Source organism: Eriocheir sinensis, chromosome 28 (assembly GCF_024679095.1).
Source record: "Eriocheir sinensis breed Jianghai 21 chromosome 28, ASM2467909v1, whole genome shotgun sequence".
In the NCBI taxonomy this organism is placed as follows: Eukaryota; Metazoa; Arthropoda; class Malacostraca; order Decapoda; family Varunidae; genus Eriocheir; species Eriocheir sinensis.
In genome coordinates, this window is record NC_066536.1 from 6,171,722 (window position 1) to 6,243,810 (window position 72,089).

The 72,089-nt window shown below is 41.5% G+C and overlaps 3 protein-coding genes across 7 annotated transcripts; 1 reads left to right on the top strand and 2 right to left on the bottom strand.

Annotated features, from left to right (window-relative positions):
• Positions 1-4,602: 4,602 nt before the first annotated feature.
• Positions 4,603-11,213, bottom strand: LOC127004424 (zinc finger C3HC-type protein 1-like). Its single transcript, XM_050872100.1, has 7 exons — positions 10,935-11,213; positions 8,261-8,508; positions 7,918-8,132; positions 7,464-7,582; positions 6,947-7,313; positions 6,193-6,351; positions 4,603-5,457 (listed from the first exon to the last, which is right to left on the bottom strand). The coding sequence occupies exons 1-7, from the start codon at positions 11,012-11,014 to the stop codon at positions 5,392-5,394; spliced, it is 1,254 nt and encodes a 417-aa protein (XP_050728057.1). The 5' UTR covers positions 11,015-11,213; the 3' UTR covers positions 4,603-5,391.
• Positions 11,214-13,299: 2,086 nt separating this feature from the next.
• Positions 13,300-33,742, top strand: LOC127004426 (YY1-associated factor 2-like). Of its 5 annotated transcripts, XR_007757785.1 has the most exons (6): positions 13,370-13,525; positions 18,367-18,399; positions 23,892-24,011; positions 27,977-28,102; positions 31,320-31,671; positions 31,802-33,742. XR_007757785.1 is itself a non-coding variant. In XM_050872103.1 (5 exons), the coding sequence occupies exons 1-5, from the start codon at positions 13,500-13,502 to the stop codon at positions 31,588-31,590; spliced, it is 576 nt and encodes a 191-aa protein (XP_050728060.1). In that variant the 5' UTR covers positions 13,371-13,499; the 3' UTR covers positions 31,591-33,742. The 5 variants fall into 5 exon arrangements, 4 of the variants coding, with proteins under 4 accessions (XP_050728061.1, XP_050728060.1, XP_050728063.1 ...); XM_050872103.1 differs by having other exon boundaries at positions 13,371-13,525; positions 31,320-33,742; XM_050872104.1 differs by lacking the exon at positions 18,367-18,399 and having other exon boundaries at positions 13,300-13,525; positions 31,320-33,742.
• Positions 33,743-37,978: 4,236 nt separating this feature from the next.
• Positions 37,979-53,310, bottom strand: LOC127004425 (endoribonuclease LACTB2-like). The gene is made up of 6 exons (XM_050872102.1): positions 52,970-53,310; positions 47,974-48,134; positions 46,837-46,951; positions 45,278-45,419; positions 42,633-42,818; positions 37,979-41,528 (listed from the first exon to the last, which is right to left on the bottom strand). Exons 1-6 carry the CDS (start codon positions 53,089-53,091, stop codon positions 41,397-41,399), a joined length of 858 nt encoding a protein of 285 aa, XP_050728059.1. The 5' UTR covers positions 53,092-53,310; the 3' UTR covers positions 37,979-41,396.
• Between the last annotated feature and the right edge of the window lie 18,779 nt (positions 53,311-72,089).

Genomic DNA, 72,089 nt, shown 5'->3' on the forward strand with positions numbered 1-72,089 from the left:
TTCAGCTTGACCAACAATCAGAAATCACAAGGGCCCATGTCTGGAGGGTAAGGAGGCTGGCCAACCTGAGGAATTCCATGCATGGCCAAAAAATTCCCAAACAGCTGCAAAGATTGGGCCAGGGCATGGCTGCTAATTGCCTGACATCCATATTTCAGTCTCTTGTGCTGAATTCGCCGCAAAGACAAAATTTTGCTTATAATTTGGCTTTTTAGCATGTATTCATCATGCACAATACCATGGTAGTTTAAAAAGTCACCGTCATTCTCACTTGGTTCCTTTCTCTGTCCATGGGAAGGCTGGAAATTTCCAATGAAACTCCTCAGGGTTCTGGGATGTACATGTTCACTTAACACTCATCACCAGTAGCACAGTCTTCAGAATGTCAAGATCATTGTTGGCATTCATTACATCATTTGGACAAAAGTTGAAAATGCAATGAGTATGGGCTTCACAGCCATATTTACCGGTTTATATGCAGCAACTTTTTTAAAAACCACGAATGCACAGTAGTCCATTAACGCAGGTGACTTCATTCCTGCCTCCTGGCAGAAATCCAAGAAAAAAATAATGTGTGATACATTTTGAACAGACCTTGTATACAATCTCCAACAATTGTATGATACTTTGTGCCTGCCAGAAAAAAAGGACAGCCCTAACAATTTGTGAATTGTATGTTGATTGGTCTCTTGGCCTCCTTTCTGCAGGATAGTAGCAAATGATGATTCCTAGGGAGTTGGACATTGTTGTTTCAGTTGTTAAAGTGTTGAAACTGGAAGTCATTTTGTAGATCCAGCATCCTTTTGCCCAGCCATAAGTTAACACACACACACACACACACACACACACACACACACACACACACACACCACTCCGGTAGCTCAATCGGCTAGAGCGCCGCGTCGCAAGGCTTCACGGCCAAACAGGCGATCCGAGTCCCGCTCAGGCTAGATTCTTTCCGTTGACTAGGAGTGGTTACTGTCCCCCCTTGAGCATGGGGGATGGGATGTGTGGTGTGTGAGGTCCTGGCAGTGCCCAAAGATTGACGATAATGAGCATGCACTTGCTCGTGTCGGGAGGGTACCTGCTGGCGAAAGCGAGTCCAACTTGTGATCAGGCCGTGGTGAATTACACACACACACACACACACACACACACACACACACACACACACACACACACACACACACACACACACACACACCAGGCTACCTCTTCCTTGAACCCATTATACAGTCCTTGCTATAATTCATTCCCCTGCCCATCCCTACTGCCCCAGCTCTCCCATTGCCATAGACTTGCTGGTGATGGTACCGATAATGACATTGGGATCAAATAAGAGGTAGCCTAGGTTTTATACAAGTAACCTGTAGATGGCCCAGAGGATACCACAGAGTGGTAAGTAGGTGAGACTTTTGCAGCCACACCACTCACCAAACTGCAACATCTGTTGGGTCATAAACTAACTGCTTACACACACACACACACACACACACACACAGTTGAGTTGTGAGGTGGATTATGTTTGACTTATAGCTTGGAAACTTGGGTTAAATTCCTAGGTCAGAGATGATTAAAGCTGTTCATTTGAATTAAATGTTATTCAAAGGTTCAATTACTGCCTTTTGTTGTCACTGACAGCCTGCTCTGCTCAAATTGGCATGATACCCTGGCCACTAGTGACACCAGTGATGGCAAACCAAACAGTTGTACTATTTTGTGTTGCTGTCCACAAATTAACTCAGGATTAACCAAACCCAAAACACCTATTGGGGTATAAGTACTTTTTTTTATCCATTGAGTGTGAAATACACCAAAACATAAAATCTTTATACATTTTCCCATTCATTTATACAATTATCAGGAGATAGGTCTGGAATGAGGTGAACAGTAACAATGATAAGTTAAATTGTTTGTTTAAAGGTTCTTACTAACAGTCGTGCCACAATTTGATTTCTTCTCATTCTAAGTACAGTAAATAAATGAAATTAATAATAGCAAAGGATTATTTAATGGGAGCAGCAGTTTGGTTAGAGCTATTATTTGGCTCCTAAATAGGAAATTCCCAATAAAGTCAGCTACTGAATCTTTTTTTAGATATTTTTTAAGTGAAGGCAGTGAGAAATATTAAAAGAAAATACAAATGATAGTTCTTTAGGTGCTTTAGCTTCATGAAGAAAACACCAAAACTGAAGGAAAATTGAAAAATTATGTGAGTGGAGTGCCTTGAAGCATAAATCTTTATCAGTACTGGCACTGAAAAGGAATTCAATAACTTCCCAAAGGAACAAAAACATTCCTCCCACTCAGCACAAGGAAATATTTATACAGTTCAATAGACATACCTCAAATTCCCTGTTTGGGTTGAATTCTATAGTTGCAGAGCAATGTCTGATATACATTAACTGGTAATGAAAGTTTTCACTCCAAATGGCACTTGCATCATTATGCTTCAGAAGGCTTTTGTTATATATATACATATATATATATATATATATATATATATATATATATATATATATATATATATATATATATATATATATATATATATATATTGGTTGGTGAATATATATATATATATATATATCTATATACACACACACACACACACACATACATACATACATACATTTATATATATATATATATATATATATATATATATATATATATATATATATATATATATATATATATATATATATATATATATAGACACATATATATATATATATATATATATATATATATATATATATATATATATATATATATATACGTTTATATATATATATATATATATATATATATATATATATATATAATCCCAGAGCACTATAAGAACTTACATGTGTAGAGTTCTTCATATCCACATGTTTGTCAGTTTATCTGTCCATCTGTATCATCTCCCTGGCTATTTCTTATTTCATTATCACATTACTGTGACATGCCACAGGGAGTCTGGAGATGGATTATGTCAGCCAGCAAGGGACAGAACTCCAGGATAATCCACTTTAATGAAGTCACCCCACATTCCCAACACCCCACATGGTACCACACCACCCAATACCACACATCATAATATTCACACAGTCAGTTGTAAATATTTTTCTGCCTCAAGTTATTTGAGTGGCACCAATAGTTGTGTCTCTTTCTGGAGTGGCTCAAGTCCGTCCACCACTCAGTTTAATGTCCGACCCCCACACATCCCCAAGGCTGTTTGTGGGGTCGCTTTTCAGTTACCATATTAGAATCACCAACTGTACAACTTAGCAGCTGCTGCTACTACTACTTTTACTGCAAAACATTTGCTTAATTCTTTAAAGACTCTTTGGCCTATGTAGGGATTATAACATCTGGCAGCAGCTAATGTCACATGCTCATCCAGTCGCCTCATGTGAGCCTCCCCTTCCATTTTCCCTATAAACCTTGCTTCTTCACTTGTAATCTATGGCTCCCAACTCCCCTCACTACCATTTGTGTATAGAGGCTTAGCAGTCTTGGGCAGCATTTAATTGGGGATCCTGGCAGTCTATTTGTTTCAGTAATACCTTGTAGTCATAGAGTAAAATGTCACTACGTATATTTGATTTGATGTATGTCAGTCACACATGAATATATAGAAATTTTGATTTTACGTATTTTTAATGCAGATTACAACTTGTATCAATACTGCTCTTTTTTAGATAACTTTTACACTATTAATTTCAGTTATTCAAACTGGTGTTTCTTGATTTGTTCATTATGCTAAAATGTATTCTCGATTGAGATGAATACTTGCATTAATTTTCTTAACATGTAGCATATTCAAGATAGTGATTTATAGGTCAAAATCTTAATAGTGGATATGAAACACTATGACTGAACCTTCTCTTTTGGATAGCAAAGACTACTCAGTCTTGCCTGTTTGTTGCTAATCTAGTATGGAAAGCAGTAAGGGTAATATTTTACCCTGCCATTGACCATCCTCATTAAGTACATTTCTAATACCCATGCATTGTTCAAGCAACAAGTGATTAATCTTTCTTTCCATTTTAATCTAAATTAGCAATGTTTGCAGAATGACTGCTGGGAGACTGAAACCTCTTTGTGGATATTTCAAGTCTTTCAATCTATAAATGAAACTTTTGTGAATGTTGTATAGGCATCTTGCTGTACTGTGGGTCCTACCCCATCTAGAGTTGTGCCCGTACTCTAGTGGTGTCTACAATAAAGAAACTGGATATACTTCTTCCCTTGTACATTCCAAGTTATGTTGTTGAGAGCTGCTGGCAGGCCACTGGTAGGTGTTTGTTTTGTAAACCGGGTCAGGAGCCCCCCCCCCTCCCACCACCACCCCTAGATACTACACCGCAGCCACTGGGATCCATCATCAGTTTAGACTAATAATATTAATTATAATATAATAATGCATTGTATGCTAGCTCATCTTAGGCTGTAGTGTTAGGTTCACTAGTGTAAAACCTTTAGTAACATGTACAAAACTTAGTGCCAGTGTGGCCCAGTACAGTCAGTGTTCCATCAGTTGGTCAGATCCCTTGTTTCAGAATTTGGTAGTATCTTTTGTTGTCTTTATTTCTTTGATTCTTCTGGTAAGAATGTGTGTGTGTGTGTGTGTGTGTGTGTTTGTTTGTGTGTGTTTGTGTGTGTGTGTGTGTTAAGGGGGGAGGGGGAGGTTGATGTGCACCACCACAGCAAAAACCCTTGAAAGCATGTGCAGCATGTTGTGGCTGGAGGCATAAAGTGACCTGCTGTCCAGAAAGTGCTGTTTCCTCAGTGCTCAAGCCTCGTACTCCCATAAGTGTTAGGGATGTGCAGTGTTTCCTTCCTTTTGGTGTTGCCCCCACACCTCTCATGCTATGACATATTTGTGCGACTGCCGACTTTATGTGAGTGTGTGCCTGAGAGAGAGAGAGAGAGAGAATCACATGAATGAATATTGTACAGGTATGTGGCATCTTACAGCTGTGAAAGATGCTGATTGGTGTTAAGTTTTATGTCTGCTGACTTTGCTCTCACTGTGGATGCACTAAATTTCTGGCAGACCATTCATTCATTTGTGCCAGTCTCCACCTCCATCCAATAGTGCTGTGTCATCAAAACTAATGGTTCTGTAGGTCCTCTACTCCAAGTAGTTGAGGTAGGGTATCCACAGGGAGGCTGCGGTTCTGTCTGCTACTACACCTGTTTAACTCTCATAACATTTGTGCTTAGTCAGGACAAATCATAACCTTTTGTATATAAAAAGCAACCTTCCCAGTAGTGCAAAGAAAATAAAATTATCAAGTTAACTGTTGGACATTTTATTGCATCTAACAATTAGAGGACAGTAAATGCTCGGCAAAAATCACACTGCTGTTATGTCAGGTGATTTAACAGAAAGATTCCTCACTGTACTGCTACAGAGTCATCCAACAGCATGCGCAGCAATCGTAGACCGCGTACATTACCATCCTAAGAAGAACAATAATAGGAAATTACAGATGAAGTTGCTTTTAACCACCATGAAATTTACCAATGATGTCTGAGACTATTTAACACTGAATTTTCACATCAAGTAAGAAATCGTACAACAGTAGGATCTCTTTATACAATGATTTTTTTTTCTTTTTTTGACTAATGGTAAGTTAAAACACATGTACGAAGTTTCAACAATAACATCTGGATTCTTTGGAGTTCTTTCATTTCAAAGAGAATTTTGCTTCATCTTAGACAGGTGAGTTTTTAGAGCCCTCATGAATAAATACATTCTTTGATTTTTATCAAAAATGAGACTAAAACAAGATGGGAGGCTTAATTTCATTTAGCTGTCCAACGGCTATATGAATTGACACTGCAAAAGAATATTCGGCTGCCTTTCCCAACTGCCTTATTTGAAACAAAATCACAAGAGTGCAGTTAGAACGAAATGCATGGTGTTCTGCCTTACAGCTCCTCACAGAAGTAAAGATAATGTATCTTTTTACTTATAGCAGATAGATATTTACTGTGGTGGTCTATAGGCTCTAGTCCTGGGCTGTCATGTTATCTGACACTACTGACCCCTGATATTCATGTTTTTTGGGGGGAAATAAATACAAAAATATCATGGGAGGATATCATACATTTTATGCAGCATAAACTGTTCTTAGGAGTTCAGTTCAATTTTTATCTAATGTAAAGAAAAGCATAAATAATAAAAATACTTACAGATTTCATGGTGCATAAATTACTATTCTTCTCACTCGTCTTGATGACATCCTTCACACTGTTGAGAATTCTTTGATATCCCTTCATTCCTTCATCCTCTGTGACCCAGGGGCACCATGGCCGATGTTCTTCAAGGGGATGGAAAAACTGCTTCTCAACCTGCAAGGTGACAAGATTGTTGGTTACCAAGCTTTATTATTATTAGCTCATAAAATTCTGACATCCAAATACTTAACTATATTTATGAATAAATGTCTTAGGTGAGCTATATTTTGTTTACATATTGTATTGTAATATAAATAGAGAGCAAACTATTGGAAAAAAGATAAAAAGCAACTAATTACCTTGAAATTTTAAATGTTTTTCAGCACATTTTTATTTATTTTCAACAAGACCACTCTTGTTGCTTCTAATCTTAATTAATTATTTCAATCTTCTTATCTAATGATAAAAGTGTGAATTGCCGATTAGTAGTGAAACCGAAAATAAATAAGGAAGCGACAAATAATGGAGACCCCCTTTATGTATCAATCCATATAATAGATATTTTGTTTACAGACGGGCAAACAACAATAAAACATTATCACCCTTCTGGGAGGCAGGCAATAATACTATACTACTATTAACTCGGCCATGAAGAGCAACAGTAATCTAGAAATATTTATATGTTCATGATAATGCAAATTTATAATACATCATATTTTTTATCATGCCCCAATGCCCATGAAATAAGCATGACAAGTTTTCTTCTCACCTTCTGTATTTCAGTGGAAGGAGATGTGCTTATAACAAGGGGGCTGTGTGACTCCTCCTTTGCATCTGTCAGACTGGTAGTGCTGCTTTTCCTTGATCTCTCGCTTCCTCTCCTCTTGCGCGAGTGCTGCTCCTCAGGGGTGCTTGACTCACTCACTGGCCTCTCCCTCAATCTCATGCGCCAACTTGACTGGGTGTCCTCAGGTTCAGCATGTTTTTCTTGATTAATGAAGGCCCCACTCTCTTCTCCTGTCCCCTCAGACAACTTGGACTTGCGTTTCCTTGGAGAAGTGGGACCTGCTGGCTTGGCAACATCAGCTCGAGTCAAGAAACTCCACAGACCCACTGATCTACAGCACTCTCTGCACCTGGAGGGAATGCGAAGATTGAAATCTGTGTATTTGTTCCAAGTCTGCCACTGTAAAAAATGTTTTTTGCTGCCCACAGGTAAAGTAAGATCAAAGTCTGTGAACATGAAACAGGAATGAGGTACTATTATGTTCAATTGCCACACCTACCTGAGATAGGCTCCTGCCCCTCTAGACCATCCACTCAGTACAAGAAGGACTGCTGTCATTTGAGTGTCAGAAATGGTCTCTGTTGAATATAACCTTTCCAGTAGTTCCTTTTCTACACTCTGCAGAGGGAAATATTTTTAGATTGTTGTTACCATCACCTTCCTATTAAGCTCACGCTATTCCTAAACTATAATATTTTTTGCCACTCTAAACTACTGAGGTCCTCTGCAGGAGGCAACACACCAAAACTCAAAATGCCAGAAAATGCGTTCAAACCATAGTTTTACTATCATGTTGTAGCATCAATTTCTTTTCTTATTTTAGACCTCTAAGTGATTGAAGTTTTGTTTTTATAATCTACTATTTAATTACCAACTAATTTATGCCTTTTCCAGTCATGAAAAATACTTACCAGTTTACTGACTCCAACAATCAGAAACTGAAAACTTCTTACCAGTTGTGCCATGTGGGCAGGGATATCTAGATGGGGTAGGGCAGACTCGAGGCTTCCCAGTGTGTGAGCAGAGTTCGATAAATTTTGAAGGTCTTCCATCACTGCTGGTTGGGGTGGCTGGGTCATATGAAGGGAAAAGGGGTTGTGACGCCACCAGCAAGCTTCATGGTGGCCATCAACCACTTGCCTCTTCAATTTTTCCAGGAATTGGCTGTCTAGATAAACATAAAGAAGAAACTTTGACCACTTTATTGGTTACAACACTAGCAATGTGCAATTTTTTTTTACTTGTGTAAACTTCACTGCAAAAACATTCTCATTTTGATTAATTAGTTATACTTACATGCTTCTCTGTCAACAAGGTGAGGAAGAGTTGCACAAACAACCTGTTTGCAAGTGACACACTGTATCACATCTGGCTGTATAAGCTTCCACCCATAGCGTGAACATTCCAAGGGACTTATTTCCCTCGGTCCCCAATGGCCTGGTCCATATGAAACCAGCCTGTTATAAAATGCCTCAGAGCTATGAGGCTTGGCTGGTGTAGATGCAAGGGAGTTTGAGGCATTGGCATTTTCCTTGTCATCAGATCTGAGAGGAAATAGACAATCTAGTAAAGAATCCACTGGGCAGGCAAGAATTTGGTATATATATATATATATATATATATATATATATATATATATATATATATATATATATATATATATATATATATATATATATATATATATATATATATATATATATATATATATATATATATATATATATATATATATATATAAATATATATATATATATATATATATATATATATATATATATATATATATATATAGATAGATAGATAGATAGATAGATAGATAGATAGATAGATAGATAGATAGATATCGGGGTTGGGTCCAAGTACATGTACTTGTTGTACTTGGACTTGGACTTAAGTACTAATTTTCATGTACTTGGAGTTTAAAATATCAATTGTACTTGTACTTGGACCCAAAGTACTTGAAAAATATCAAGTACATTCAAGTACAAACAAGTACATTGTATTTTATCAAAAGTTATATACTGTATATAGATTCTAGTGAACTTTGTGATGATACTATTGGGTAAATGCATACATCGAGTGTTATGATATTGTAGTGAAATATTATTGTCTCATTAATGTGTATATACGAAAACTACTAACTTTCGTGCTTTACGAATCTGTGACAGGAACTTTTTTTATCACATTAAGTACTTGTACTTAAGTATAATGACATGTACTTGGAATTGGACTTAAGTACATAGCAAAGTGACTCTACTTGTACTTGAAAAATATCCAGGTAATTGGACTTGGACTTAAGTACAGGTGCCTAAACTTGGACCCAGCCCTGATTTACATATATATATATATATATATATATATATATATATATATATATATATATATATATATATATATATATATATATATATATATATATATATATATATATATATATATATATATATATATATATATATATATATATATATATATATATATATTTACCAAAATTAAGGCGCCGGAGTTATACTGGACCTTTACCCAGAAAATTCAGGAAACTATAGTGATTTCTACAGGGAATAGTTGGCAGATTAACCAAACACATCAAAATGTACCAGAAATAAAGTTTCATATGCGTGAACTTGTAGGGTTCACATAGCTGGGATTTGTGCCTCCTAACCCAAGCAATGTAGGGTAGGTATTCCCATAAGTAGTACCAAAGTTTACAGATCAGAAAGGAAAGGGAAAAAAATGGTAGAAAGATGAAGAGAGCGGAGAGATCTGATAGAAGTATTCAAATGGGTCAAGGGTTACAACAAAAGCGATATAAGTAAAGTACTGAGAATTAGCCAGCAGGATAGAACACGCAGTAATGGATTTAAATTAGAAAAGTATAGGGTAAATCTTAGGAATAGCGGCTCCTGGCGGGTGCGCATTTAGGGCACAGTGTGGTGGTAATTACAACATTTCTAGCATGTACGACGGGGTTTTGACAAGCGGACAGGCGTGTTTATGTCACAAGGGGTGTATTTTTCCATGCTGGCCTCACAATTTCTTCCTAGTCGATGGGCGATGAGACTGTGAGCTCCAGGGTGAAGAAAGGGAAGAGTCCGCATGGAAAAATACACCCCTTGTGATATTAACACGCCTGTCCGCTTGTCAAAACCCCGTCGTACGTGCTAGAAATGTTGTAATTACCACCATATCGTGCCCTAAACGCGCACCCACTAGGAGCCGCTATTCCTAAGATTTACCAAGTATAGATTTCGGAGAGATATAGGCAAGCACTGGTTTAGTAATAGGGTGGTGGGGGAATGGAATAGACTCAGCAATCACATAGTTAGTGCAGAGACAATAGCTTGTTTTGAGAGTAGACTGGATAGCTACATGTACAAGGATGACAGGTGGCAGTGAGGTGTGGTTGCAGTAAGGAGTCAGGCTACTGGAGCGTACGCCTGTACTGAAGGTAAACGAGGATCAAGCCTCTACCTGTAACCCCTGAAATTACATCTCACCCATCATGAGTAGTGGGGGGGATTCTGGAGCTGCCCTGTGTAGGCCACTTGGCCTCTTGCAGTTTTCCTATGTTCTTATGTTTCAAAGGGTGCAGGTGTAGTGCAGCGACTATGCCTGATGAACGAGCCTCCCATAACCCACTTAGCCAGTGGGGTACCTCTTCGGCCGACTCGGTAAGGAGTGGCTCTCCCGTCACGCTGGTCGCGGGTTCAATCCCAGGCAGCCAGCGAATAGCCTGATCTTGATTAATTTCTCGTGTGTTTCGATACACGCAGAGGACGTGTTGGAAAATACAGGAAATAGAAAATGATGCTCCCGGGGCATGACACAGGTTGCTCAAGACTGCTACGATAATCCTACCTCCAAATATACCGATTCGATTTCTTTTCCCTAAAGTTTGGAAAATTACCCTCCTCTATCGAAAACGCGAAGGGACCCAAAAAGAAAAAAAGAAGGGTGCATATCTCACCTTATTGGTATGGCTTCCCCCAGCAGTTGTGATATTCTGGTAATCTTATTTTCTACGGAGCCTGGTATTCCTCCCTCCATTCTTCGTTCTCCCAGACACGGGCACGGTGGGGCAGTGTCAGCCAGAGCGAGGAGGGTGCACGGGTCAACAGAGGGACACACGGGCACGTCACACAGAGAGCAAAGGACTGAACGATGCAGTTAGGAAACCCGCTGTTGTAGGAGTTAACTCGCAGCCGCAAAATAGCTCGCAGAGAGAGATTCAACTTGCCTCCCGTTTCTATATTTTCTTCAGTTATTTACTTCAGTTCCGGGTCCAATGTGCGGAACAAACATCAGAGAAACACTTTTAATCCAGAAAAGACTTTATAACAAACGCATATGGCAGATTTTAGAATGAATTACCCACTCAGTTTTCCTTGTTTGGTCTGTTAGTCTGGTGTGTTGTTTTTTTGCGGGCAATATCAACCATCACAAAGATCACAAGTGGACAAACTAGAACAAAACCAGGCAAATTAATGTGTTCTCCTGCTGTGTATTCCCCTGCGCGCATGCGTGGTGGACAGCAGAGCGACTTATTTCTGCGAGGAGGTATTTCTTGCAACACGACAACTGTAAACACAAGTCACGTGACACTGAATACGATAGTCTAATCAGGCTATTTAATGTTGATTTATTCGTTCCACTCGCATAAAACACACAAATAATTAAGAGTCAGATGGCAGGTTTGGTCGATTGCCGTCACTGATAGCTTTTAGGAAAAAAAATAATGTTCCGAGTACGACAATCTGCTGGTAACGCAGGACTCCATCATCTCAAATCACGAAGCGATAATATTTTGCATAGCAGAGAGTAAACCATGACTCCAGAAACTATGTAATGCTTAAAATAGGTAAAATTCTTGTTCAAGGATATAAAGTAAAGTAAAATTAAATGAGTGATATATATGAGTTCCATCCACTGCGGAGAACCACGTACAGACATATTTAAGTCTGTGGCTGGAACTGACAGGAGAGTTGAGCATAAATATTAGGAGAGGAGCACAAAATCATTAATTAGAAGACACAGGGGAGATCTCGAGGAGCACAAATCATACATATATATAGATCGAGAGAGAGAGGCCCACAAATCATAGAGAGGAATATGGGAAAAATTAAGGAAGGAAAGGGAATTAGGGAACTGTGGACTAAAAACTGTGCTGGGACTGACAGGAGAGAATCATTATATATTTGGAAGACATCGAAGGAGGGGCAAAAAAGGTGGGGGAACTAAAAAGTGTGCTGGGACTGACAGGAGAGAATCATTATATATTTGGAAGACGTCGAAGGAGGGGCAAAAAAGGTGGGGGGACTAGAAACTGTGCTGGGACTGTCGACAGGAGAGAATCATTATATATTTGGAAGACGTCGAAGGAGGGGCAAAAAGGTGGGGGGACTAGAAACTGTGCCGGGACTGACAGGAGAGAATCATTATATATTTGGAAGACATCGAAGGAGGGGCAAAAAAGGTGGGGGGACTAAAAACTGTGCTGGGACTGACAGGAGAGAATCATTATATATTTGGAAGACGTCGAAGGAGGGGCAAAAAAGGTGGGGGGACTAGAAACTGTGCTGGGACTGTCGACAGGAGAGAATCATTATATATTTGGAAGACATCGAAGGAGGGGCAAAAAAGGTGGGGGGACTAGAAACTACATGTGCTGGGACTGACAGGAGAGGAACACAAATCATTAGAAAAGAGGAGTGGGAAGGAGGAAAAAAGAGGGGCTATGTAATTATAACTGTGCCGGGACTGACAGGAGATAAAAGACGCAGGCATGCAGTATATAATTAATATGATATAGCGAGCCCAGCCACATGAAAATATATGTCTTGATTAATAGCTGGAAACAGAGTAAGGGAAACATAATTGAGGGATACAAAGGGAAGATCAAGATACGAACTATATGGGCAGACAAATTAAGGCATGATCTAGATATATAAACAAGTACGTAGCACAAGTCATTGGAATTAAGAACATTTTACCCTCAGAGCAAAGAGAAAATTAACTAAATTAAGGGTACGAAGGAAGGAAGATTAAGAAGTAACGATCGACCTATATATAAATAAGCGATACAAAAGCGGGTCAAAAGAGGAATTAAGATGGAAAAGAAGAAGAGTACAGATAAGAAGAAGATGAAGAAGACTGTATTAGTATTACAGTGAGAGAAACGCCATTGAAAAAAAGCGAATGATAAGCGCGCAGAAGAGAGGATGAAGAGGAAGATGACATGCGAAGCGATATAAACCGAAAGAAAGATCGCGCTAATGTATTACAGCGAGGAAAAATAAATCATACAACGCCATTGAAAAGCAAAGTGTGTGAATGCAAGTAGAAGAGAGGTTCAAGAGGAGGAGGAGGACTAGTGTACGAAGTGATACAAAGCGTCAGCAGAGGAGGTCTACAGAAGAAGAGGAGGAGGAAGAAGAGCAAGAAGAGGAAGAGGAGGAAGAAGAAGCTGCTGCTGCCAGAGTATTGGAACAGAGTGGCCGCGGCGGGTCGGTGGCAGCCGTCCTCACAGCGAGATATGGACCACAAAAAGAGCCCGAGCAGGTCAGTTTCAATGCCCTGTTCCAGTATGATGAAGTAACTCTCGCCGTCAGCGTGGGAGGTCTGGAATTCCTGCGTTAGAGCGAAAAAAGGCGGTAAACAGCGACCACTTGACAAAGGAACGAAGTGTCTTTTCTCGCATAACATTTTTTTATCGTTATCCCCGTGTAAATTGGTTCCTCCTGGCCAGGTAGCAAAGTTCAGCATGACGCCTGGTGCCCTGCGTCTTCACACCTTGACCGAGAACGCGAAAATGCAAATGGAATATTGTGGAGAAGAATTCTGAGTGTTTTTGGAGTCGCGGTGTCAAGTTGGTGCTGGGAGGTGTGGACTGCCTGCCTGCCTGCCTGCCTTCCTTCCTTCCCGCTGTTTTCCCGTCCCTGCCGCCGCTGCCTGGCACTGACAGCACCCGCCGCCTCCCGGCCTGCCCTCACACTGCTGATATCAGTGGGCGCTGGCGAATGACGCACCATCAGATTTCACAACGTTCATGAGATAGTAATGCTGCAATGGGGCTTCCTGGAGGAGGCCATGGAGTATTGAAGTGAGCCAGTAGAATGAGTGCCATGATCATTGGTATCACTGTATTCCATGTGCAGGAAAGGTTAATGCCTTTAGTACCTCAGCTCACATTACTTAGGAATGACTCCCAAATCACTCCAGTGGTTGACTTTTTTTTTTTTTAATTTTCAGCTTGGGTCACCTTCTAATTTTGATGACAAAACTTTTTTTCTGATTTTTTTTTATGTGTTTCAAATTGATTTGACATTTGTTTTTCATGCAAAACACTAGTTTTTTTGTTTCCCCCTCCCTCCTACTTCCAAAAACTTGTGATTTCTGCAAAACAAATAATGCAAATCAATATCAAACAAGTCAAAGCTCACCTGAAATAAAAGTTTCATTCGCACAGTACGTTAAAATGAGGGAGAAAAAGCACTTTACTTGAGCCCTCACAAGACTGAGGAACGTGGATTCCACTGGGGTCTTGACTGTGTGACAACATAGTGGCGCAGTGCAAAGCATATCACACATTTGTCAAAAACAAAAGATCAACTAATCTAACCAAACTAAATTTAACATAACCTGACCTGACATAATTATACTAGATCTAACCTAATATAACCTGACCTGTGGCCTGCTGCCAAAATGTGATGAGCAGAAGTATGTCCCCTAACTTCATAATTATCAATTTGCAAAGTATAAATATGATGAACAAAAGCTTTAGAATGACAAGGTCTACACTATGAAATGGGTGAGAATTGTCTAGCTTGAGGATGACCTCTGAAACATCCACAGATCTGAACATCCACAGGATAGCCCATGAATATTATAGCTAGCATGCTAGTGAATGCTTTAAGTATGTAAGTATCTATCAGCATATATCTGCAGATCCTTAACATCTGCTGTTGTGTCTTTTGGTAAAACTACAGAACAACCACTTCTCCCCCTCCACCATGCCAGCCCCCCCCTATCCCCCCAACACAAGCCTAGGGACCTGTGGGGAACTGGAGTTTTGGGGGGGAAGGCAAAATCACTGGAAAATGGGCTTCCAAAATTTTCCTAAAAAAATCCCTAATATAGGGAAAAATTCCCTGGTCTCGAAAGTAAGGAAAGTCCCTAATGTATACTCTTGTAATCTATTACAACATAACCTAGGAGCCGCTGCAGCCGGTCTGTTGACGAGTGTCGGGCGTGTCCCCCCCACCACCACCTCATGTCAAATATATTTAAACTACCCCAACCAAACTTTACATAACGTAACCTCTAACCGCCCCCCTTGACCCCCCTCCTAACCAAGGGGGGCTGCACCCCCTCTGGACTCCTCCCACATAACTTGCTAGGGAAAAAGACCCTAGAAGTAGACCAACTCTAGGGAAATGTCATGTCGAATATATTTAAACTACCCCAACCAAACTTTACATACCGGTAACCCCCTCTAAACCAAGAGGGGCTGGACCCCCCCCTCCTACATTATAACCTCCTACGGAAAAAGACCGTAGAAGTAGAGCAACTCTAGGGAAATGTCAAGTTTCATAATTACATATGGTACAATACTGATGGTTAACCCATCAACTTCTGGTAAGTTGATGGTAGATCATTGTTACCAAGTACTTTGGGGTACAAAATAAAACCGATTTGTGACAGCTGTCATCCAGCACTGACGCTTCTGCTGTCAACTGACCCGGGAGTAACCTACCGACTGCTACCTATCACCCTGACCTCCATTTTAGTCAAATTTTGAGTAGCATGTGCTGAACAATATCCGGTTGGCTTCTGACAAATGCTTGTCACAGCTTGATGCGACTGCGAGTCACCAAGCGCAACCCATTTCACACACCCGTGTCACTGTTCGAATATGGTGGTATTGAAGGGTCACAAGGACTCAGTTTTGGGTTATTTGATGCCGCAGTGTGGTGCAAGGTGCCTCATGGGCGAATTTTAAGTGACACATGTCACAGGACAAACATCTGGTATAGAATTGGATAGTAACCAGTCCTTTTGTTAAACTACATGCATACCAATAAAGAGGTTAAATACCCAGTTAACACTGACCGAGAGGTGATGTAGAATTATATGTTGAGGAGACTAAAGAAGACTAGTGTTGGTCTACCAATCCGTCTATCATGGCTGCGATAGGAGAACTAAGCTTCCAGGTGTCAGCCCTGTGTAGTAACACTTCATGAATGTAGTCCTTGAAAATCATTAAATACAAATACTTGCGCTGTTATTTGCTTTAATACAGAGATGAAAATATCGTAGAACTCTTAAAGACCATTTTATGTCCGAAATTGTAATGATCCATGGACAATGCACATATTTCTAAGAGAGAAACTACTTTCTTCAGCTCATGAATAGCAAGTCGAATCTGTTACAAGGTTCAGTCAGACAAAGATCACGGTGGAGAACAGATAAAAATTGGACTTAGAAAATCTCAAGGCATCCCCACATATTTAAGATGTTGACACTGTAAATTGGTATGAATTGGTAACTAGAACCTTAACAAGTGTGAAGTAAATGAAGTATCCTATGCATTCCACATGCTATTTTTCGGTATATTAGAAGCAGTAGTTAGCTAGATTAAGCTGTCTTTTACTTAGCCCCCACGGATGTTGGAGTTTGACTGTATCTGGAAGAGATGGGTATTTTGACGGAAATCCAGTCTTAATCCATTTACCGTATTGAAAGTTGTCGGTCAATAATTTGTTGAGCTTCTACTTAAATATGATTGATATGTTACTGGAGAGAGTTGTGTGGATTGTGTGTACCCAGGTCTGGAGAAAGCCATGACAGGATACCACACAAGCAAGTAATGTGAAAGCTGGGGCATGTTGGGGGACCACCACTGCCCCATACGCCACAGCTTTTTACCAGTGCGTATGCCCCATATTTCTTCCTTTCCATCGTATCGATAATTTCTATTGACACCATCGTCTTCAGGAGAATTTTCTTCATCAAATGGCATCGTTTGTTTTTACAGCAGCTTCATAATTGTATGCAAATATCGGTATGGAAGAAAAATTATATAAATATTTATAACTATATTATTCAAATTCCATCGTGATAAAATGAGCAACTTTTCCTCAATAGATTTTCTTGTATGTCGCACCAATAAAAAGTTGGAATTTTTTGGGAATCATGGAATTCCAGCCAAACGGTCAGTCCAAATCATAATGTGATTTTACAGTTGAGTTATACGGATGATTTTCTACAACTTTTATTCAATGAGATAAATTCCAGAATGAAAAAAAATACAAAAATTTACCAAAATTATTTTTAGTTTCACTGCAACTTTGGCTCTCTGCAGGCAGTAAATTTCCAGGTCAAAAATTATAAACTATATTTTTCAGATTCCATTGTGATAAAATGAACAACTTTTCTTCAATGAATTTTCCTGTATGTCGCACCAGTAAAAAGTTGGAATTTTGGGGAATCATGGAATTCCAGCCAAATGTGATAACCTAGAAAAAAACGGAGTTGACAGCAGGGTGCGCCAGAAAATTTTCTATAAAACATTTTTTATGACTTTCTCAATTTCAAAGTGTATTATCCGCTGACTTTTGCATTATGGGGGGATTTCTCGAGAAAAACTTTTGCGGTTAAATGGGGTTAAAAGGGTTGAAGGGGGTGAAGTCCCTCCTGTTAGGTAGGTTAAGTTAGGTTTGGTTAGTTAAATTAATTCGCACGTGGTGCTGGATGGCGGAAATAAGCACTGCATGACGGGGCAGGGTGGTTTTTTTAATGCTGACATGATGCGTCACAAATGGAAAATTCCACAAAGTGATGAGAAGGTTCCACCACGTACAGCTGTTGCGTGCTGCTCAGGGTTGCCAGGTCCGCGGTTTACCTGTCCAATTGGGTAAACCTACTGCTGTGTCGACACCATGGGCGTAAAAACACTTTCAGTCCCAGGAATTTCGGATAAGGGATTCTCAACCTGTACTTTCAAATGCAGTTTGTTTTATTACTCTAGGTTAATTAGTTTTTTGGTGAGTGTTTGAAAATGGGCCAAAAAAATCATTGTGTTCCAGGCTGGGGAGAGCGGCGAGCGTAAAACACACCCAGGGGTTAGGGGTTAAGGAATGGATTGCAGGTTTTTACTGAGAAAGCATCTTTACAAAGACTTGCTTGCCTAATTGGCTGGACTCACCTTAAAACATCATTTAAAGGAGCAGCGAGTAGCGGGCTTTTTTATTATTGTTTCCTTTTTTTGTGTCCTTGAGCTGTCTCCTTTGTTACAAAAAAAATCTTATAAGAATAGATAAATATAAAAAAAATGCATAGAGGATTTTTTTGTGTGTTTTGTAATGCTCTACTGCCTTACTAACTCAGGTATTTCTTTGAAGTTTCAGAGCAAGTCTTAACGGTCTAGGCCCCAAGTAAGTGAACTGTGCCTTGAAGGTGTTTGGAGTGCTTGGAAGGTGTAATGCTTTGGGGGAGGGAGGATGCATCACTTTTACTGCTTTTGTAATATTACACTGCTGGGGATTTGTTTCTTAAGTGAGGGAACATGTGGTTGCAGTTGCATGCATTAAGTTTCTATGTTTTCCTGTTTACTAACTTGTGTTAATTTTAGTCAATAATTCACCATCTTACCACTGTGCATGTCTTTGAGTTCTCTTCATTCAGTTGTAGCTTACTTCCACTTTTGTTGGGATTATTCTTCAAGGATTGCTCATCCCTTGGCTTTCTATGGTAGCATTACATTTTTTTATTCCTTTTTATTATCATTTTCATTCATTATCATTCATTTTCATCATTAACATTTTCTTGTTTTTAAAAGTTCTCTTAGCTTATACACATTTTCCCTATGATAACAATTCCAGTAATTTTCTATTTTTTAGTCCATTCTCTTCATTCCTCTACATTATCTCTCTCTCTCTCTCTCTCATATTGCTGGTCAAGCTACATAATTTTATATACCATTTTACCACCTCACTCAGCTACAGCTATAATCATCACACTTCAATAGGCCATCATGTCGCCTCATTACATTGTACAGGCATCTAATTAGTTTTGTGAGACAACACCTTGCTGAACAGCAGCTGTCATCACTTCACCTCAGCAGTCCATATAGCCTCACTACATTCCTCAGGCACTCAAGTATGAGACAACAGCTCAGAGACCAGTAGCTGTTAATATCTCACCTTATTTGGCAATCATAATACCTCATTACATTCTTAAGATATCTCAGGTGTGCGACTAAAACTGGGACCAGCAGCTGCCATCACTTCACTTCACCAGGTTATTAATAACTTCACTACATTCCACCTCTATGGTGCAGTAGTTAACATGTCTAGTTACAAATCTGCAGGCCTGAGTTCGAATCCCTGCTTAGGAAGTCAGCGTGCAGCTCACTCAGCTGTTCATCCTCCCTTTTGGGCTGGTTGATAATGGGTTCCTGGAGAAACCTGGGGAAGATAAACTGTGATGACACAGATGTCACACTAACCTTAGATGTCACACACAAAAATTTTCTTGACATGTTGCTGGGAAAAAAGATCTGAGCAGTGAAAGTGGAGTGAAAAGTGTAAGAGTGGAAAATAGCAAAGCACGTAGGCAAGTAAATCAGGGAAAGAAAAGGACAGAAAACCTAAGTTCAGAATAAAGTGCTGTAATGTAAGAAAGTGATGTAATACTGAAAAGAAAAGTGTGTATAAGTGAAAAAGAAGAAAAGAGGAACGAAAGGAGGAGGACCTAAGAAGCGATACAAAGCGTCACAGGTCAAAAGAAGAAGAAGAAGTGTCCTAGGGTAATGGGTTCTTACCCACTACAGGCTCAAGGGCCAGTGCGACAGAGATGAGCATTGCAGCCATGTGCAGCTATAGTGTACAATCCCAACTTTACTTACTGTTACATTCCTGAGGCATCTTGAGTGCAAGACACACCTAAGCAGGCTATTACATTGCATCATTACATTCCTCTATTCTGATGTGATATGTTTGTTTAACACTTTAGACTTTGCATGTTTTGTATTATATTTTGCCTGTAGTATTTGTTGTCTTGTATTGCATGAGTGACAACACATGTGAGTTCAACAAGAAGGGTCATGCAAATAAGTGTTGCAGGGATCTTTTGTGAGTTGGCCATGAGCTGCTCCTGGTACATTTTTCAAGAGAAATAAAAGCCTTTCCTCATAAGGCTTGAGTGCAAGGAAGAGGTCATCTTTGTTGCCATATGTTGAACACCTAAATTTAAAAAATGTCCTTCACATGGTGGGGAGACCAAAACTGCCATGTATTTTAATTGGGGTCAGACTTAACTATTTTATTGTGGTAGTATTACAACTTTATTCTTAAAAAGAGAAGTTTCTATTAATAAAGCCCAACATTCTGGTCTCTTTATTTGATACTCCATTACAATGCTGGGAGAATTTGAGATTTGATACGATTTTCACTCAAGATCCTCAATGTACAGTAAGATCTTGCATCTAACAATGAATGTATGCCAAAAAACATTCATTATCATTTGTTAGACACAAATACATTACTATGGGAAAAGCTATTATAGGAAGAAAAAAAAAAAAGGTGCCTCCACGGAGCAGTGGTTAGCATGCCTGACTACAACTCCGTGGGCCTTGATTTAACCTGTAAGAGGTAAATCATGTATATATACGTGAGGCCCGTGTTTACTATGCGGTTAATCACATATAAATACGTTCAGCATTTTAGCTCTTCCTACAGATTTGAAATTCCCTCTAGCCACATTAATTTTGTTTCTGGAAGTGTGGACTTTACATTGGTCTGTTTCCTGGGGTAATGGGTTCTTGCCCACCACAGGCTCAAAGGGTCAAGGGTACAGAGATGAACACTGCAGCCATGCACAGCTATAGCGCATGCCCTAACTTTTTTTTATTGGACTGAATCCTTATTTTAACCCCATTTTTACTCATTATATAAGTTAATGGCATTTATTTTAATCTTATAGTGATAAATAGTGATGTCATATAGAATAAAGAAGAAATGTAGATAACTTGACAGTGAGTTATGAATGAGGTGCGTGAGTAAAATGAAAGGTGGTATCTGAGGCAGGAAGGGAGGTTACTGAGCCGCTCCTTCCTTTATCTCGCTGTTGCCATCACCACGTCTCTCCTCCCTCCTCTTGAGGCAAGGTGTAAGTCACTGCCAAATGTACTTTAAATGGCAATGTAGACCACTTAAAGTGTCAGGAGACAGCTGTACAACACAACAATGTATATGTATGGCGAGAACTGAGGTAGGAGACTGGGGAGAGGTGGTGTAAGGGGAGGGTGGATGCTAATGGCATTACACACTCAGCCAAAGTGGCATGATATGAACCACATGCCTAAGATTTTTTGTTACATTTGACACTTTACTGTTAGATATGAATGTGGGTAGAGCAGAGGTTAAGAGTATTGTTAGATGCAAGATCTTATTCCACTGTACACTTTGAGTTTCACCACTTTTTTTTATTATCGAAACCCTTATTATTAGTTTCAGCTTTAATCTGGCACTTATCTATATTAAATGGCATCTCCCATTTATCATACCAGGCTGATTTTGGAGTATTTGCCTGTCTTGGTCTGAAAGTATTGAGTTACCAGACATTGTGTTGTCATCATAATTGGTAATAACAACAATGCTGTCATTGGTGTAGATTATGAACAGTACTGACCCAAGAATTGTCTTGAGGGGACATCACTAGTGACAGTAGTACACTCTGAGGCAGCTTCATAAATAACCGTCCTTTGTTGTATGTTGTTCAGCCAGTTGGCAATCCATCCATTTATGTACTTTATACCCACAAAGTACTTACTTGCTTGATTTGAAAAGTAGTTTTTGGGATGGAACTTTATAAAACACCCTTTGAAAAGTCCAAAGAAAATACATTTAGTGATTTGGTTACATTTTAAACTGAGGAGAGGTCATTATAAAATGTCAGTGTGTTGGACAAACTGGATCTATTGTTTCAGAATTTGTGTTGTGACCCCTAAATTAGTGAATGACTTTCTGGGTAATTCAGTTTTGTATGCTTACACTTTTGAGTAGCCCACATCACATATGTGAGGAGAAAGGATCTGTAAACAACACACCATGTGTATCACGAGAGATGGAATTGCATGGCTATTCAGTGATTGGTTGTTGTGCTTTTAACCATTGTTTTGATTAGCTGGTGAGTATGATGACTTTATTATCTACTTGACCTCTTACCACCCTTTTCTGTCTTACTATCTGCTAAGACCTGGAGGGGGTGCCTATGTGTATCAGTGAAACGGGCAGTTATCGTTACTGATAATGAAGAAATTATGTTTATTCAGAGATGTGCAGCATTTCTGTGTTCAGATTTTCAGTCAAATATACTTCATCTCATTCAGGAGGCTTTCTGCATTCACTTCAAAAGGCAATTTAAAAAAAAAAAAAAAAAAAAACGGGTTTGCTGTATCACTCCATTCACACTATCGCAAGACACCAAATTACTCACACTTTGACACTAAAGCAATTAATTACTGATGCCCACCCAGAGGCAAGCCATGTGTACACACCTTGTCTTAGTTGTGTATCATTTGTTCATGTCTACATTATATCTGTTCTTCCAATAAGTTGTGTAGGGGCAATTTTGTTGGTGAATAATTATTGTGAAGTGCATGAAATGATTGTTGGAGAAGAGATATAAGGGAGAGCCAGTGTTTTCTAGTTTGTGCTAAGAAAGGTAGGCTACACATTGCGGGAAGAACAAGAAACAAGTTGCAAGGAAAGAGTGACCCTGTATTTGATGTACCAAGGCCTGCTTTTCCCTAGCAACTTATACCTTGATCTTCCTGGGATGTGTAGCCTGCATTTCCTGGTGCAAACTATAAAAAATGGACTTTGTCCCTTACACCCCTTCTCCTTTGGATGTCTCATATGTGCTTCTTGGTATTTCTTCAATAATGAAACAGCAGCAATTTTGTAGCAAATCTCCCCTTACAAAAAAACTTTGTTGGATGTTCTGAAGATCTTTTACACGCAGGTGTTTATTATAAATAATTCATAGAGGTTCTTAAAAGGAGGTCACTGTCTTTGTGCAAGTAGATATGATGAGCAAGAGTTTTAGACTTGGTGTGAGTGAGGCAGAGTTGTGTAATGGCTCCAGACTTTACAGGAGTGTATCCAAGAAAGATGATAGCAAGTTTAGGGTAGTGGTGTAAGGTTGATTGTGGATAATAAAGATCAGTCCCCAGTAGCTAGTTTATATCCAGATGACTTCTATTGAGTAAAAGGGAGTAAGTTGGAAGAACTTGTAGATGAGTAAAATTGAGAGAGAAGGCAATGAAGGGACGGCTGTTAAGAATCCTGAGATGCAGAAGTGTGAGTGAAATTATACGAGTGAATAGTTCTTGTGGTGAAAGTTTATTTATTGATTGATGGATTTGATTTTTTTTTTGTATGCTGCCCATGGTGCTGGGAGGCTTTCTTGTTGGGTCTGTTAGATGGCTTCAGCCTGTTAGTGGTGCTGGGGAATTTTATTTTAAGTGGATGCTGTGATGTAAGACTTGCTTGGCCCATACTGCCCCCTGGTGCTCCTCTTGACTGAATTTGCTTAAATAAGGGTTGATTGATGATCTGGACAACATGTCGGTAATCTTCTACCACTTGGCAATGGTGGAAGAATTTCAGGTGCTTGCAGTGGGACTTGGACCACTCAGTCATTGCTTCCCCATTTGCATTTGAAGCCATATAATTTCCCACATATTCATTTAAGTTTTGATTTTGATCATGAAAATCATGGTATTGGTATTGAAAACATTTACATTTTTCATTAAATTTTAATCATATATATTTTCCCTTCTTGCTGAAACCATTTCTGTTGTATTCTTTTATATATAAACTTTTAGAGATAATATCCACTAAAACACATGATCATGTTACAGGAGGGTGAAACGTTCAAACAAGGAAGAAAACATGTGGGACTGCAGCGTTTGCACGTACCGCAACTCCCCAGAAGCCTTCAAATGTTTGATGTGTGATGTACGCAAGGGAACATCAACAAGGTAAGTTACAATATGTACCAACTAGAGTGTAATGTCTCTGTAGTCCAGCCAGGAAGTTTAATGATTTATTTTCCTTAAATAGTTTTCATCATGTCTTTGTTTACCCTCTTGCAATAAATTGTAACTGATAAGAATTCAGTTCGTTCAAAAAGATAAGTGTACCATACCTCAGGCCTTTTAACTAATTTTTAAAAGAACCTTTATTCATAATCTGGAAGCAAAGTAGTCTGGCAGTAGCATCTGGTGACCTATTATCAATTACAGATCTGTGTTTTCCTCTCATAGCCTGCTTCCCTCCTTAATGTTTAGGGAATTGGTTTTAGTTACATGTTTTTTTTTACCTATTTACCCTCAAACTTGTTTGGCAGTGTTTGTGTATGACTATATGCCATCAGCCAGTGGATTGCCTATTGTGATTTGAGTAAATTGAGATCATGAGTCTTGTCCTGTCTAAAATTAGCTTGGAAGAACCTGAAGAATCAGTCAGAAAGGCAAGTACATAATTGTGCTTTATTTATATTTTGATTTATGGTATTAAAACTGGCAGTCGTAGGCTGCCACCCAAAAATATCTTCCTCATTGGCAGAAGTCTCACTCTTGAGCCTCCTTGGTCATACAGTGAATCTAAGGGCCGTACTTTAAAAACCTTTCGCCAGGCCTGGCACTGGAGTTCTCCGGGCAATCCGATATTTGGTACCATTAGACGGAATGAATGCTTCGCCGGGCTAAGCCTCGTCAGCGCTGAGGACGAAATAGTAATGGAACTTGCCGCCGAACGATAGTCCAGGCGGAGGCTTCCTTTCCCGCTGGCGAAAGGCATAATTTTGAATTGTTTTACTATGTCTGCAGTAGCATGAGAAGTTGAACGAATTAGGAAAGACGCACTAATTTATTTTTTGCAATAACTCAAGCTAGTTATATAAATATCGGTGTATTTACATCTTTTTTCAAGACTATGTAGTATCGCTCCATGAGGATTCAAGACGCCTGCCTCCTCCTTGTCACTGATGACCTCAATAACTCCTTGAAGAGGTCGACCAGCATCTCCTTATCAACTGAGGATAAGGGAGATGATCGGGAAGCAGAAGTCTCCAAACAGGATGCCATGGTGCACACTACACAATGAAGATTGTAAAGTGACTGATTTCAATCATTTGGTGACGAGCATATATACGTGCGGGCCAATGGACAGCTGCACAGAGGTCATGGGTGCACCCTGTCGGAATTATCCCTCGGAAGGGATTAGCGGGTACAAGAAATCGCGCGCTTACTGTCACACCCTCAAATTCTTCTAATCTCCCCTTTCCCAACCCTGGGGTCGCTAAATACTTTTCCTGGGGGTCGTGGTAATGTCTAGAGGTGCATGATTGGGGTCGCCTGTAAAAAAGGTTGGGAAACACTGCCCTAATCAGTCATTCGAGGATCTAGCACACACACACACACACATGTACACACACATTCTTTTCTTGAGGGCTTATTAAATTTTCTTCACTCGCTAATCCCTAGGCACTGAGGACTGGGTGAGGCGCTAATCTCAGTGCAGCCGTTGTCTTTATATCCACCCACCCACACCCATATGCCACACCCACATTCATGATCATTCGTCGGAATGATTCCTGTTTTTTTTTATCCCTTATTCCTTTCCCCAGGTGTGGGGTCAGAGGCCCTTTTCATATATATGTATATATTTCTCATATTTTGTTTTTGTACATATTTCGAAACGAAAAATAGTAATTACCGTCATGTTTTTGATAAATTTCGTCGAAGGAGACCCTGATGTACCCAAAGTGGGTACTCAGCATATAATGTATGCGAAGGATGAATATACACCATACAAATTTCCCGCGCTTTTTAGTCGACATGGTGCTACATCTAGCAGGCTTTGGGAGTGTTAGTGCGGGCGATCACTTTCGGTCGCCAAGGCTGGCGATCGCCACCGCTGGAGAAAAATGGGTGTTTAAAGTGCGGCCTTCCTCACCGACACGATTGTCAAGCGCAACTTCGCCAGGCATTCGCCGACCTTGGCAGATGGTTTTAAAGTATGGCCCTAAGACAATACAAGCATCCCTGTGATACCTTGAAGTTAGAGAAACTGAGCTGTTGGGCAAAATTTTCACTGGCTATTTTCAATTCAGCACCTCTCAACATTACTCTACTGGCTTATTGCTGCTGGTACCCTTTAGAGGTTCATCAACTTAGGCTTGACCGTAATTCTTTGACCATTCTTCATACAAATCTTTGACGTATCTGTAAATTCAGTGGTGCACACCTGTCCCTCCATATTTGCAGATTTGCACATTCGCAGATTTTCCCCCTTGCACAAAGGTGGCTGTAAAAGAGTTTTCGCTGCACCACTCCAAACATGCACGGTCTGCCCATAGATGATTTAGCTGTTCCAGAGGAAAGGACAATGTATACATGCATAAAACAGCATCAAATATCATAAAGAGTATCATTCATCTGCTAAACATACTATAAACTGTACTCTGCTAAACATACTATAAACTGTACTCTATTTTACGTACACTTCTTACAAATTAAATTTGTCATTTTACCACCACAAAGTCACGGGAATCATTTATTAATGAAAGCTTCTTTCCTTTGATAGAAAGTATGAAAAATATGAAATGGGTAATAAAAAAAAAAATGATCATAACTACAACCAGGTGTTCACTTGATAACTGTAAACAAACAGAACATGTGTTGGCAAAAGCGGTAGGGCGGCAGTGGTTGGGACTTGTTTATATGGGGCAAGGAGAGAGGCAAGTTAAATGGGCAAATAGCCAGGACTGGGGTTACTGTAGCAGTTGTAGGTTAGTAAACACACACACACACAAACCGTAGCTCAGTGGATAGAGCGTCTGCCTCACAACCAGAAAGACCGGGGTTCGATTCTCCGGCTGGGTGAAGATAAGTTGGGTTTATCTTCTTTCACGTGTAGCCCCTGTTCACCTAGCAGTGAGTAGGTACGCGACGTAAGGCGAGGGGTTTTGACCTCGTTGCCACGGTGTGTTGTGTGTGTGTAGTCTCAGTCCTACCTAAAGATTGGTACTATGGGCTCTGCTCTTCCGTAGGGGAACGGCTGTCTGTCTTGAGAGAGACCCGCAGCAGACCAAGAGGTGAATTACACACACACACACACACACACACACACATACACACACACACACACACAGACACACACACTGTTAAATACAATGAAATACTATTTATGAAGCAGAAACACTGCCCATAGGCTTTCTTGAGGGGGACCTGTTTGTCAGCCCCAGCCTGTTAGTGGTGCAGGCCAAGTGTTTTATGGTGGTGCCATCTTGCTTGATTTAGGCTGCCCTCCCTGGAGCCTCACTTGATCCTCTTTAGAGAGTTTCTTTAGAATGCAGGTTGATAGATGGTCATCAGGATAGCATGTGGGTTGTCTAAGGCCATTTGGCAAAGACAAAATTGTCAGCTTGTAGTAGCAGGTGGGACTTGAACCTGGGTTCATCAGGACACCAAGCCCATGCACCAACCACTCAGCCACTGCCTCCAAAAGTACTGTAAGCATAAGACCTTTGAAGAATTAAATGTAAAATTTATAATTGAGGACTTAGGCCCTATGCAGATGAGCTGCACATTGAATATGATTTAAAGGAAAATGCAGTTATTATAACCATCAATTCACATCTTTCATATACTTGTTCAGCCTCATGTGCCTCTACAGATATACAGGACAGGATATTTGCACCCTTCAGAGACAGGCCTTTTAGATGAGAAGCAGTTGGGGGTGGGGGTTGAGATTCCTTTGCCTCGCCCACATCCCTGTGGGTTATTGAAACAAAGGCTCTTTATAGCAAAAAAATGATGAGACTGACACCACAAAATTGTGCAGTATACATTTTCTCTCTCATATCTATCTATCTGTCTATCTATATATTTAATTTAATTTAATTTAGAAAGATAAGTATGGATATTCATGCATTCCTCAGAAAACCTCGACTAAATGCTGAGCTTGTGGCAGCTCAGGTGGCCCAAGTGATGCCCCCAAAAGTGAAGAAGGCTGAGAGAAAAGATCGGGACCGCAAAGGTGATAGTCGCAATCTGCAGAAGGGCAGGTGAGTGAGATATCTACTTTATAGATGGCATTTTATTTTACTGCAGTCAGGAAACTTGTAGTACAGATTTTGCTGGATTTGTACTGCTTTGTAATCTAGCCATCATGCAATATGAATCTCTTAAAGTTATCATGATTGTTTATTACAAATTAATGTACATCAGAACTTTGCTTGAACAAGAGGTAGGTTCCATAACAGGTCACATAAATTGATTTTGCACTAAGTATGATTCTTCCCTCTTTTTTAATGCTTGATGACTATTTTATGGCAGTACAGTGATGTACAATAATGTCTATTGGGTTTATATCACATCAGTCAGATCACAACTGTACAACCAAACACTATACACAATAATACACAATGTTATAACAAGACTACAAGAGGCCAGACAGCCTGCACATGGCAGCTCCTGAAAATTTCCCCTGAAGTAGCTATGGTCACATAATTTTGCTGTGGCTACAAGTGAGCACTACCTGCCTCACCTGGCCCCCAAAGGATGATGTAAAATTTGCTTTGTTTTGTTCGAGTTGTCATTTTGTGCCATTGTAACTTTTTCTCCAATACTCATCCACTTTATTGATCCATTTCACTGGTGATCTTCCCCTCACACTGTCTCCTTCAATTTTCCCCTCATGCTCTTCACAAACCCTTTTAATTTTCATCCCAGACCATCTCTAAGCATCACACTTCACCCAGTCAACTACTTCCCAAGCCACTCCTTTCACTGTAACACACACACCTAACAGTTCATACATACAGTCGTCCCTCAAATAGTACGGGGGTTAGGGACCCAGGACCCCTGTACTATTAGAAAATCCGCATAAAATTAGTGCCCCCCCCCTAGAAACTATCCTGGGCACTTACGGAATCTGGCTCCTGCCTGGCTCAGTTGCCAGTTATGCATTTCTTCTGCAGTCACAGTGCAGTGTTACTACACTGGGGGGATCGAGGGGGGCGAAGCCCCCCTTTTAGAGGTCAGGTTATTTAAAGTTCGGTTGGAGTAGTTTAAATACGCGTCCCTTAACTACATATATAATAGCGAGGCGCAATGCCGTATTTTGGAGGCGCGGAGTCAATCTCCACAATTGCCGTTTCGTATCTTATTTCAAGTATGATTTAGAAAGCAATAGAGACTATGGTAGAGAGTACAAGAGAGTGTGAGTGTATGACATGGCCCACTCGCTGACATTGTGAAAGGCAGCACTGCCAGGATGGCTCCGTTGCCCAGCGTGGTAACACTATGGCGGAAAATGCATAACTGGCAACTTTGGCCTGCGAGTCGAAGCTGAGCAAGGCGGGACTTGGATTCACGTGGTATCCTCTCCCTACTGCAACTTAACTCATACCAAAATGTAACTTCTCCTAAATCTGAATTTTTCTCCATGGTGAACAGCTTTCTCGAACGCTTTGGGGTGCTTACAGCAAGTGTTTTGGCTTGTCTCTTGAGTCCCATGTTCATGTTATATGGTAATGGAGAAGAGTATCTGAGGTTGTGCACACACACGGACTTAAGGAAAGCGCATACGTTTCAGTCTGGCAAAACGGTGTTCCTGATGTGCACACACATTAACTGAGGAGATGCGCATGGGTGGCAGTCTGGTAGAACCATTGAGTTAGAATTGGTGGAGTCGACACGGGTGTTTCTTTATAACACCCAAGGGATACAGAAGTTTACGGAATGTCTCTGTTATGTAGATTATCTCATCATCAAGGAACTTGTTATCACAGATTCTAAGCGCCCTTAGGAAGAAACCGATTACCACTCCTGTTTTTGTTTTTTCGCTGTGTGCAGATAGGTAGTGAATAAAATCGTCTTTGTTAGTGGACTTCCTATGTACTGAGAACTTTGCACTGCTATGATTTCGGTGTATGACTGTGTCGAGAAACGGTATTTTATTGTCCACTTCTAGTTCTATTGTGAATTGTATGAACGTGTTTACTCCGTTTAGTCTTCTTAGCTTGTTTTCAACATTTACACTTTTTGGTATCACCACTAGAACATTGTCCACATAACGGAACCACTTAGAATTTGTAAATGTTGAAAACAAGCTAAGAAGACTAAATGGAGTAAACACGTTCATACAATTCACAATAGAACTAGAAGTGGACAATAAAATAAAATCATAGCAGTGCAAAGTTCTAGTTACATAGGAAGCCACTAAACAAAGACGCATTTATTTCACCCTATCAGCACACAGCAAAAAAAAACAAAAACAGGAGTGGTAATCGGTTTCTTCCTAAGGGCGCTTAGAATCTGTGATAACAAGTTCCTTGATGATGAGATAATCTACATAACAGAGACATTCCGTAAACTTCTGTATCCCTTGGATGTTATAAAGAAACTAAAAAACAAGGCTAAAATGATATATGAAAGAAAAAGTGAAGAAAAAGAAGAAACAAGTGGGGAATACTTAGTTGTTCTGTATGCAAAAGGAGCAGAAGCAATAACAAAAATGTTGGCTGACGCAGGCGTGTGCGTAGCATATGCCTCAGGACAAAAGCTGCAAGAAATGGTGAGAGGAAAGGCTAACAGGGACGCGAAACAGTTAAGTGCAATATACTCCATTCCATGCGGCGACTGCACGGCTCATTACTACGGTGAGACTGCTCGAGGATTGGTCAGAAGAATAAGGGAACACAAAAGCGACATGCGTTTCCACCGAACCACAAACTCTCTCGTTCTGCATGGGGATAAACACGGACATTTGCCAAGTTGGGAAAGAGCAACGGTTTTACATAAAGGATTTGAAAAGAGGAAGAGGAAGCTAGTCGAGGCTGCATACATAGCGACGAGGGAAGCCACCAATCACAGAGAAGGATTCGTAAGCCTCTCCCACTCTGCCGCCAGCCTCATCCTCATGGACCAATCAGCGCACGCGCCTGCCAGACGTCCAGCGAGATGAGTCGCCTCAAGGGGGTATATATACAGCCTGTCCTGAATTGTCTGTTACTCTCTGAAGAAGACCTTGCTGTCGAAACGTTAGAGAATACAAAGTGTTCCTGATCCAGCCTGGATTTCCTTACCACCTTTACACTCATTTGTCCTACCTCTACACAACACTTCGATAACAGAATTATAGATGCAGCAGTGTTTTTTATATCTTTCAGCATAGGGTCAATTAAATAAGATGAAAACTAATTGTTTTCTGTCAGTTATATTACAATTGAAATTCTACTTTCAGAATTTTTAATATCCATTTGAACATTTTTTTTCTAGGCCTAGGTTGAAGAATGTCGACCGCAGCACAGCACAGCACAATGCTGTCACAGTCAACAATGTAACAGTCATCATCACAGAGTTCCAGCCCAAACACCGGTCCTCCTCCACAACCTCTTCTACCAAGACCACCACCTCCTCAGGCAACACCTCCTCAGCCACCAACGGGGATGCTCAGGTCATGTCATCCTCAGAGGCTGGTTCCATCTCGGATGCCTCTACAGATACAACGCGCAATGGGGATATAACAACAGAATCTAGGAGCTCTTAGGTCCCCTCTACCCTACACTGTGTCCTAGGCAGCTCCCATATTCATCTCACACATCATCTTCACCACCCTCAGAGACAAATGGTGAGAGCCAGAGCACAGTTGAACATTAGTGATTGTGTCACCAGCAAGTGCCCTTTTGGCTTACAAACACTGACCTGAACTGGTGCAAATGTGTGTGATGGTGCCCTAAAGGAAAAACTTTTTATTTCAGAAATGGATTTAAGAGGTTGTGCTGCCTCCTCCTAGATGTGACGTGACAAGAGAGAAATGCCTTTTTTTTTTTTTCCTGACTCCAATACTGCCAGTTTGTATGTACAGTTTGGTTAACCTCAAAGGTATTATTTAGCTTTTATGTGTCACAGCTGATAGCCATGTATGTTTACTGTTTTAGGATTTGTACAAATCAGTTTGTGAGGGACTGCCTTTTCCCATTGTTCTTGCCTTTGAAGACAGATTTGTAGCTAATGAATGAATATATATGGTTAGGTAAAGTTACCTGCAGCTAAGATTGTGCCCCATCAAACTTGTGTTTGCAGTGTGGTAAAGTGCAGCCCATACTGCCCAAACAATATCCTCAGCTGCAACCACAATCATCATTATTAAAAGTTTGTTTGAATTTGTAACACTACAGAAAGGAACAATTGTTATGAAAATGTACAAATATATCATGTTGCCTTGTTAGCATTGTCTAAAGAAATTTTTGTGAAAATTAAATACTGACACAGGGGTGCCTACCCTTGGCACCAGAGCAATGCCACTGCCACCTTTGTGTCCCCCTGTGGTACCAAAGTCATGATTTTGCCATGGGGCGTCTCCTGTTAAAGTTAGGGATTAGGGCTTTGAGTCCTTGGATGTAAATTTGTATTGAACATGGTAGACTAATGTAATATAGTGTGTGTGTGTGTGTGTGTGTGTGTGTGTACAGCACTCATCATAAAAAAGTATGCTGGACATCCAACCTGGCATACATTAATCACAAAAACAGTACCCCACCCATTCTCAATTAGTTAACACCAATGCATTATGCCAGCTGTCAGCCATTGGTGATATCCTCTTGTTCATAGCTTTAACATGCTCTGTGAATTGTAGCTTGCTTTGTGAGTGAAATTGTCTTGCTGCTCAGTGACTCCTCTCCCCAGTTTCCATTTCAATATAGTCTTTGATGCTGTAAACAATAGCATATATTGACTAGATAAAACTGGACTGTAGGATATTGTCCTGCCAGTGTGTGATGTGATTACTTTGAGGTACTTCGAGGCAAATCAAAGACTGGTAGTGTAAATATGCCTCCAGCCAAACTACATCCTGGTAAGCCTAAAGAGATTTCCCCCAGGCTTTGAGAGGTCTTGGTAAAGAGCTGTAGAATGATCTCTTTGAGGGCTGTGAGTCATGGGGGAATTCTTCTTGGGTGTAGTGGTCTGGCTGCAGGGATTTCTTTATACTACTGCTTTCCTTTGAGTGTCACACCTAGTTCCTCACATAATGGTCAAATACAAACTTGCTCAATGATTTCCTGTCTGGTACCCAAGCTTTGTGTAGTTCATTGATCCCTGCTATATTTCAGGCATTACTTTTGTTTTTTCATCCCATAATAACTTTGGTACAGGATCCTAAGTCAGAACAACTTTTCACTGGATGGAGAGACTTGACCAATAACATAAACTAACCACACAAGCTAATTGAGCACTCAGATGTGTACTGGAGGATGTGGTGTCATTCTTCTAGCTGATTGCTGGCTTAATATATTAGTACAAATAGAACAGATGGGACATTTTTCATCATCAATGGATGCCTGGTTGTGTGTCAGACTGGTACACACACACACTCACACACATGCATAATGTATGAGAGTTTGTGTGTGTGCATCTTTCTGTCATATGTAAGACCATTTATATTTCTTCAAGTTTATCAAGTGAGCTGAGTTAGCTCAGTGTTATGTTTAGTTTCCATAGGATATCATACATTTTTCATAATATATGAATGACTTTGATGCACACTCATCATGTAAATGATGTCTGTGCCATGTCTCTTGATCATGTTGGGAAACTGGATTTCCTTTCATCTATACCTTCTCTAAGTGTGTGTGTGTGTGTGTGTGTGTTTGTGTGTGTGTGTGTGTGTGTGTGTTTTGGAAATAAAAGTTTACATTTATTTTGCTGTGACTTGTACATTGCTTATTGACCCCTTTTTTTTTTACTCAAAATGAATTTTCAGTATAAATTTTCAAGGCAATGATGTATTTTATTATTATTATTTACATCAGTAGTATTAGTATGTTTTTATTTTCATTAATGTATTCTTTTCATTCTATATTTGTTATTTTAATTGACAATTATAAAAGGCTGTATTTCACTGAGGCAACCAAAGGGTACATATCTTTAAGTTACAATAGAGGTTGAACCCAAAGTCTGTCAAACCTCATTGGTTATGAGTAATGAAGAGTGAGTGAGATGCTGAAAAATACTGTGTTTGACAAAGATTATGTGGCATTATGGTCAAATAGATAAGAGTTACCAATCAATGAATGGGGGCATATGCTATGGGACATGTCACCTTGCTCACCCTACGACACCAAACCTGGGGGTTCTTCTGGGCAAGTCTCAATGCAGGCCCCCTTCCCATCCCAAGTACCTCACACGGCCAAGCCATGAATTCTGAGGGCATCCCCATGGTCTTCTCCACTCGGGGTTATCTCTTACAGAAACAACCCGATCAGCGGGGTCAGCTCCTGGGTAGTGTGCCACATGCTCGTTAGCGTTGACAGACTATGCAGGTAATAGATGTCAAATCAGGCTCTTTGAGTAGTCACTGGTTTAACCCAGGTCATTCTAGTGATATCCCATGATTCTGCACTATTCAGTGTCCACAGCCATAGAGTAAGACAGTACAGATAGCTGCAGATATCTGCACAAATATTGACAATGCTGAATAAGTCCATAACACTGGGCCAAGCCAATTCACCATAAATCTTTCTGACGAGACCCACCATTGTTCTGAGCTACACCACTAGAGTGTGAAATTTTCCAAGATATCAATATTCTTGCCTCATGCATTAACAGACTACTGTTTCATCCAGTAAGCCTCCAAACACCTGTACTATGGTCTTGGGCCAGGAGACCTGGAGTTCCAGGGAGCTCTGCCCCCTTGTGCAGTGCCTCAAGAGCAATCACCAGAACCTCCCAGCAACTCTGTGAGGATTACTGCATCATCGGCAAAAAACAAGGTCAGTGACCTTGGTATTGCCAACAGATGCTCCACACTAACTTTGATCCACAACTCTGCCTTATACCCAGGCCATACAAGTGTTGAAAAGTGATGGGGTAAGGACACAGCCCTGCTTCACTCCTGCCTTCACAGGAAAGAAGCAGGACATGCCCTCCCCACATTTCACAGCACTCTCAGTCCCAGAGTACAGGTGAGTCAATAGACCACTGGTCCTTGCAGGAATCTTGCGGTCACAGGACATCCCAGAGTGGTGAAAAATACAATGTGTTTGACAAAGATTATGTGGCACTATGGTCAAATTGAGATAAAAGTAATCAATCAATGGGACATGTCGCCTTGACCAACCTATGACACCAAACCTGGGGGGTTCCTCTGGGCAAGCCTCCTTGCAGGCCCCCTTCCCGTCCCAAGTACCTCACGGCAGGATCTACTGATTAGCTCAAGCCAGTGGACTGGCACTTCGACACAGGTTGCAAGCATCCCCTGTCATAACTCATGTCTGTCCCACCAGTATGCAGAGTGTTAGGATATGCTCAGCTGTTGACTTACTGGGCATGAACATGGAGTGCTCAGGTCTCTGCAGCTTCAGCAGATGGTAGTAAAGCTGCATTGGCAGTAGATGGACAAGCACCTTGCCTGGCACACTTGAGTAGTGTAATATCACGGTTGTTGCAGTCTCGGCGGTCCCCTTTCCCTTTCCAGATAGGGATGACCCGCCCCCCTTTTCAGTTAGGAGGAATGGTACCAGACTGCCATATGGTAGTCAAGACCGCATGCAATGTGTGGATCGTGGTCTCACTTCCATCTTGGAGCAGTTTTGCAATGATGTTACAGATACCAGGTGCCTTCCCACCCCTCAACTTTGCCACAGCCTCTCTGACCTTGTCTAGTGAGGATGTGCTTTTGTCAATCGGTGGATCAGCATCCGCCATCTGCAACCCAGCAGCTGGAAGTTGCCCACTCAGAGGGTCCACCATATACAAAGACTCAAAAGTACTCGGTCCAATGAGTCCTTTGCCCATTCATGTCAGACACGAAGCAGCCATCTGCATAAGGGTAAGTACTAACTGATGAGGAGCATACTTCATGTGGTACGTTGCTTCACTCACCTGCCACCTCAACTTCCAACGACCCTTCCGAGCAAGCCTGCATGCAGCTGCTCTTTCCATTTTAAGTTCCTCTTCCTCACAACCACACAGTAAAATGGAGCACAAGTGACTTAAAAAATTTGAAACTTATCTGCTTGCATAGATATCAACAATGCTATATACTTGTGTTGAGCAAGTCCATAACACAGTGGGCCAGGCCAATCTGTTGAGTAACTTCCTGGCAAGACGCCATTATTATGCACTACGTTACCAAGGTATGGGAAACTTTTGTTGACATCACTGTCTTCACCACATGCACAAACAGACTAAACTGTGTCATCCGACAAGTCTCCAAATGACTGGACCTTGGTTTTAGCCCAGGAGACCTTCAGTCCCAGAGGCTTTGCAGGTTACTGTAGTTTACCTTTCCCAGGTTTCCCTAACTACCTATCTATCGACCAGCCCGAAAGGGATGATGAACAGTTGGCTAAGCTGCACACCAACTGCCTGGGCTGGGATCAGAACCCGGGAAGAATACCTAAATAGGAAGAGATGGGGGATGAGAGAACTGAGGGATCTAAAGGTAAGGCATGATCAAGAAGGAGGGAGGAGGAGAGTAACTGTAAAGAGGAGAAAAGCGAGGGGATAGGGAAGAAAGGGAGTTGGAGGAAAGCAGTTAGGAATGGGGGGTGAACATCAGCAGAAACATGAAGGGCAGTGCTATACGCTAGGCATGTCAGTTTAGGATGGGTGTGAGACTGGAGTATAAACCTGAGATTGAGCTCTAAAATCAACAATGACAGATGATCAAGATAAGCAAGAGAGGAGTCATGGGGAGCAAAGGATTTCTTTAGAGATGGGGAGAAGAAGAGGTTCTAGAATCCCAAGAAAATGTGAAAGAAGCAGGATCAGTTGTAGGCTTGGATGTTTGTACGTGTATGAGTATGAGGGGAGTAGGGTTCAGGGGTTGGTGAAATAGAAGATTGAGTGTGGGGATGCAAGACAGATAAAGGATTAGGAAATAAAACAAAAGGGATAAGGGGGATGAGAGCGGAGGAAATAGGTGAGGATAGATGGAGGGGAACAGAAGAAGAATGAGTGGAAGAGAATTGCAAGATGTAAAAAAATCCTCCTCAGATAGGTAGCTTAGACCATATAGCTCTACTAGGGTTACTTCTCTCATTGGGAGGCTGTCATAAGCTAGGATTGAACTTACTACCTCTTGGTTGTGGGGCAAGTGCCATACTCACTAAGCTTCCCAGCCCCCGGGTGGAAGAGGAAGAGGGACTAATGGAAGAAACTGGGTGGACTAGGGAGATTGTAGGACCATTTTGTGTAGGGTTAGGATCAGAAGTTGTTTGAAGCATCGTGCAACAATTTCTGATTCCATGTGAAAGGTAGAGCAGCCTTAATAGATGCTGTGCTCTCCATTGCAGTTTGCATAAATACATGTTTCTGAAGGACAGATAGAATGTTGATGGCCAGATTTATCACAAAGAGGACAGCATGTGTTAAATCCATAATGTTTAGAAGGGTGGTCAAGTTAGCAGCAGTTTTGGTTCTGACAGGGATGAGATATGAATGATTGGACTTTGTAACGAGTTCCACCAAGATACAGGTAACTCTCGATTTACGCGAGTATTGTGTCCTTGAAGAGGTCGCATAAATCAAAAACAATGTAAATCAAACAAGAGTTAAGTTTCTATTGAAAAATAAATATTCATTTCATTCAGTGGAGAGAGAGAGAGAGAGAGAGAATATCCATATCACCGAGTTATCCACTCAGGCATTCAGTCTCAGCCTCACTCGTGTGAGGAAGAAATGAGGGACACCATGAGCGACTGGCTAGTATTGGTACTGGTACCGGTACCGTACCGTATAGCTGGTACCGTTAGTACCGTTACCTGCCCACCCCTATTGTTGAGTAGTGTGGCAGCGTGGGTACTGTATTGTTGTTCAAGTGGTGTGCGGGAAGAACTGAGCTCAGCTGTGTGGCCGTGGTGCCGTGTGAGTCCAGTTGCATGAGACATCTGATGGCCACTCCATAAATTATCGCGTATAAGTGAAAAAACGTGTTAATTAAACATTTATTTGGATTTTGCAGCCCGTGTTATTTCAAAAACACGTAAACCAAACTCGTGTAAATCGAGAGTTGCCTGTACACTTCTTCAGGAAGGTCTTGGCCTTTGAACACAATTTTGGCAACATTTGTTCGGTATTTAAGGTGGCCACAGGGGTTAACAATACAGCAAAATACAGCATCATAGTAGTCTCCAAGGAGTTCATTAGGGTTTGGGAAAGTCAGACCAGTTGATATTGTACAATTGGCCCTTGCTATGATGGGGGTTATGTACTGGACTTGCCTGCAAATAAGGGCAATCCATGAATAGACCAAACCAATATTTTTATGGTTTGTTATTCCCATTATCTACAGGCTCTCTATGAATTGCAAAAGGCACAAATGAATAGTAATAAAAAATATGCACACCACACAGTCATACTATCTATCAGTGGATGAGAGGAAGAGAGAGTTTCTACTTTTACAGGCTGTGCAAGATGCTGTGTCATCCCCACTTCTACTCACTACAAGCCAATCTCAGTTGCAGAAAAAAAGTGGAAGATTTTTTAGATATAGATGATATGTAGGTAACTAAACACTAACAAAAAACTGCTGGCTGAGTTTGCTGAGTGGATTGCAAGAATGGTGAAGTGTTGTGCTTTTGGCTGCTCAAATAAAATTGAGACTGCTCAAATAAAATTGAGACAACATCTCCTTTGCAGAAGAGAACAGAAATATTCTGCTGCTCAAAGGAAAATAGAGACACTATTACCTTGTTCATGAAAGGACAGATATAAAACTATGTACATTATAGGAAATTATATATGAGTAAACGAATAAGTTTCTCACCACACTGAAAGAAAAATTCATGGTCTTGCATTTTCTAAGAGTTTACTATCAGTAAGGATAAAGTAAGGTTCTGTAGTTTATAAATAATTCTCAACTAATCAAGCAGTGATTTGTTTTGTTTTTACCATCTACTCATACCCAAAAAGTACCTAAAGTTGAGACAGACAACAGCAAAAAAAATATTGAAAGTGGTGTATGCAAATGCAGAAGACTTAACCTCAGCATGGCCTTGTCCAGACTAAGTTGAATGAAGATACCATTGAAGTGGTAGATAATAAGTACAGGTTGTGGGGAACAGATAATATAAAATGAGAGGAGGGATGATGATTGCACTTAAGAGGCTCATTGATGTGGACAATGAAAAACTAGAAGGATTAGCAAAGGCAAGTAAACATAAACCAGAAAACTAAGGGGAAAGGGAAAGAGACATCTCAGCAGCATATGCACATAACATAACATAGCATAAGTTGATTTAATATCCAATATTGAGTCTAAAATGGTAGTTTAGAAATTGTCAATGTTTAAGAGATAAAGATGCTACTCACGTCTAGGGTTCCACCACTGTCCACTTGCTTCCATGTGTGACATCATGCCTCCATACTGATATTGTGACTTAGTAATCTCCCTGAGCCACTTGAAGCTACTTGTCTTGAAAAACTAGCTCTACAGGCCTCACTGAACTCTAATAATTAATGATTATCAGACAAGTCATCATATTTAACCATTACTAGTTCCACCTCTGATGTTAGTGTGCTCCATCCTTCTCCACCTGGTCCTCTGTGCTCTGCCCTGCCACTCTATTACTTTGGTTGTCCATCTGTTATTAATTCCATGCATGACGTGACCTACCCAAGTCTGTTATTCTTAAATCATTAAAATATCTTCAACCTTTGTTCTCCAATCGATGATGCTCACTACCTGTCTCTCCTTGTTACACTCGCATTTGCATATAAAACATGAGTTACTTGCAGATTACAACATGTCAAACTATAACCCCAAAAAGCCCAACATGAAAAATAAACACGACTTACATCTGTGAAAAAACAGTTCACCAACAAACTACCTCTATGCTAAACCTCAACCCCATAATAGGTAAATAAGAAAAACAAAAAATTGCCCCCCCCACCAAAAACTAAGCATGATAACAGCTGCAGGAGGGAGCTGTGTGCACAACAAGCAAACCATTTTTCATCAACAATTAATAATAATAAAAAAAAAAAAAAAAGTTGGATGTGCAAAACTACCAGTGATGAAATTTTTTATCTGCATCTTGGAATAAAAAAAAATAAAAAATCCTTTGACATTATCCAGATTTTTTTATTGATCTGCAAGGCCCTTGGCTGAACTGATGCATAAAACTAAAAAGTTTACTGTACAATCAGCCTGCCTTATCTGTGGGTTTTGCATCCGCAGTTTTGACCAACCGGGGAAAAAAGAAATTCCCATGCACAGCATTGTCCACTAGATACTCACAAGAAACAACATATGCTGCCTTATCATGGCGTACCAAAATCCAGTCAACCCTATGGTATCAGTAGACACTAACTGTATGTAGTTTAGCCTCTTCATGGACTGCCATCAGCCTCCAGGCCACACAGAGGCTCTTGGAGGCTCATTGTTTGGAGGTGCAGCTCGCTGGTTGATTTTATGCTGATAAGTATAGTTTGGCATCTTCTTTCAGAAGCCTGTTTTGTCACAAAGACTGTCCTGGAACGCACTCTCCACCAATGACTGCCTTTGGCTGATTGGAGAATATTGGTGCTGCTTTACTGACAGCTGATGATGATGATGATGCCACCAGTAATCTTAAATCTAAAATTTTAGAACATTTCATCAAACTATGAAATCAACTCCTGCTAGCTTCAAAGTATTTTTTGCAGCCCTTTCAAGATCTGAAAAGCCTTCATGAAGGCTAAGCACTTTCTCATGGAACACATAGCTATCCACAGGAACATTTGTGGATCATGTCCTCCATCCCCACATTCAAAGCTTTTCTTGTCTCCAAAACTGCTTTATCATAAACTAAAGATACTAATTTCACCGTTACTGGCCCACCAATGAAGCTAACTCTCATTACATTTTCTTTATCACGAATTGCATGGCTGTTGGATTAATTATTTCCATTTTGCTGGCCAACTTCCATAGGCAATCTACAGCTTGGAAAGGAGTACCATCACTTCATCACTTCCCCTTTGTCCTTCTGGAGCCATGTCATCACTAATTTAGCAATCAAGGGCAGCAAATTATGTACAGAAAGATGATTGTGCATACAACATGATCACAAGGGCTAATCCAGCGAGTGGACCTTAGTTTAGCCTTTTCATTGGTTGACACGAGCAGCTTGCCACATGGGAAGTTTAACAGTTATTGGTGGTGCATGGATGTGAAGTTTCAAGTTTTGAACAGGTATAGGGTAAAATTATATAATTTTATATATGCATCTTAAACATCTGTGTTTTTGGCTCATCTATGGGGGTTCCTGAACCATATATCTGTGGATAAGGTAGGCTGACTGTACATTATTCATATTTATATAGTTCATTTGGAATTTATAACATTTATTGCATTGTATGAATTTTTTGGCCTTAGAGCTTTTCATGCTTGGCTGCTAGGCACCACTTCTCCCCCTGACTGACAACTTTCCCTTCCTTTAAAAGTTTAGACAGGTGGTGGCCAACATTATGTGCTGCAGCCAGATGCAAGTGTTCTGGTGTTTCCTGAAATGAAGAAAAGTCTATAACTATCAATGATGCAGGCAAAAGATAGTTTTAGGGCACACTGAGAAAACCTGTTTTGCAGGAAGAGGACAAGAGGTAAATGAAATAATGAGGCTCTCAAAACTTGCCACATAGATACAGAGCAAAACTCAGACTTTGTTCCCCATCTGCCAGACAAATGGGACATTAACTTTATTTTGCCCATCTACACAGTTGTGAGGCATCATATCATAACACTTCATTCAAATAATTATAGAAAGTTCTCATAAAAATATAGCAGAGAAGATAGAATCAATCATCTTATTTTATTTCATGCAAAACAAAGCTTTGACAAGGGAAATCTGGCTTCTTGCAGTCCTTTCAAATCGATCAGAAGATAGTTCAAATTTGGGTTCCTATGATATTTGATTCATAAGCTTATCATGTGTTTAATCAGCATTAGATTTGTATTTGATGAAAATAAAGCTATAAATGATGTTGCCATGTAAAATTTTCTGCATTATTTACTGCATTCAAAGCCACTGGGTAAAAGGCAGCCAAAATAAGCTGCTGTAGTAGTTGAACAGTGGACACACGACAATAATACATTTATACAAAAGCAACTTTGTAAAATATTCTCTCCAACTTGCCTAGGTCTTGTCAGAGAAGGTAGCTGCTAATGGCAGTAGCCAGCTAGCTCCATGCCAGCAGATTCAGATGAAGTAAACACAGGCCAGTTTCTTGATATATTGTACCAAAATTTTATAATTTTATTCTAGCCAGTAGTAAAGCCGATACATTTAAAATTCCTGCTTAGCTATTGCAAATGTATGAATCAACTAACCTAGGAAACATGATTTCAGTCATCTTTGCAACGTTTTAATGAAAGGATAGTAAGAAGATGGAATTCCCAGATTTTCCCTATAATGGCTTTGTTTGTCAAGAAAAAAAACATGGTGAGTTTGCTTTTATATAAGATTTTATTTGTATAATTTGAATGTTTGTAATATTAAGGTAATGTCCCTAAAAGTTTTGTAGATGGGCAAAAGATTGGAAGAAAACAGGTGACAGTACTGCCTTCTATGTTAACTCAGCTTTGCAACTACTTGTTGAATATTTTCTGACCTTATATATAGCCTTCACCAGTTCCATAGCAGTCAGAAATTTCTGAGTTTCAGTAGACAGCACTTCCAAGATCTGCTCCTCCCTTTGGTTTCTGTGGTTAATGTAGAACAGGAGTTTTGTCACTGGGTCCTCAATTATGGGTCCATGTCCAGGGTATATGATCTTTGGATTCAGATCCACCAGCACCTACAACAAACCACATCTTAGCCACATTATGGACATAGTATAAATAAATACATACCAAAATCATTCATGTCGCTAGCAAATTGTGATTTCAATTGAGACGTCACCTTCCATAGGCGTCTTATCACCCTCAGGTCTCAAGTTGATATTATTGTATAATATTGTTTAAATGTTTTAGTTTGCGTAGAAACATATAGATTGACTTCCCCAGATGTTTCATATGTGAATATTTGTGCAAACAGAGGGCAGTTTTGTAAATTTATCATCTATGGCAGACATCTACATTGTGTGATAAACATCAGACCATAGGTGCATTGTATGCTGTCGAGAAGCTCCCAGTGTGGCGTGGCACAATACACACTGACTTTTGACATAACTTAATGAAGAGCAGTATTACATTTAGAGCATTCTTCACATATGTTTGTCTGCTGTGCCCATGCACCAATATTTTTTATCTTGCCCACACACAGTAAAACAAGTACTGCTTGCACAAATTACAGAAATAACCAACTGCAGTATATTTAAAATCTGTAATTGGGAATTTCATTGGTCAGCCTCAGCAAATACATTTAGTTATTTACATATATAGATCATCCACATGCTCCTCCGATACTTCTATTTGAAGATGATATAATTCTTTTTATGCAATTTCAATTTTTGTGCAGCAGGTCAGTCCTGGGACTGGCTAAAACATGTAAACAGGTTAGATAAAGTGATGAAATATGGTGCAAAAATATTCCAACATATATTTTAAACTAATGAATAGAGAATATAAATGTGTATATTCTCATAATTATATTCATTATTAAAAAAATGGATTTTTTTTTATTTAAATAAAAAAAACTTATATAAATAAAAATATCCTTTTTTTTTTACAACAAAGATGGCTCAAGGGCAACAAAAAGTGTAGAAAAAAAAAGCCTGCTACTCACCACTCCCACAACAGACAAAAGTAAAGAGTGGCCAAAAGAGAGGTCAATCTCGGGTGGAGAAGTGTCTTGATACACTCTTCTTGAAAGAGGTCAAGTCATAGGCAGGAGGAAATGCAGATGAAGGAAGGCTGTTCCAGAGTATACCAGTGTAAGGGATGAAAGAGTGAAGATGCTGGTTAACTCTTGCATAAGGGGTTTGGACAGTATAGGGATGAGCTAGAGTAGAAAGTCGAGTGCAACGGGGCCGCGGGAGGCATGCAGTTAGCAAGTTCAGAAGAGCAGTCAGCGTGAAAATATCGACAGAAGACAGAAAGAGAGGCAACATGGTGGCGGAATTTAAGAGGTAGAAGACTATCAGTAAGAGGAGGAGAGCTGATGAGACGAAGAGCCTAAGACTCCACTCTGTCCAAGAGAGCTGCGTGAGAGGAGCACCCCCATACGTAAGATGCATACCCCATATAAGGGCGGACAAGGCCCTTGTATATGGATAGCAACTGTGTGGGGGAGAAGAATGCCCGACCTCAAGGAAGCTGATTTAGTGAGAGAAGAGATATGAAGCTTCCAGTTAAGATTTTGGGTTAAGGATAGACTGAGGATGTTTAGTGTTGAAGAAGATGACAGCCGAATGTTGTTGAAGAATAGGGAATAGGTGTTTGGAAAATTGTGTCGAGTTGATAGGTGGAGAAATTGGGTTTTTGAGGCATTGAAGGACACAAGGTTTCTTTTACCCCAATTGGAAATGATAGTAAGGTCCGAGGTTAAGCGTTCTGCAGCCTCCAGTCTAGAGTCTTGTAATTCCTGTTGAGAGGGTCTTCTGTTGAAAGAAGTTGAATAATGCAGAGTGGAGTCATCAGCGTATGAGTGGATAGGACAGTTTGTTATGGAAAGAAGATCATTGATGAATAACAGGAAGAGAGTGGGTGATAGGACAGAGCCCTGTAGAACACCACAGTTGATAGGTTTAGGCCGGGGAAGAACAGTGACTGTCTACCACAGCATAGATAGAACAGCCGGAAAGGAAACTGGAGATAAAGGAACAGAGAAAAGGATAGAAACCGTAATAGGGCAGTTTAGAAAGCAAAGAGTTGTGCCAGACTCTATCGAAAGCTTTCGATATGTCTAGTGCAACTGAGAGTTTCATCGAAATGGCTAAGAAAGGATGACCAAGAGTCAGTTAAGAGAGTAAGAAGATCGCCAGTAGAATGCCCCTTGCAGAACCCATACTGGCGATCAGATAGAAGGTCAGAAGTGGAAAGGTCCTTTTGAATCTTCCGGTTAAGGATTGATTCAAAAGCTTTAGATAGACAGGAAAGTAAAGCTATAGGGCGGTAATTTGAGGGATTGGAACAGTCACCCTTCTTAGGAACAGGCTGTATGAAGGCATACTTACAGCAGGACGGAAAGGTAGATGTTGACAGGCAGAGGCGAAAGAGTTTGACCAAGCAGGGTGCCAGCACAGAAGCACAGTTTTTATATAAAAATTTATATATTTTTTTTATATAAAATCAACAACCCTGTCTATAACAATACCTGGAGGGAGGCCATATAGGAATGAAGATCCTCAAATACAGCAGTGCCCTCCCCTAGTACACAATCTCCACTAAATATTGCCTGTTCCTCTGTTAGCTCCAACACGGCATGGTCTGTGGTGTGGCCGGGAGTGTGGTGGACTCTGAGGTATGAAATGTCAGTCAAATCTAGTGATGAACACAGTAATTATGGAAAATTATAATGTGCAAAATTCAGACTTATCAACTAAACACTTATGCGCCTCTGCAGTGCAGTGGTTAGTGTGCCTAGCTACAAATCCATGGGCCCGGGTTCAAATCCTAGCATAGGAAGGCGGCGTGCAGCTCACCCAGCTGGCATATAAATGGGTACTGGGGAAATGGGTACTTATGCATCACAGGCTCACGGGCCAATGCGATGGAGATGAGCACCGAGGCCACGCACACCCATAGAATATGCCCCCACCTTTAACTAAATACTTACTACCTACTGTATCCCAATATCTTTTACCACATGGTAGTGGTTCAAGTGTAGGCTACTGATTTACATAAATTTTAATACGCAAACAATGCAACATAGTACTCATTGCAGTAGCCATTAGGCTGCAGCTGTTGTATCTCACCAGCAACACCTTTATCCTTACAATACGTGACGCACACGTCGGCGTCACAGTATGGAAAGGCCTAAGAGGAAATGGAAGAGGATGAATCCTCTTCTAAACCTCTTAATCCTTTCCCATTTCCTCTTAATCTTCTTCTAAACCTCTTAAGAGGAAATGGAAGAGGATTAATCCTCTTCTAAACCTCTTAATCCTTTCCCATTTCCTCTTAATCTTCTTCTAAACCTCTTAAGAGGAAATGGAAGAGGATTAAGAGGTTTAGAAGAGGATTAATCCTCTTCCATTTCTCTTAACCCTTTCCATACTGTGACGCCGACGTCTGTGTCACTGTATTGAAAGGGTTAATAATTATTAGATAGAAGTAATGTATCTATGTACACCTGGCATTCTTCCTGGCCCTCCCTCTGCCTACCTCTGTCATCCTGGCATCTGTTTCCTGTGCTCTGCCAGATGTAACTAGCCCTAAATGATATTTCCATAGGAGTGAGCTGGCCAAATTAATACTTTCTATGAATCTCCTTCTCTACCAATGTTCTGTTCACTATCAATGCTAACCATTCCTGACTTTCACTCCGGAGGTCTATTGACAGTATCTCACCAGACTGTTCCTTCACTCTTCCGTCTGTTTCATCCCTGCAGATGTAACTCCCATTAAGCAATCTTTAGCATTACTCCACATCTGTTCTACCTACATACATTTCCTTCCAGTTTTATCTTCCATGTATGGTTCAAATCTCTGCTAAAACTGCCTTACATGCTTACTGTCCACAAGTTTTCATTATTTAAATTTGTCCATTCATTGCTCAGCTACTCATGAGTTCCTTTGGTACCTACATCATGTTACATAGAGTGTCTACAATAGTTTCCCTGGATTTATCCCTAGGTCATACAAGGTAACTGAAATTTCGTTTTATATGTAAATAAAGTACAATTAAGCTGATGTTTCCACAATTAAACTTACCTTAGAGTGGCCCCTTCTGTTTTAATTTCATCATGGTGATTAAGAGTATTGTAGCACACTGGCAAGGGGTCATCCTCTTTGTCAAGTCTTGGAATCTTGAATACATTCACTGGTTCTGTGGACATGTTTTTTTTTTGGCAGTTATATTTCAATATCTAAGCTGCAATAATATATATATATATATATATATATATATATATATATATATATATATATATATATATATATATATATATATATATATATATATATATATATATATATATATATATATAAAAGTACCTGAGTGGTATAAAAGATTACTAGGTTGGTTATACATGGAGGTCCCTCTCTAAAACAAAATCTGTCTAGTTGATGGTAGTTATGTCCTTATAATCTTCACTCACATTTTCCTAATAAATCATTCACATAATTTATATATTACAATGGTTAGGGCACTGGTCTGTAGTTTAAATGATTTTCCTTGCCACACTCTTGCATACTGAGATGAAATTTGCACCTAAAACTAATGCCAAATCCAATAGTGATATTTTCCCCAGAGTAGTAAAGATTGGAAGTAAGACAGCATAGGGTACTTGGCTCTTTTGGGGATATCATAGCATGTGTGATGAAGTTGGCCAACCTCTCCTTGAGTGTGCTGGGAACTCATCTTAATCTGGGGTTCCTGACCTAAAAATGTTGGGAACCCTTGTCCTAGCAGACTGGATCAGGATACTCAACTCTTCTCACATTGTAATGGGCAAAATGTTTGTTCTGCAAGGGGGAGCCCTGGGGGTTGAACCTTCTTTTACTAAAAAAATCATCAGGGAAGGATCATGAGCTTGCAAACAACTGCTGAAGAAGCCCTAGAGTTTTTTCCCTAGCTATTTAATTCTTATGGTTAGCCACCATGCTCTGCCTACTGAAAGGTAACAAATTTCAGGGGAACACTACAGTGCATAAAGGGAGTGGATGGTAGCCACCCCTGTCTGCCACTTATATGTATGATGATAATGAAATAAATATGGTACTTAAGCGACCTGTTAAAAAATTAATTTCATGAGAAACAGCCTCAAGAATTTACATTATAGATGTTCACAGGACAGTAGAGAACAAAACTAAGGATAACAAAAGAAAAAACATCTACAAACTCATTACCATGGAGACAGCTGAGGACCTCCTTCAGGCCTCCTATGTGGTCATGGTGCCAATGGGAGATGACTATTTGGTTAATGGTAGTATTGTGGTGCTTCAGGACGGAGACCAAAGATGAAATATACTCGGCATTGTGGGGCTCTCCCACATCAAGTAATACACGCCTGCAATATTTTTCCATTTAGACATGTTCAGAGGGGAAATGTTGCTGAGACTACAATAACTATATTCTTGTTTATACAAGATATAAAAAAATGTGTTCTATGGTTGTTTATGAAGTTTACTATTATATGGAAACTACTTTTTTGGAAGGTGAAATTTATGCTGCAATGAAACATGTCATGGCTTTAGTATAAGTCCAATTTATCTGTTAAAGAAACATTGAGCAACATCAGATGGCTTTAAGCATCAAAATTTGAGCCCTATACCTCATTAAAAATACATAATACTCTACATTCCCATTATGGATATTATAGTACTAGATCTTTTTACACGATCACAAAAACTGAACTAACTTCCATGACTGTAGCGTACCTCACGTATAACGTCAAAATACCATTCTACTGTGCTTACACCTGGCTAGCATTACCCTATCATTGTAATTTATGTTTAAGACAGTTATTGGCAATTCATAATGCCAGAGAAGCCATTTAAATATGTAATATAAGAAAAATTTTCAATGACTTCCAATGCAAAAACATAGTTCTCAAAAACAGAAATCCATCTAAGAAATAAGGGAATATTTTAAGGTTTAAAATCTTACCAAAGTTAAATAAAACAATAAAGTTGTCACTCATAATACAGTCCCCCTTACCATCAATGGTTTTAACTTTTGTGGATTTAAGTATTTGTGGATATATCTGCAAATGATTTCATTTTTCGTGGGTAGACCCGCAAACAATAATTTTTTGTTTGCGGGTTCTCTTGGGCCACTGTGGGGTTAATCAGTGTTTCTGCCATACCACTTGCCACCACCACTTTGGCTCAGTCCGGGAACACAGTGGAGCAACTGGGCAATGTGACTATTGCTGCGATTGACGCACATAGTAAAGAGGTGCGACTGACGTGCATATGACCAGTCACAACCATGTTGTCATCTGGTTCTCACCGAGGTTTACTGCCTGAATCCAGTCATTTTTTTTTTGATTACTTATTGTGCATGTTATGCACCTGCACAGGTACCCTGCACATTAATTATTATTGAGATCGAGATCCAGATTGTACAACAAGGATCACTCGCATGAGATCACCATGCAAAACAACAAATGTCAACAAAAACTGCTTAGACTGGCTAACTCAGTGATCTGGAAACTTAAAGAAAATGTACGGCGATACACTTATTGGGATCTTTTGCCTGTAAAATCTGAAAACTTCGAAGATATCACTTTTTGAGAAAAAATTACCAGACTCCTCTATCATTTCTCCATACTCTGTGAAAGTTTCAGGTGTCTATGACAATATTTCCCCCCCCCCCCCCCAAAAAAAAAAAAAAAAAAAAATCAAGGGTATCTGAGTGGTCCTCCCTCTTCATACCACATTTTTTATAAATATATCACTGCTTCTGATATGGCATCATCACTTGACAAGAGTGTTTAGCTTGTGTGCTGCTCTCCTTGTTGGGCAATGTCTGAGAAAACGGCCAATTTCTCAAAACGCAAGTTTTTTGTATTTGAAGAAATGCTCTTCCCTTAGTTTCTAACCTATGATAAAAGTGATGGAAGCAAATGAAAGGTAAGGACATGACAAATTTTTATTTTGTCCATAAAACATACATATCATCTCTTTTAGCCATGATTTTATGAAGTTTTTCTCTCCATATGAAGCAAAAAAGTAATCTTTGAGGTATAATTTGTTTTTCATGAAAATGATACAGTCTAAATGTTTTATGGACGAATTATAGCAATGGATTTAAATATTTTGTGGACCAGCAGTCAAAGGTGTACTACCGAAAATCAAGGAGGAGTGTGTCATAGAATCATGACTTTCAGGTTTTTAAAATTTTATCATAACAGTTATAGGTACAGGAAAAACATTTTGAGGAGCCGGAAAAAAAGTTCGCGTTCAGGAGTAACAGGCAGAGGGTCTCCCTAATACATGTGCCATGAATGTGTAGTTTTTATGAAACAATGCATTCTATAAGATGTTGACTTTTATGCTGACCCTTGTCCTATATATTTTACACTCTTCATGAAACCTGTTGTCATGTGACTCTTGGCCAGATATCAATCTCTGTTATATTTGGCTGGATTTGTAATCCTGTTAGTTTTGGCCAGATATTCACTCCCATTACTAATGGCCAGATATTTACCCCTGTTACTAATGACCAGATATTTACCCCTGTTACTTTTGCCCAAATATTTAGCCATGTTATTATTAACCAGATGTTAATAAACGTTACTTTTGACCAGGTATTTACTCCCATTACTTTAGGCCAAATATTTACCCCTGTTACTAGTGAGCAGATATTTACTTATTACTTTTGGCCAGGTATTTACCCCCGTTATTTTTGGTCAGATATTTACCCATTACTAGTGACCCAATATCAACCTGTTACTTAAACCAGATATTTACTACTGTTACTAACTGTTATACCATTTTCACACTTGTTCTTATCTCTACATTTTTTTCTTATAGATAACTGGGAAGTTTGAAGGTCAGTAGAGGCCATATATGACAAAAGAAGAGCACTCTCACTAACATCGATTCCGTGTAAAATTTTCGAATACATAGCTAATACACAGACACATAATGAATCACCTTGACACAAACAACATCCTTACTGACTCACAACACGGCTTTCGACCTAAACGCTCATGTGAATCGCAACTCATTACAGGTAACTCTCGATTTACACGAGTATTGTGTCCTTGAAGAGGTCGTGTAAATCAAAAACAATGTAAATCAAACAAGAGGTAGGTTTCTATCGAAAAATAAATATTCTCTTCATTCAGTAGAGAGAGAGCGAGAGAGAGCGAGAGCGAGAGAGAGAGAGAGAGAGAGAGAGAGAGAGAGAGAGAGAGAGAGAGAGAGAGAGAGAGAGAGAGAGAATATCCATATCACCGAGATATCCACTCAGGCACTCAGTCTCAGCCTCACTCGTGTGAGGAAGAAATGAGGGACACCATGAGCGACTGGCTAGTATTGGTACCGGTACCGAGCAGTCTGGTACTGGTACTGTACTGTATAGCTGGTACCGTTAGTACCGGTATGGTATTGGTACCAGTACTGGTACCGTTACCTGCCCACCCCTATTGTTGAGTAGCGTGGCAGCGTGGGTACTGTATTGGGCTCAGCTGTGTGGCCGCGGTGCCGTGTGAGTCCAGTTGCGTGAGACATCTGGTGGCAGCTCCTTAAAATATCGCGTATAAGTGAAAAAATGCGTAAATTAAACATTTATTTGGATTTTGGACCCCACGTTATTTAAAAAATGCGTAAACCAAACTCATGTAAATCGAGAGTTACCTGTACTACATTTCACGACATTACTAGGCTATTTGACTGACATGACATTAAACAAGTTGACACTATTGTTTTAGATTTTACCAAAGCCTTCGACAAAGTCCCGCACAAAATACTGACATTAAAATTGAAATACTACGGTATTTCAGGACCTATTCTTCACTGTATCACTGCATTTCTAACTAACAGGACTCCAACGTGTTCTTCTTGACGGATCTTCATCTGACACTGTCCCTGTTTCTTCAGGTGTCCCACAAGGCACCGTTCTAGGGCCTTCTTTTCCTCCTGTACATTAACGATCTTCCACTCTCAACACCTAACTCTTCCACTAGACTATTTGCTGAAGATAGTTTGCCATTTAGAGCAGTTAAGACTACTGACAACTGCAGACTGCTACAAAAAGACTTGGACGCCCTCCAGCGGTGGGAGCACACCTGGCAGATGCATTTCCACCCTGACAAGTGCAAACTGTTAAGATTCGCCAGAGTTCACAACCCTATCCAACACACTTACACTTTCCATAATTCAGAACTAGAATCAGTGCACACACACAAGTATCTTGGTATCCATCTCTCAACTAACTTAAAATTCAACACTAACACAGGCCACATCAGTGCCACAGCCAACAGAACACTGGGGTTCCTCAGGAGGAACCTACATAACTGCACACCTGACATTAACAAATACGTAGCATATGACACATTTGTGAGACCAACACTTGAATACTGCTCCACGGTGTGGGATCCTTACACACACAGAAACACTGATAGGTTAGAACAAATCAACACCAAGGCGGCTAGGTTCATTACAAACAATTACACTTGAACGATCAAACAACAGATAAACATGGAACCTCTTCACATACGCAGACAAGCACACAGACTTACACTTATGTACAAGATCACAAACACTGACATTGACCCACAAACATACCTACACAATGCAAACAGTCAACGTACTCGTAACACACACATCCATAAATACCAAACATATCACACTAACACTGGCGCATACAAGCACTCATACTTTCCACGCACCATACGTGACTGGAACAGCCTCCCTAAACAGATTTTAGACTGCGGTACAATAGACTCATTCTGAAAACAAATACATACTCACTTGTCACCACAACACACCAACACTAACAATTACACTTGATTCACTTCCCTCCCCTGTACCCCCAACAGCCAACACAAATATGTGTGTTATGCACCTGATAGGTGCCCTGCACATTAATAATCCAGATCCAGATCCAGAATTGGTAAGGTAGGAGACGAAATAGGGAAGGGAAAAAGATAAAGCTTATAGTAAATGTTGACCTTACCTGGATGACCTTTCCCTATGAGCCATGCTTGAGTAAACCGTCAGGCAAAGAACCAAAAGGTCTCACCAACCAATGCGCCAGCCTATCCAAGCTCATCAAACAACAGAACATAATCCAATAAGACAAAGGCTGGAAAGTGTATTGAGAATTCATTTCATATGGTCAGGGATAATAGTCATGTATTTACTTGTTACTTTAGGACAGATATTCACTTACTTCTTGCCTGTGCCGATGAGATAAGTGTTGGTGCCTTGCAGGGTCATGGGGCCGGGGTTACATCCTAGTATGCGAATAATACGAGGCCCAATTTCAGTAACTTTAGCAATGAACGTGGCCATTCCTGCGGGGCGGTTAACTTTTCTGAGGCTTTGTATCGCTTCTCAGGTCGTTACTCCTTGATCTTCCTCCCTTTGTAGCCTTTAGCTGCTTTTCTCTCTTCGTATCCCGCTGCCAACCAAGTGTTATCAAGTGTTCGCTGTAACACTGTGTCTTCACTTGCGCCCGGCCACTTCGTATCAGCTGATCCCCGTGCCGTGGTCCATCAGCTGATTCTCCCGCTGCCAAACGTATGATGTTTAAAGCCTCATATATTTACGATTGATTGATTGATTGATAGTTTATTGGTGTAAGTAAAACAACAAAGGAGAAGGGAGAAGCATGCCATCCCATCCCATCCTTGGGGCAATCAAACTTTAAATCGTCGAGGATGAAAAAAGAACTGCTGTATGAAACCTGGAAAAAAAGAGAAATTAAAATACGGGAGCAGAACCCACATAAAAAAGGAGAGAAGTGCCGATATATACACAGGCTATACTTTGCCCCATTCACTAAACCGGACTGCGTCATTTCTGTATCACGTAAGGCAATGAACAAATAATTTATGCAATGAAATCATGATGAGTCTCCAAAAGTGACTTGTCTCCGCCCTCGCTCAAAAAAAAATGTCAATTTCCATAGGCTCAAACTACAAAATTGGAAAACAAGGTAGGGGAGAAGGTGGGAATATGACCAGTAATATGAAGCATGCCATATCTCAGAAGCTACGTGCTGCTGCCAACTGGTAACTGACTTTAACATGACATTAGTTCCCCGCAGGCCACCAAAGTGCTTTTGAGTCACTCACTAGCTCGAGGTGCGTCGCTGAGCTGAGGGGCAAACATTTAATTCTTGCTCAGTGAAACTTTTTTTAGTCAAGATTCAAAACCTGTTTTCCTATATAAATCAATAAATATGGACGCTGATATATAGTGTGTTGATTAGCCATAAAATCACTTTTAAAAATGACGTAGTAAGTTTTTTGGAACAACAAATTAACTTAGAATTTCTGCTAATTATGAAAATGTTGTGGGGTGGTATATATGGACCAGCATGATCCATATTACCACCATTCCATATCTCCAGGGTTTACCTCCCCACACATCATATCAGTCTAATAGAGGTCGCAAAGCTTTGAAACCATCTCTCTTGACTTCCTCTCCATACAAGGAGGCTTTAATTAAAGACATCATATGAAAAAAAAAAAAATCAAACACTCCAAATGAGGAGAACTGCGGGTTCAGTGTGTGGCGTGCCGGGGACGGGCTCATGTCTTGTGTAGCATATAATTATTATAACAGCTGTGAAACTGATTTTTCCATTTGTGACTTGTTTTTAAACTATCCTTTTCACTGTAAAAGTTTTACCTATGTATTCACAAAAAGGAATATATTATTTTGCTATTTTCTAAATTGTTTCATATTACCACCCCACTTTCTACAACCCACTTTTTTGTATCCTTGAATAAAAAGCTGTAGCATTTCAATGATCTAATTTTTCTCACTATAACTGTGAATGAGTTAAGAGGAAAAAAAATTGCCAATACTTATGACAGTTGTTGATGCAATTTTTCCCTTTAAAATCGGTTTTCGTCTGAAATAAGAAAGTGGTCCATATTACCACCACCTCCCCTATAGGCTGTACAAACACGTGAATTAGTTATTAGCTATATAATGGGTAGATTGTTGTTATCAATACTTTGCGCTGACTAAGTTGTTTAAATGGTGTGATTTACTCCGTGTGTGTGTGTGTGTGTGTGTGTGTGTGTGTGTGTGTGTGTGTGTGCAATCTCTCTCTCTGTCTGTCTGTCTGTCTGTCTCACTCACACTCACACACAAAGAGAGAGAGAGAGAGAGAGAGAGAGAGAGAGAGAGAGAGAGAGAGAGAGAGAGAGAGAGAGAGAGAGAGAGTGATGGTAATCTATACACATGGTAACGTCGGGAAACACGTATTTGCATATTTTTGGCGTTCAGGACCTCAGGCCATTCCCATTTCCCCTCCTCAACGTCTCCATTACCCTCCTTTTCCTTTCATCTCTCCCTCTTTCCCCCTGTGGCCTTCATTTTCCATCACCCTCCTTCCTGTTATCCTCCCTTTACTTCCCTTCTCCTCTTCATTTTCCCTCGCTTCGTTTCCCTTCTCCTCCTCCTCTTCATTTTCCCTCGCTTCGTTTCCCTTCTCCTCCTCTTCATTTTCCCTCGCTTCCCTTCCTCTTATTCTTCCATCCCTTCTTTATTTTCCATCACTCTCTTTCCTGTTATGCTTTCCTTACTTCCCTCCTCCAGTTCATTTTCCCTCGTTTCCCTTCCTCTTATTCTTCCATCCCTTCCCTTTTTTTCATTTTCCATCACTCTTCTTGCTATCCTTCCATTCCTTCCCTTCTCCTTCTCTTCGTTTTTCCTCGCTTCGCTTCCTGTTATCCCTTCCTTTTTTTTCTTTCCTTCATTTTCCCTTTCCCTTCCTGCTATATCCTTTCATTCATTCTCTCCTCCTATTCGTTTTTCCTCGTTTCCCTTTCTGATACCCTTCCGTCCCTTCCCTTCTCCCTTTTCCCTTCATTTTCACTCCCTTCCCTTTCTCTCATCCTTTCCTCATTATCCTCCTCCTCCTTTTTGCTTCATATCGCTGTCCTTCTCTTTCTTTATCCGTCTTCCCCTAATTTATCTTTTTTTCAATTTTTAGCTTCTCTACTTCAACTATGGTGCTTCTCGTATTCCATTTTTCGCTATTTCCTTCTATTTTTATGACTACTACTGTCATTTCTTCTCCTATAAATATATTCTTCCTTCCATTTCATTTATGTTCCTTCGTCGTCAACAACACCACTTCATTTGCCATTCCTCTCCCTCCCCTTTTTCCCCAATTCTTATTCGACCTTTGCTTCCACCATTTCTGCGCCTTCTCTGCTCCCCTCTCCCTCACTCCCTGCTCTTTCTTCTGCTCCGTTTCTTCTCTCCTCTTCCTGCTAAATGCTTTCCTCTCTCCCTGTTCCTCCCTCCACGTCCTCCTGACATCTGAAAACACGTACAGTATATAAATAACGTGGATTGATTGCTACGTACACAAGCAGATGACAGTGTGTATGAATAGTTTTGCGATGTGTCTAGATAGTGGCGCGCACGCACACACACACACACACACAAATAAACAAACAAGCACGTAAGAACATATAATTTTGTCTCCCTATCCTCTTCCTTTCTTTTCTCTCTTCCCTTCCTTTCCCTGTCTTTCTTTTTCTTTTCCTCCTTTCTTTTCCTCATTATTATTACGCTACTATTATCAACGTTTCTTCACGATTATAAGCCACATAAATTTCAGCATTATAATTTACACAGCTTTGGAATTATTATTATTCTTTACGCAACTTCATATAAAATTCCGAAAAACTGGCACCTTTGTGTTATTTTCCGCCTCGTCTGCGTCAGAAAGTTTCTCTCTTTTGTCTTCGTTCCGCCTTTGTTTCCAATTTGTGTTTGTTTACTTGTCTCTTGCCAGTCCTTCCTCGGCACGTTGGTCTTTTTTTCTGTGTGTGTGTGTGTGTGTGTGTGTGTGTGTGCTTACCCTCTGTTTCATTCTTGTCTTTGCATTTGTTTTTATTCTCTCTCTCTCTCTCTCTCTCTCTCTCTCTCTCTCTCTCTCTCTCTCTCCTCACCCCACCACACTCATCACTAATGCATGTACGCAGTGGCTGAATAACTCGCCTGCCTCGCTGTTGTGTTTGTTGAACAGCATTACCTTAATCCACAGTACACACACACACACACACACACACACACACACACACACACACACACACACACACACACACACACACACACACGAGTTCAGCAGGAGTTTAACTAAGTATTCAACCTTCAGCAACAGTCAGTACTCACCCTTTGTGATACGCGGCGAGGGTCAGCAGTAGCCATCCCTCCTGGAACACTGCCGGCACGTGAAGGACACAAGGGGTGCTTACGTTAGTTCTGTCCGTCAATCAATCTCTGGCCCGTTCAAACTTTATCTGTATTACCCCGTCTCTCTCTCTCTCTCTCTCTCTCTCTCTCTCTCTCTCTCTCTCTCTCTCTCTTCCCCTCCCACCCTCTTTTCTTTCCATCCCTTCCTCTCTCCCTCTCCCTCCCTTCTTTCTCCTTCCAGCCCTCTCCCTCTCACCCCTCGCGCCTCAAATTCTTCTTCCTCCCTCTCATTCCCCCCCCCCTCCCACGCCTTCCTCCTACCACCCTCTCTCTCTCTCTCTCTCTCTTGTTTGCTGCTGGTCATCTGTTTCCTCCATCATTATTGAATCCATCAAATGATTTATATTATTGAACGTTGCTGTTCGCATTGAGTCTCATCAGTAAGTCTTCATTATTGGTCATATCGTTCCCTTATTAGTAATCTCCCTTTGTGGTTTATACTTTCTTATTCTTGACCCTTTTTCATCCGTGCCGCATATTGGTTTTCCGCGAATTCTCATTATACGCTAACTAGCCTTTACCTACACGGGCCCCTCTCTCTCTCTCTCTCTCTCTCTCTCTCTCTCACGCTATTGGTTTTTCGTCTTAGGTAACAAACTAATGAGAGAGAGAGAGAGAGAGAGAGAGAGAGAGAGAGAGAGAGAGAGAGAGAGAGAGAGAGAGAGAGAGAGAGAGAGAGAGAGAGAGAGAGAGAGAGGGTGGTAGGAGGAAGGCGTGGGAGGGTGGGGGGAATGAGAGGGAGGAAGAAGAATTTGAGAGAGAGAGGTGAGAGGAGAGGGAGGGAGAGGAGAGGAAGGATGGAAAGAAAAGAGGGTGGGAGGGAGGAGAGAGAGAGAGAGAGAGAGAGAGAGAGAGAGAGAGAGAGAGAGAGAGAGAGAGAGAAATATGACACAGATACACACACACACACACACAGAAACAAACACACAAGGCATAAAAAGAGATACAGAAGACGAAGACGAAATGGAGGAATAGAGATAAAATGTATACACGGGAGGGAGCGGAGATTTGATTTAAGTCCCGGCGAGCGATGCGAGCGGCGAGGACCAGAACTTTGATGTCTTTGTGCTGCTAACTTTGTTCCAGTGCTTCTTATTTCCCCTTTGTTCTTCTGTGTGTGTGTGTGTGTGTGTGTGTGTGTGTGTGTGTGTGTGTGTGTGTGTGTGTGTGTGCGTGCGTGCGTGCGTGCGCGCGCGCGCTTCTCTGTAATCTCTTTCCTCTTATTTTCGGTATCATTGCATGTGTAGTTATTTTTTATTCCTTCTCCTCCTCCTCCCCTTCCTCCTGCTGTTGCTCGTCCTCCTCCTCCTGCTCGTCCACCTCCTCCTCTTGTTATTACTATTATTATGGTAGTTATTGTTGATGGTGGGGCAGGAAGCGAGAATGAGGAAGAGGGGGAGGAGGAGAGGGGAGGAGGAGGAGGAAACATGGAAACATGGACTAGCAGGCAGCAGAAAGCCTGTTGGCTCATTACTAGGCTGCCTGCTTTCAGTGATTTAATCAATCCGTTTGCCATAGGAGTGGCTTGCAGGGAAGGATTAAAGCACTTTTGTACCTACTCTTGGATACGTTCAGTTCACTCCCGATGCAGCAAAGTGGCGATCAATGCGTTTCTTGAAGGAGTTGATGGTCTCTGCGCTAACCACTTCTGCAGGAAGGCTGTTCCAATGGCGAACAACTCTATTCGAGAAATAACTCCTGCCGATGTCGGTATTGCATCGCTTTGCTTGAATTGTTTTTCCATTGTTTCTTGTCCTCGGGTTAGGTTGTAGCGTGAAGAGTTTTGAATGATCAACGTTGCTGAGCTTGTTCAGGTACTTAAAGTCTTGTATCATGTCTCCCCGCAGTCGTCTCTTTTCCAACGTGAAGAGGTTGAGTCGCTCGAGTCGCTCTTCATAGGGCTTCGTCCTCAGTGATGGTAAGGAGGAAAGGGAAGAGAGGAAACAATTAAGTGTCAGCCACCTGTTTTTTTCCTTCCAAATCTTAAGTAAAATCATTCATCAGTATTCATCAGATTCACAGAGGAACAATCAGTCGCGTCGTGGCTGCCAGTCTCTCTCTCTCTCTCTCTCTCTCTCTCTCTCTCTCTCTCTCTCTCTCTCTTGTTTGCTGCTGGTCATCTGTTTCCTCTATTATTATTTAACCCAGCTAATGATTTATATTATTAAACGTTGCTGTTCGCATTGAGTCTCATCAGTAAATTTTCATTATTGCTCACATCGTTCTCTTATTAGTAATCGTTTTTTTCCACTTTTTATCCTTTTTGTCGTTGGATTTGTGATTAGCTATTTATCCTTTTTATTCTTCTTCTACATCTTTGATCCTCTTCACAACCACATCCAAACCCACCAACCGACCCACCCACACCTACAACCATACACACCCACCCACCCAACAACACTACACCCAACACTACACTCCACAACCACACCCACTCACCCACCCACACCCACACCCACCCACCCAACAACACTACACTCAACACTACACCCATCCACAACCACACCCACACCCACCCACCCACCTACTCGCCCACCCACCCAGCTAATGAGTTCTACAGGGAAACGAACAATTAGATCAAGGTCTAAATTCATCAAGTAAGTTTTCCTACTTCGACTGATCTACTTAACTTTTTATCTTCCGTTCTTCCAGAGTCTGCTCCAATTACCTGTGTGCCCGGGGAGGTAGACGAGGCAAAAAATACGCGGAGGAAACATGTAAATTTGGAAGAGTAGGCAACAGAGAGCCGATTTGCAAATTACGAGGCTGCCTGCTACGCCTCCGTGGTATAGTGGTCAGCGTGCCTGGCTTCTACTCCGCGGGCCCGGGTTCGAATCCCGGCCCGGGCAGTCGGCGTGCAGCTCACCCAGCTGTTCATCCTCCCTCTCGGGCTGGTCGATAAATGGGTACCTGGGAAACCTGGGGAATGTAAACTGTGGTAACCCGGATGTCACAATGGCCCTGTGTCCCGGGGTAATGGGCTCCCTCCCACCACAGGCACACGGGCCAATGTTACGGAGATGAGCACCGAGGCCACGCGCTGCAGCAGCGTATGCCCCCAACTCTACCTTTATCTTTACCTGCTACAGTGATTAAATAATTTCGCCTGCTAAATTAATTGCAAGTAGTGCCTTTGACAAAATATAATATGAAACAGTTGTGCGAACTGGTATTTCAGGGGAAAGGGAACAAAAAAATCTACTGGTTAATTACTGACGCTCTGTTGTGCCAATGCAAATGTTGTGTATGTACCTGCATGAATTCTACCTTTATTAACAATTAACCTTCCTGGCTAACACACTTCCTCATTAAAACGCCAACAACAGGTGAATCGTTACACACAACCGCCGTTTTTTTTTGGGGGGGGGCGGATGCTAGAGGGGAAAAGGAAAGAGAAAATAAATAAAAGTTTGGAGTAGAATGACTGAGAGGAAGGATTGGTAAGAGGGAAGGGAGGGAAGGCAAAGAAGGCCAAGCAATTTCCTTTATAAGAAAGGTGATATATCCCTTCACGCCTGAAATCAATGACCCACAGACACACAAGGCAGGCCCTGGCAGCGACTGCTTGGGGCACAGTCCTTAACGGTGACCCACAACATGACGTCTCCGCCCTCACCACTGTCCTCAGTACCGTCCAGCAGCAACACGTCCCCCACCGCACCTACTCATCCAGCCCAAAAGACCAGCCTTGGTTCGGGTACAGGTGCCGTATTGCAGCCGAAAGGAAACACAAGGCTTGGACACGATATAAAAGACACCCCACGCAGGAAAATAAGGCCCAACACAGACGAGCCTGCAAAAATATGACGAGGACAGCAAAGTGGGCAAAAGAAAGGTGGGATGCCGACAGGAGGAGAAAGCTGTCCTCTAACCAAACCGACCCGAAACAGTGGTGGGGGCTGGTGAAGGAACAGCAAGGCCTTACCCCCCAGGAACGTATCCCGCCCCTAAGGAAACCTGACGGAGACCTGGCCATCACCAGCCGGGAAAAGGCTGACCTGCTGGCCTGTCACTTCAGTCAAAAGATGACAACCCAGGAGCCTGACAGGCAGCCGCCCACCCTCCCCCAACTCATCACCTCAAGACTAGAGAATGTGCTAATCTCTGAGGACGCTGTCAGGAGACATCTGAGGGGCGTCAACACCAGGAAGGCGCCAGGCCCTGACAGCGTCAGTCCATACTTACTGCGGCGATGCTCCGCTGAGCTCACCAGCCCCCTCGCCCAGATCTTCCGGCGATGCCTGCAGAGCGGGGTGTGGCCTGCACAGTGGAAGGAGGCCAGAGTCACACCCGTACACAAGAAAAAATCCAGGTCCGAGCCAGGCAATTACAGGCCAATATCACTCCTCCCAATCATTAGCAAGATATTTGAGAGGATCATCGGGGAGCAATTGACATCCTTCCTCGAGGAAAACCACCTGCAGTCACCGAAGCAGTTTGGTTTTCGGAACTCTACCTCAGACCTCCTCCTTCTCCTCTCAAAGTCCTGGCATGACGCCCTTGATGACGGCCAATCCTCTCTCGTGATTGCCCTGGATATAGCTGGCGCGTTCGACTCCGTTTGGCACCGCGGTCTGACGGCGAAGCTACAGCAACTAGGCATCACGGGGGACCTGCTGCGCCTGCTCTCAAACTACCTGTTAGGCAGGAGCCTCCACGTAGCAGTCAACGGAAGCACCTCGACCAGCTTCCCGGTGGAGGCCTCCGTTCCACAGGGGTCCGTCCTTGGACCTATTCTGTGGAACATATACTTTAACGACATCCTGCAAACCATCCCGGCAGCAAGCGCCTACGCCGACGACTGCACCCTCTCCAGAACATACAAGAGGGAGGAAGCCCAGGACGTGATAGAGTCCGTCAACAGACAGTTGGCAGACATAATGGCCTGGGGAAAGAGGTGGCAAGTCAGGTTTGCCCCTGACAAAACCCAGGCCATGGTAATATCACGTTCTCGGGAGGACGCGAGGCAACTCCACGGCAGACTGAGATTCGGGAATGACACCATCCCTCTGCAGTCCAGCGTCGACATCCTGGGCGTGGAGGTGGACTCCCGCTGCGGTTCGACCGTCACCTTGAAAGGGTGGCGCACAAAGCCTCCCAGAAGGTGAACCTCCTGCGCCGCATGAAGAACCTCCTCGATGCTGATGGCCTGAACACCCTCTATAAGGCACAAGTCCGTCCAGTGATGGAGTATGCACCGCTCACCTGGATGGCCAGCGCCCGCTGCCACCTCAACCTGTTAGACAAGGTGCAGAGGAGGCCGAACGCCTCATCAACAGCACCCAGCACCACCGACCGAGCCAGTGGGAGACACAGCGACAACGACAACAACAACACCCACACGAAGGAAGGGCAAGACCAGCCACGAACCAGCTGAATAGCCTGGAGCACCGTCGCCGCGTCGCTGCCCTGACGGTGCTACAAGGCACAAGTGGGCCTAGTGCCCCACCTGACGGACCTGAGGGCTACCTGGAGGAGGTCTGAGCGCAGCACGAGAACGGTGCTGAGCAACGCCTCCCTCCTGGAAGTGCCAATGGCCCGCTCCAGCACCCACCAACGTGCCTTCTCCATCGCAGCGGTGGTGTGGTGGAACAACCTCACTGCTGATGTGGATGTGACACAACTGTCCACTCAGCAGATGAAGGTTGCGTCCCACAGGTGGCTACTCCTACACCCACCGTAAACATGTATATAATTGTATGATATAATCGGCAGAAGCTTTTAAATAGCTCCCCAACGGTCGGGGGAACTTTAGCATAGACAAATAATACTGCCCTGTACTAATGTTCTGAACATGTTTAAATAATCAAAAAAGCGAGAGAGAGAGAGAGAGAGAGAGAGCGAGAGAGGGTGAGAGATCGAGAGAGTGAGTGAGAGAGAGAGAGAGAGGAGGAGGAGGAAGAGGAGGAGGAGGAGGAAGAGGGGGAGGAGGAGGAGGAGAAGGAAGAGGGGGAGGAGGAGGAGGAGGAAAAGGGGTCGGAGGAGGAGGAGAAGGGTCGCAGGTGGTGTTGAGCCGATGAGGGACGCCGGCCAGCCCGACACGAGCCTGCTGGTGCGTATACATCACACGGCGGCGTCCATGTCGGTCCCTCTGGCCCTTGGCCTCTCCTCGTAGTTCTGTGTCTGTACCTGTCCATTTCATGGGTACTCTGTGCTTGACTCTTTCCGTGTCTCATTCGATCTCTTTGGAGCGCTTAAGGAAACACCTTTTATAGTAATTTGTACGAACTGATTGGTAAATAAATATGTTAAGAACACAAAGTTTACAATAATGTAACGGACAACTTATAATATCAATGGAATATTAGAAATGAAGGAATTCTCGGAGCCTCTGTCTGCTCTGCACTTCACCGGAATCGTTATGGGTTTGTTGGACGTCTTGGCGGGCCCTGCAACACGGCTGTCCTTGCAAGGCAGGGTTGTGCCACAAGGAAGGAAATCACGTCTCACTCCCCTCCCCACGAACGTAACGGCGAGTGTGCACACCAGTCCCGCAGCTCCAGCCCACACAGTAATGAGCTAATAAGTATGCTAAGTTACTTGTATAAAGAGACAGTTCTGTTTAATAAGGCTTTGAAGATGCATGCATATATACGTATCCCAAATATATATATATATATTATATATATATATATATATATATATATATATATATATATATATATATATATATATATATATATATATATATATATATATATATATATATATATATATATATATATATATATATATATATATATATATATATATATATATATATATATATATATATATATATATATATATATATATATATATATATATATATATATATATACATATACACATATACATACATACATACATACGCACATACATACATTCGTACAAACACATATATACATAAAGACATTCATACACATATAGATTCATACACAAGTAGGCCTACTCATATTCGTACAAACTTTCATACACTGATACAGACATGCACACATACATACAAACAAACATGCATACATACATACACGGTCACATATACATATGTTAAAGGTAAAGTTCGGAGTATACGCTATAGCTGCGCGTGGCCTCGGTGCTCACCTTCGTCTCATTGCCCCTTGAGCCTGTGGTTGGTAAGGACCAATCGCCTCGGGACACATACATGCATAGATACAAAATAACTAACATGCAATGGCTATCCGCAGTAGCATACACACATATACATACATACACACATATATGCAAACACACACACACACACACACACACACAAACACAAACACACACACACACACACACACACACACACACACACACACACACACACACACAAATGTGCACTACAGGATACAAATACTTACTCAAGTTGTCTAATGCATGCAGGAGACGGAGGGAGAACAGTGGCCTGGAGTAGGAAGAGGAGGAGGAGGAGGAGGAGGAGGAGGAGGAGGACGAGGAGGAGGAGGAGGAAGAGGAGGAGGAGGAGGAGGAGGAGGTGGAGGAGAGAAAAGGTAAACATTGCACTCACGGACTCCCGCGTTGAGGGAAGATTAAACTTGACAATGTTCCGAAAAGTTTATTCCGTCCGTTCCTGTAAGTTTTATTGCTGCTCCCTGTTATCATTCCCCGCCCTGACCCCGCCAGCCATGCATTCCTCCGACTCTTGTCAACGTATTTATGGATAATGTACGCTGTCTATAACTATATAATGTAATAATGATAGTGAATACATATCAGTAGTAGATACAAACTGCTGTCAATAACCAGAAGGGAGAGGCGGGAGACGAGGCGTGACCTACAGAAACACACGTGCGAGTGAGGCGGAAATAAAAGTGTCGCACCTGTAGGCCTAAATAGAATTACTCACCTGCCTCCAGACTACTGATTGAAAGGTAAGGGCCACTACCTAAAAGCGGGGAGAAGGAGTAGTAGTAGTAGTAGTAGTAGTAGTAGTAGTAGTAGTAGTAGGAGGAGGAGGAGGAGGAGGAGGGGAAAATTAAATGAGGAAGGAAAGAGAGCACGGCAGCCTGGAGTGTTAATCAAGGTGAGGGTCCCGAGGAATAATTAATTGGCTGAAACAGACTCGTTGAAAGAAACGGCCAGTCTTCCTCTGAACGCTGGCCCGAAATAGCGGCGGCGGCGGCGACACTAACGTCCTCTAAACGTCCTCCTCGTCTTCCTCCTCCTCCATCTTTCAAGTCCCACCCTTGATCTTGCGTCTCTTCAAAACTCATATCATTTCATTTTATTAATACCACACTCTCCTCTTTCCATTTCAATCCTTTAACATTTCCTCCCCCTCCCCTTCCTCCCTTTCCTCCTCTCCTCTTTACCTCGCTGTCACTCAACCGTATTCCCTTTCTCCCCACCTTCCGCCCAGAGCTCTCCTCCCTCCCTCCTTTTCCTCCCCTTCCCCCTGACACTCCCCAGCCAATCTTCATTTATTTCGTATTCATCCTCACACATTTCCTTCCTCGCCTCCCCTTCCCTTCTCCTTTCACTAACCTTCCTACATGCCTCAAAGGGACGGTTCTCCAACATACAATTTTTCCTGTGCTCCCTTCCACGCCTCTGGCCCTCGTGTCGCTCCTCCACGCAGCAGAAATGGTACAAAACAGATTCAATAATAAAGGAAGGAATACGAACGGAGCATTGACAATAACTAAAACAATTACATCCGTGAGAGAGAGAGAGAGAGAGAGAGAGAGAGAGAGAGAGAGAGAGAGAGAGAGAGAGAGAGAGAGAGAGAGAGAGAGAGAGAGAGAGAGAGAGAGAGAGAGAGAGAGAGAGAGAGAGAGAGAGAGAGAGAGAGAGAGAGAGAGAGAGAGAGAGAGAGAGAGAGAGAGAGAGAGAGAGAGAGAGAGAGAGAGAGAGAGAGAGGAAGGAGGAGAAGGAGGAGGAGGAGGAGGAGGATAAGGAGGAGGAGGAGGATGAGGAGGAGGAGGAGGTATATCTTAAAGTAAACTAATGAGGGGAACAGTAGATGGCGTGGAAGGTAAAGTAACAGCGAGGGAGAGAGAGCGAGGAAAAAAAAGAGACGGGATGAAGATATAGGAAGGGAAAGGAAGGGATTATGGAAATGGAAGGACCGGTGAGAAGAGAAAGAAACGTACTAAAGGGTAGGGGGAGGGCGAAAAGAAAAATGGAAGGGAAGGGCTTGTGAGGGGAAGATAAATAAAGTAATAAAGCGTGGGGGAGAGGAAAGAGAAGGGGAAAAGGAAGGCCTGGTGAGGGGAAGGGATGGAAGTGTACTAAAGGGTGGAGAGGGAAAGGGGAAGTGGAAGGAAGACCAACGAGGGAAAGAGAAAGAAACGTACTAAAAGAAAGTTAAGAGAGGAAAGTGAAGTAGAAGGGATGGACTGGTGGAAGAAATAGAAATAAACGGTTAAGATTCGTTTTAGCAACGTGCCAGTATTTCATTACCTACCTTATGAAACATCACTAGCTCTTCATATATCTTTTCTACAAACGTTCAACAATCATGGAAACGCTTTCAAAATCCAATTCAAGGACTATTTTTTTATTGTTGAAAATAGGGGATAATATTCACGAAAGCGTAGCCTCCCTTGGCGGCGGCCGCGGCGGCCGTCCAGCCGGTGTTGCGAGAAATACCTCCTCGCAGAAATAAGTCGCATATGTGTGTGTGTGTGTGTGTGTGTGGGGGGGGGGATTCCAGTGGGGCTGCGCCCCCCCTCCTGGTTAGAAGGGGGGCGAGGGGGGCGAAGCCCCCCATTAGCTGTCAGGCTGTAAAGTTCGGTTGGAGTAGTTTAAATATGCTCCCCCACCCAAAACCCCCGATTTCCCACGGGTCCCCCAAGTTGAACCTCTCTGCGAGCTATTTTGCGGCTGCGGCGGCGGGCCCACAAAAGGCATTGAAAAGTCAATCTTTTAGTCATTTCCGGAGAAAAATACTATCTCCATGATAAACAGCATTATATTTTGTCCAGAAATAAGCAGTCAGCATTTCGAAATTAGTAACGTCATTAAAACGAATCTTTACCAAAGAAACTACTTATATGTGAGGAAGAGGAAAGGGTAGTGGAAGAGAAGGAATGGTGAGCATGGAGAGAAGAAAGAGAAGGAAAAGGGAAGAAATGGTAAAGGGAAGAGAAAGAAGCGTACTAAATGGTGTCGAGAGGAAAAGGGAGTGAAAGAGTAGGGCTGGTGAGGGAAAGATAAAACAACTGCCAAAGGGTGTGAGAGAGAGGAGAGAAGGAAAGGGAAGAAATGGTGAAGGGAGAAGAAAGAAACGTACTAAAAGAGTGTCAAGAGAAGAAAGGGAAGCGGAAGAAAAGAACTGATGAGATTAAAAGAAAAAAAACTACTAAATGGTGTGAGGGAGAGCAAAGGGAAATGGCAAGGGAGGGTGAGAGGAAGAGAAAGAAACGTAGCTACTATGAAGTGTGAGAGGGAGAGAAAAGGAAAGTGGAAGGAAAGAACTGGTGAGGGATAGAGAAAGCAATTATTAAAAGGTGGGGAAAGAGGAAAGAAAAGAAAAAGAAAAGAAATGAGTGGTGAGAGGATGAGAAAGAAACGTACTATGAAGTGTGAGAGGGAGAGGAAAGGAAAGTGAAAGAGAATGGCTGGTGAGGGATGGATAATGTACTTGCTAAAGGGTGGGGGAGAGGAAAGAGAAGAAAAAGGAGGAAATGGTGACAAGAGAAAAAACGTACTATGAGGTGTGAGGGAAAGGAAAGGAAAATGGAAAGAAAGGACTGGTGAGGAGTAGAGAAAGCAAGGTGGAGGAGAGGAAAGAGAAGAAAAAGGAAAGGAAAAGTATGAGGAAGAGAAAAAACGTACTATGAGGTGTGAGGGAGAGGGAGAGAAAGTGGAAGGAAAGAACTGGCGAGGGGGCGTACGGGGAGGGAAAAAGACAGGGGAAGGAAGATAAAAATGATGACATATAACATTTAAATACCTGACGACGAGAGGGGACGGATAAAAGCAACGACGAGAGCTAAGGGAAAAAAATAGGGATCAACGTTGTCAAAATTATATCCTCCATGAACTTACTGTTAATACTCCGAACAACACGAGTATGACAAGGGGTTCAGTTCTTTATATTCTTCCCCTTCTTCTCTAGTCCTCTGTTTTCCCTTCTCTTCATCATTCCTGCTCTCTAACGTCCCTTCTCTATCCAGTCCTGTTTTTTTCTGTCCTTCCCTCTTCCCTTCATTATCTCTATTCTCTAACATCCCTTCTACCCTTCCCATTCCTCTGTTTCCCTTCTTTCTCTCTTTTTACCTCAACAAGGCTTTCATTCTACCCTTACCCTTCCCTTTCCCTTACTTTTTACTTTCCTTTCATTTCCTCAACCTCTTTCTCCTTTTACCTTCCCATTCCTCTTTCCCTGTTTCCCTTCTTCCTCTCCTTTTACCTCAACAAGCCTTCCATTCTACCCTTACCCTTCCCTTTCCCTTACTTTTTACTTTCCTTTCATTTCCTCAACCTCTTTCTCCTTTTACCTTCCCATTCCTCTTTTCCTTTCATTTCCTCAACCTCTTTCTCCTTTTACCTTCCCATTCCTCTTTCCCTGTTTCCCTTCTTCCTCTCCTTTTACCTCAACAAGCCTTCGGTTCTACCCTTACCTTTTCCTTTCCCTTACTACTTCCTCAACCTCTTTCTCCTTTTACCTTTCCATTCCTTTCACCACTATTTCTCCACCCATACACGTCTAGTATTTATCTTTCCCTTCCCTTCACAAACTCTCTCTTACTTCTCCTTCCATCCTTCCTTCTCTAAGTCCTGAGTCTCCCATTTTTCCTCTACCCTTGCTCTCCCTGTCCCATGTCTCTCCATGTCTCCCTGCCTCTTCCTTAAACTTTCTTTCTACTTTTCTTTTTCCCTGTCCCGTTTTCTCTTTCATCCTCTCCCTTTCTACTTTTCTTCTTCCCTGTCCCGTTTTCTCTTTCATCCTCCCCCTTTCTACTTTTCTTCTTCTCCCTTTCTACTTTCTCTTTCTCTTTTCTCTTTCATCCTTTCCCTTTCTACTTTTCTTCTTCCCTGTCCCGTTTTCTCTTTCATCCTCTCCCTTTCCTCCTTCCCTTCATCAAACCTCATTCACGCTTTCCTCTAGTTTTCCCCTTTCCTTTTCCTGGTGTCCCCTTTCGTTCAACCGCAAAACGAACCCCCCCCCCTCATAACCCACCCACCCCCACACTCACAAGTAATCACCCTCACGCCGCCCTCTTAACCACGTGATCGACCGCCTCTTCCTCTTCATTACAGCCTTGGTATTGATATTTATGGCTCACCTTTTTTTCTCTTTTTCATTACAGCGGCTTCCTCGTTTTTTTTTTTTTTTTTGTGTGTGTGTGTTGGCGGTCTGGTCGCGAGAAATAATGCCGCAACACCGATGCTATTTCTGCAAGCAATGGATTTTTGATAAAGTAAAATGTCGAATAGATAAGAATGCTTTTTAATTAAGAATGAGAGAGAAAAGGTAATAGTGATATATGATGATGCTGGTGATGATGAAGAGTAGGAGGAGGAGGAGGTGGGTAAAATGTTGATGATGATGATGATAATGATGAATAGGAAGAGAAGGAAGAGAAAGGAGGAGGAAATAAAGCCTAATGGAAAATCTGCAAAGACGTCACCATAACATGCAAAGAGAGAACAAAAGAGGGAAAAAAAGAAAGGTGGGATGAATGAGGGACTAAGAAGGAAGGGAAGGAGAAAAAACAACAACCGTGTGATGAGTGAAACAAGAAAGTGAAAACAAAGAAACAGGCAAGGAGATGAAGGAGAGGAGGGAATGAGCGATGAATACGTCTCGGCGGAAGAAAAAAAAAAACAGATATTAGTGAGGAAAGAAGGATGTGATGATAATAATAGTGATAATAATGTGGATAAGGAAGTCAGAAATGGGAGAGTAAGACGGGTGGAGGTGGAGTAGAGGAGTAGAGTTGCAGGAGTGGTTAAGGTGGTGGTGGTGGTTGTGGTGGAAAGGTTAGAATGGAAACGAAGCAAAGGGGAAAGTGTGGGAGGAAAGATGAAAATGTTAACGGAGGAGAGTCGAAAATGATGGTGTAGGAAAAGGGGAGAATAATGGAGGAGGTGAGATACGAATGATAGCGGAGGAAAGGCGAAAGACGTGGAAAAGTGGAGGAAAAGTGAGAAAGATGGAAAGTGGAGGTAAGGTAAAAAGAGGCACAAAATGGAAGGGCCAACGAAATAGCGGCGAACACAAAGGTGGAGAGTGAGAACGCAAATCGTGTTATATTATGTATCCTGGATTTTTTTTTTCGCTTTTTTATTTCTTTGCCTGTTTATTTTTATTTTATTGTTAGCGACGTAATTTGCAGAGTATTCCCGCGTGCGAGGGGAGCATGGGGGCGAGTCTGGCTGTTCTATTTTTATCGCGTTCCATAAAAAAGTATTGTATTGCTAAGTGTGTGTGTGTGTGTGTGTGTGTGTGTGTGTGTGTGTGTGTGTGTGTGTGTGTGTGTGTGTGTGTGTGTGTGTGTGCTTGCTTTGCGTGATTGCGTGCGTGATTGCGTGCGTGATTTGCATGCTTACGTGTGTGTGTGTGTGTGTGTGTGTGTGTGTGTGTGTGTGTGTGTGTGTGTGTGTGTGTGTGTGTGTGTGTGTGTGTGTGTGTGTACGCGGGCGCGCGCAGGCGCCTGTCCATCTATCTACGTAAATGTCTATCTATCTATCTATCGAGAGTGTAACCGTGGCGCAACGAACAGAATGATAATTATATTTTGAATGTATATTTAAATATGGCAAGGCATGACCGTAGACTATGCAACACACACACACACACACACACACACACACACACACACACACACACACACACACACACACATAGAGGCAACGTTAATAGCATCAGCAGCAAAAATATAATACATGCGAACTGCCAAATAGACGGAGCATTACAAACAAAATAAAATTAGTTTACACAAAAAAAATTCCGCGCGTGACGTGGGAACAAAGGGACGCAGGCAACGCGCTGCTCATTTTTCTTTTCTTTATTTTTTCCCTACGAATTGCATCAGCGTTTCTGCGGCACAAAAAATGACATAGATTTTAATGAGAGTAAATTAAATGACGGTCTTATTTTCTTACGTTGCAGTGGTTGTGGTAATTGGTGGTGACGAATTTTCTGAAGTTTTAACAGACTAACGTAAATGATATGGTAATTACGTTTTATTTAGTTTTTTAGTCTATATTTTCCCTTGTTTTAGTGGTTGTGGTATTTGCTGGTGATGAATTTTTTAAAGTTTTAATAGAATGACGTAAATGATAAGAGCCATTACAGTTTAGTTCGTTTTTTACTCTGAAAATTTTCTTGTTGTAGTGGCTGTGATATCTGCTGGTGACGATTTGTTTTAAAGTTTTAATAGAATAGCGTAGATGAGATAGAGCAAATGACGTTTTTTTTGTTTTTTTACTATCGTATATATTTTCTCTTGTTTTAGTGGTTGTGATATCTGCTGGTGACGATTTGTTTAAAGTTTTAATAGAATAGCGTAGATGATAGAGCAAATGACGTTTTATTTTGTTTTTTACTAAATGTTTTCTCTTGTTTTAGTGGTTGTGATAACTGCTGGTGACGATTTTTCTTAGTTTTAATATAATAACGTAAATGATAGAGCGATTACGTTATAATCTCTTCTTTACTATGTCCATTCAAATAAAAAACAAGCATCAGAACACCGAAAAACTGCACAAACAGTTTCCAGTCGTTCCATTAAGGCAATCAGAAAAAAACAATAACATTCAGAGCAACAACAAACTTCCTCTATGAAGCGTAAAATGGGGTAAAGAAAAATCACGCAGCAAAAGGTAAATAAAAAAACCCTCCCCATTCAATTCTTCCAAAATAACAGGCACCGTCCTCTGCCCACGAGGCGCTAAAAATACCAAACGCCCGCAGAGTGAAAGGAATATGTGCAGGGCCGCGGCGCGATGCCTGTGTGTGGGTAGCTTGGTCACTGAGAGGGGGAAGGTGTGGGGCGTGGGGCAGGAGGATGTAATGGGTGGGGGGTTGTTTTGACCGCAGGGGAGGAAAGTTATCAGGTGGAAGGGACACTGGGTGGGTGTATGCGTGGGGGAGGTGAAGGTAGTGGGGGTAT

Excerpts from the sequence above, each read along its gene's own strand:
- LOC127004424 (XM_050872100.1), bottom strand. The coding sequence starts at position 11,014 with ATGGAGGGAGGAATACCAGGCTCCGTAGAAAATAAGATTACCAGAATA. Across the intron at positions 7,583-7,917 it reads CTGCCCACATGGCACAACTG|AGTGTAGAAAAGGAACTACT; the intron begins GTAAGAAGTTTT and ends TTCCCTCTGCAG. Across the intron at positions 5,458-6,192 it reads ATTTATGCACCATGAAATCT|GATGGTAATGTACGCGGTCT; the intron begins GTAAGTATTTTT and ends TGTTCTTCTTAG.
- LOC127004426 (XM_050872103.1), top strand. The coding sequence starts at position 13,500 with ATGGACCACAAAAAGAGCCCGAGCAG. Across the intron at positions 13,526-18,366 it reads CACAAAAAGAGCCCGAGCAG|TTTCAGAGCAAGTCTTAACG; the intron begins GTCAGTTTCAAT and ends ATTTCTTTGAAG. Across the intron at positions 24,012-27,976 it reads CGCAAGGGAACATCAACAAG|AAAACCTCGACTAAATGCTG; the intron begins GTAAGTTACAAT and ends TGCATTCCTCAG.
- LOC127004425 (XM_050872102.1), bottom strand. The coding sequence starts at position 53,091 with ATGGCCACGTTCATTGCTAAAGTTACTGAAATTGGGCCTCGTATTATT. Across the intron at positions 48,135-52,969 it reads CTCATCGGCACAGGCAAGAA|GCGTGTATTACTTGATGTGG; the intron begins GTAAGTGAATAT and ends AAAATATTGCAG. Across the intron at positions 41,529-42,632 it reads TGGTGAAGGCTATATATAAG|GAAACACCAGAACACTTGCA; the intron begins GTCAGAAAATAT and ends TCTTCATTTCAG.